The sequence below is a fragment of the Argopecten irradians genome, chromosome 3, assembly GCF_041381155.1.
Source record: "Argopecten irradians isolate NY chromosome 3, Ai_NY, whole genome shotgun sequence".
In the NCBI taxonomy this organism is placed as follows: Eukaryota; Metazoa; Mollusca; class Bivalvia; order Pectinida; family Pectinidae; genus Argopecten; species Argopecten irradians.
In genome coordinates this window covers 41313810-41385898 of record NC_091136.1, presented here as the reverse complement: position 1 = coordinate 41385898, position 72089 = coordinate 41313810, and the positions used below count along the sequence as shown (strand labels likewise).

Here is a 72089-nt window from a genome sequence, read left to right as displayed (position 1 = left end):
ATATGCACATTGTTTTCAACGATATGAATACGTAACATATCCAGCATTTGTATTAATTTTAAGCATGGTTAAATTAAGGAATTATTTTGCATCCTGCACGACATTGTTGAGTCCTTCAAATAGTTTAGAGTTTAGTATAGTTACGTACGCATGGGGTTTCGTCCTAAACAGTCAAATTGTATATCCTTAATTCTAGGTCATCAGGCAACAACGGCTTTAAAATATATCTAAAAGCACATACAAGTTTCTGAAATAATATGTAATTCATCGAATAATCATGGGCGGTAAAATTATGAGGCTTTTGATACCTTCATTCTCTTTGTTATTTCTTATATGTCTTTTTTATTTTAAGATACTACACCGCCGACGAAAATATTTTTTCCTTTATACCAAACACTTTTACTACGCTTGAAAAGTTGGGACTTCGGATTTATCTTTTAAGATGCTCCATCGCTGACAAATGGTATTTTTTCACTATCAAAAACAGGTGGAGACGATTTAGTATTTTTCTTCAGTTACAAAAGTTACTTACTTTACACCATTACCACCGTTAAAAAGTTTGAGCTTCTAATTTTGATTCAAGTTAAAAATATGAAAATAATTAATTGCATCCCGAAAAAATTCTGTGGCATTACATCCTATATGGAATGAAGTACTGATTGCGCATGCACCAAAGGCGGAATAAATTATTTTATATTATTTTTTGTTTGGCATATACATACACGATTAAACACCAATTATTGTTCAAATGAAGAATATCATTTATGCTCTGTCGGCGGTGGAGCATCTTTAAAAAATGAAATGAAATAAAAAAAAAAACATAATTAATTAATTAAGATTTTTTTCCCCTCAAAGTACGAGCAACCTATACTCTACTCTATCTTGATGCTATGTATATTCATTTAATCTACTTAAACAGATTCTAATTATTACCATTTATTTTTGATTTTTCGATAAAGAATATTACCAAGTATTCTGATGGAACTTTAAATGTCAGATGCAATTAACATCCATATCTACATTTTGCCCGTTAGGGACAACTTATATTGTGTGTGTGTGTGTGTGTGTGTGTGTGTGTGTGTGTGTGTGTGTGTGTGTGTGTGTGAGTGCGGGAAAGTTTAAAAAGACTGTTATTGTTTAATATTGGTTTCAGAATTTAAATACATTCTGTTCAATGCGAAAACGATTTTGATCTTTACATCAGTCTTGGAACAGCAGAAACTATATTTTTATTTTCATGTCGGTCTATAAACGATCTTTAACTACCATAGTCGTATTAGAGTGAGAGAGTGGTTGGACATTATCAAGTCTTAGTTTCAAATAAATAATCGTGTGATCTTGGTATCTTTAATGCGAGATTTAGTTGCATGCTGATGGCAAATTTTAAACATATACAAATCTTGCATTTTTATAACTTTCATATACAATTTACATTATGCGAAGGTTTGAAACAGGTTTCCCTGTACATAAAGAAGGTTTTGGTACATCCATTAAGTAAACACGTGTAGGCCTTCTATCTAAAGAAATGTTTTGGGTTTTTTTCTTTAATCGATCTATGTTTCTTTGATCTTGAAAAAGCTAATGAATAACGGAAAAATAATTGAACCTTCATACAAGATACAAATTGCAATCGCAGACCGTACAGAATTCTACATCATATACTGCCAACTAAGGTAAAAAAATTATATGTCTGTTTAGGGTTACCCGACCGACCCTAATTTTTTTTTACCCCCGATCCTATTTTTCCCCATTTTTTCTACGAAAGAAATTAAAAGTCGGGATTTCGATCTCAGCCTCCGGTTCCAGCCATTATTTTAAAGTGAAAGACACTATTTTTTGCCATTGTAACCCTAAACAGACATATATTTTTTAGCCTAATGTATTTTTATATAGAATTAAGGTTCAATATTCTGAATTTTGCGCTTTCTGTAGGGAAGAGAAACATATATAATTACAGGAAAGAAATATAGATTTATTTTGGTCAAGAATCAATTTATGTAAATGAATCAAGAGAAAACACTATTTTCCTTAGTATTGCTTATAACTAGTTATTACTACACGAAAACTTATATTTCTACGGGCACATTTTCTTTTAAATAAAGTTCTGTTGTCTTGATCTACTGATCGACTGTAATTTTGCAACTTAAACCTTGTAAGGTATATATGCATTTATATATGGTACAATACGAACAACATTACAATATACATTACATACAGTATTCACGCCATCAATGCCATCTACTAAAAGGCAGAGTAATTACTTTTTTCATTGTATAAATACTTTTCTACCTTATAATTACAACTGTTATGAGATTTTAGAACATCAAAGTTTATATACATTTCATGTGGTCTACATTTGTATACATATTGTTTAAAAAGAAGTAAAACCATGTTTAAAGCAATATTCTGTAAATATAATTGAAATAGGAGACACATGAACTTTTAGAGGAGTTGTTTTCTTAAATCCAGGATTTTAACTCATGGCGTTCATTGCTTACTCGAGAAGACTTATAAAATACATGTTATAAAGTTTCTATATACATTATCAAGATACCAATACGATTTGTCCATTGTATGCACTGTTCTCATTGTTATTGTACTGTTAATTGTATTATTATACTGAAAACTATTAAAAATAATCCATGAGAGAAAAAGATTTAATTTCAAACACTATTTTATTTTCGGGTGAATAAGAAATGCGTCCAAGTATATGGATACAGTAAATGGGGAAGGAAATAAGAATAACTAAAGGCCAATCTATTTCAAAACTTAATGTATAAAATATAAACAACGTGTGCAAAGTGATGAAAATGTATTTTTTTATAATGAAGAATGCTACGTATTCCAGAAAACTAAATGTCGTCAGTATAATCATCAACACCAGCAATACTATTCAAGGCTGAAACGCAATTTGATTCAATAGGAAAAATGAATGCAATGGTTTTTGCAACATAAATATTCAATAGTGACAAAAATAACCTTTTAATTGACCGAACAGTATGGGTGACGCGACACAGGAGAAGGTACAAACGTTTCGTAATTGATAATTTTACATATTGAATTTCATGATACCGGCATATACGGAGTGAAAATAATTCAAAATTTTGTCGATATCAATTTGTTACATCAAAGTAAAAAAATAGATGTATATTCATTCATTCATTCATTCATTCATTCATTCATTCATGTCTTTATTCCTCCAAAATTTGAAGAGTTACAATGAACGTATTATATTATGATGAACAGGAAAACAACAGAAACTTTAGGTAAATAAGGAGAACATTGGTACAGTGCAGAACAATCAAAATAATAAGTGATAACTATAAAATATGACAAAAAAAAACACCCACAAAAAGGGAAAAAATACAACACAGAGTGTAGGATGCATTGAGACATACTCTTACTAGTTAAACGTTAGCTGTGAAGCTTTTTCGGAATAAATGCAGCATTCTTTAGCAATTGACGCAAAGCATCGGTCATCATTAATAAAAATATCTTTCAATGTGGCTGGTGGACTGCCGAGGAGCATTGAGATCTGAACTTCCCTTGAGGAGTTGGTTAAAAAGGTGTAAACTTGTACTGGGTAGTCATTGACTATCTTCGTGAAAAAAACGTCACGGAGAGATAGCAATGCGCGACTACGACAGTCTAGCAAAGAATGTGCCACTGCATCGTATACATAATCATTGCACTGGGCACAAGAGAGTTCGCAATTTGGTGAAATGCACCATAGCTTAGCAACATTTTTAAACGTTCTATCAAGATATGGGTAACATTTAGATAAGAACCATATCGGCGAAGGACGCATATCACACTGGAGGTTTTTAAACCTCTCAAACTCTTCACAGACAGTGAGGCGTTCACTCCACTGTGAGGTGTACTCGCCAAGAAGGACAGCCTTAATGAGATGTTTCCAATAATGCTTCACTGGAAAAATCCCATCTTGCAAGAATTGGTACAAGAAGTCTTGCAATTCATATTTGTGAAAAATGTTCCAAATGTCGACAGCAAAACCATTTTCGCTACAGTAGGTACCAAAATATACATGAAAGAGACGTAGTATGAAGAGTCTCTTCGCAGTAAAGCGTATATCTGCTCTGCATAATGCAGAAAAGAACCGAAGTTTCGAAAGTTCAACATTTAACCGTATGGATGTTAACCCAAGCATACTTAGGACAATATCTGATCTGGTGCGCCTTGGAAAACCTTGAATAAGCTTAGCACACAAATGGTGAACTGTTTCAAGGCGGTTCCATTCAGTTTCAGATAGTGAGAACCAGAGTTCACATCCAAAAAGGCTACCTGGCATAACTACCGTCTTGTACAACTTAGCAGCGGTCAATGGATTAATTCCAATACCAAATAAATTACAGTTTAACAAAGCAAAACATTGACTACGAAGCTTGTTAACTGTCTCATTGACGTCTGGACAACCTGGTTTGAATTTATTTAGAAATATACCGACATGCTTGGTATTTATAGATTCTGAGACAGTATCATTGCCGAGTTTCCACAGACGTTTTGCTTTCGAAAATGAACTTTTGCTTTCGTTAAAAACAATCACAGAAGACTTAGATGCATTGTAACTAAATCTCCATTTACAACTGTAATTGTAACAGATATCCATAAGACAGTCCAAACCACGTTTACAAAAAGACAGAAGGGTAATATCATCAGCTTGCGTTGGACAAGTTACATTTATATCTTGTATGATAAGAGAGTACTGAGATGAACATAAATCATTAAGTAGGTCATTAATGAAAACTGTGTACAGCCACGGAGAAATAATACTTCCCTGGCGTGTACCTTGGTGTATCTTGAACCAATTTGATACCAAACCTTGGTGCAATACAGCACTATACATGTTCGAATATAGAGAAACAATAATATTGATATACTTTGATTTAAAACCTAAGTTTTGAAGTTTGTAAAAAAGACCATTGTGCCAAACACAATCAAACGCTTTAGCAGCATCGAGAAAACATGTAAAAAGTTTGCTGTTATTTTCTTTTGCAAATGTAATAGATTCATTAACCAGAAATGACGTCATTGTACTACTGACGTGCTTTTGAAAGCCATTCTGTAGAGGATTTGGAATAAACAAATTTGTTTCTTCAAGTCTACCAAGCAAAATTTTTTTCAAAAACTTTCAAAATTACTGGTAAAAGAGATATGGCACGATAACTGTTAGGGTCAGTTTTTGGCTTGTTGTGACCTTTATACAGTATACAAATCAGCCCCTTTGTAAGTACAGGAGGGACATATTCTACTCTAACGAAAGCATTAAAAAGAGCATGAAGGCAGTTGTACAAGTTATCGTTGGCAAAAATCAAATGTTCGTACACAATGTTATCATATCCAGCTGTTTTACCACGTGGTAAACATCTACATACCCTTTTAACAACCTGCAGTGGAATTTCATCAAAATCTTGAGACTTTACCGAATGACTGGCTAAAGTATTGGTAACTGATTTATTGATTTCGGCTTCGAAATTTGAATCAAAATGATCACATGTTGACAGAGAGTAAATGTTTTCAAAATACTGACCCCAGCAGGTGGTTAAAAGAGCAGGGTCTCTTACGACTGACCCGTTAAAGTTCATTTCTGCACCGACAGCACCCGATGATGATTTACAGCGACGTTTAACCAAAGACCAAAATGAACTTTGACTAACGTCCGCACATTTTTCTATTTCGTTATTCAGGTCTATAACATGATCTTCTGAAATATGGCGATGTCTTTTTCTAAATAAACACTTTGCATTTTTGTAGAGTCTAAATGTAGCAGAGGAAGGATCGCGGGGTCGTCCTGCAGCTATCCATTCCTTACGCAGACGCCACATATTCCGATGGAGGTCCTTAAGGTGCTCGTTCCAATACGGTTTTAGGAACTTGCAGAATTTCCGTTTCACCAGAGATCTTTCAGACGTACTCTGTATACAGGTAACGAGTTCGTCAGTAAACTTATCAATGTCATCCTCACACGTAAGTTCTCGCGTGTTTGCTAATGTTGATTGCTCGATGGCTTCTTCTAAGCTTTCCCGATAAGCGGATACGTTCTCAGAAGTTCCAGTAGTAATCCACTTGTAAGAAAATCGCATCATCTTACTACAATGATGATCCATACGTTCCGGAAGAGGAATGCGTAGCTCACATAACAAAGGTCTGTGGTTTGAGACATCGAGGAATCCGTGTTCTAGTACAGCGCAATCACAAACAAGATCAACCTTAGACGAGTTGATGATGATATGATCTATAAGGGACGACGATCCATCATCCGACTGGACATACGAGAATAATGGGCCTCTACATACATCAGAGGTTGACAAAGCGCAAAGCTGATGCCGGTCCATGAGTCTCTGGAGCAACTGGCCACGATGATTTACATAATTAGGTACGCGTGGGCCACTCAACCGAGCATTAAAATCTCCCATAAGGATTACGGATCCATTAAGAGAAAAGTTTGTACATATATCATCGAGTTTCGCAATGTAATCCGTGAAGATATCTGCACCGTACCGAGATGTAGGAAGGTAAACTTGGATAAAATACCAAATATCAGTCCCTGTAACAAGTTTAACAATGGCGATCCTGTCATCGTCTGAATCAACAACGGATATCATATCACTGAGTTTTCTGTGCCACATTATAGCAACACCACCTTTACGACAGCGTTGATCCGCAAGCGTATGGAGAGAAAAGTCTGAAATGACGACTGCCTCGTAATCTTTGTGAATGCTATAGAACAGATGCCTGTTCTCCTCATAGAGCCAGTGCTCAGATATTCCACAGATATCGATGTGCTCCCTGTTCAAAGCCTCGTGTAGATGAGATGCAGCCGACATAATACCGGTTACATTCCATGACATAAACCGGATGTTCATCGACATGGCTAAAATGAGGCACAACAGGTAAACTATGTAAATAACCTTATACATTATCATTATTGTCAGATCGCGAGTTGTCATTGTAACCATAGAACTGATTATTTGAAATCCACTTGCGACACCGAATGCCTTTTGGCCAGAACCCAGACTCCTTTATCTTTGACATGTCGGCCGATATTACGTTGACACGAGCAGACACGGTAAATTTTCGTTTGCTTTTGAGCAGCCGAACAAATGTAACGCTCACATTACGAGACTCGAGGTATGTTCTAATATCATCTACGGAACATCTTTCCGACGACATTCCGCTGAGAAAAAGGCGAGTCGTTTTCTTCCGAGTCACTGCCACAAACCCACTTGAATCGACACTGCTGACCTTGTCAAATGGTTGTTTTGCAGGAAGCGAGAATGACGATCCAGATTTAGCACCGTGATCTTTACAAACTATTCCACGTGATGCTTCAGCATCTACATTCTCGTGGATAGGCAGATGTGATTCGACAGGATGAATGTTTGCACAATTAGCACTAATGACCGAGCGCCGAGGAGCTAGCTTAGATGTATCATCGTGACGCGATGGGGTTCCATAATCGGGAATATCCTTCTGGGGTTCGATGTGATTAGCGATAGAAGGGATATCGCTACATGGGACAGAAGTATTGTCAGAGGTCACAGGTGGAACATTGACCATTGAAGAAGTTTGAGTATTAAGAATTACAAATTGTTCCATCTCAGATAACTGAGTGCTGAGTTCCTGCGCGAATGCTTTCACCGCTATATCTGTAGTTTCTTTGGTCTTGTTAGAGACAGCTTTAACATCAGACTCAACTTGTCGTATACGTGACTTCAGCGAAGAAACACTGTCAACTACCGAGGAAGTGTTGTGCTTAACATGACTAATGTCGTTTTCTAGCACTGCCATTTTCTCTTTAGAAGCCTTGATATCACCGTGGATGGCCAAAGAACTTCCAAAACTTTTATCATTCAAGCGTGACAACCCAAGACTATTGTCCTCCAATGACTTGGAAATATCGGAAATCTCCTTAGTAACCGAATTCCTCGATTTCTCTAGATTTGTGACTTTAGAGGCGATGACACCAAGCTTTCCAGGAAAATCTTCAGATGAGGATATACTAAAGTGATCTGTGCCAAAGACATTGGCAATAGCATCACATGCCTTGCGAAGATCAGATTTAATGCTGGATATATCATGAGTCAAGCCCTTCTGAGTTTCTAAAATAGAATCAATTCTGGTGTTTGAAGTTTCTCTACACTCATGCAGCGATGTACGAAGACTAGCTAATTCAGCCTTTAACGAGTCGATGTCACTACGATTCACTGGGAGACACTCCTCGGTGTTATTCATGGTAACATTCAAAACAGAGATGTCAGGTTGACTAACGGACTGACGATTCATTTTCTGAGATGAGGAGAATACATCAGATAATTCGGATGCTGAGTCTCCATCGAGAAATTGTTGAAGAACATAGCAGTCTTTCGCATACTTCTCCTGGGCTTGTCCCTTGTTAGTAGTTTTGCGGGTGACCAGTTTAGACGACGATGGACATCCGTCAATATCCTTAGCACGGTCATAAAGAATGGCCCGATACCAGGAGATCTTGCTTTCAGAATTAGCCGCAATCTCTATTAACTTCGAGATGTATTCACTTTTAGGGAGGTGGAGTAAAGCACTGTCAAAATACGTAGCGGATGGGACCAAGTCCCGATTGGGATCATTCAACGATGACATGATAGTGTAAATGTCAAAAATGAGGAACAAAGTTTGTCAAAGGTGCCAATTTCATCAATAATTTCATTGTCCAAAGAACAGTTCAATAATTAGATATAGATATTCTCCACCGTACGACAACACTATATACACCGCTGTCAGAGCGACGAATTAGTAGAGCGTGACGAAAATTTGGCGATTACCGTAGTCTATTTATAGTGACGCGGTACACATCAATATACAACGCAGGTATATATATATATTATATCAGTATATAGAAAGTCAGCAAACAGGTTGTCAAAAGTTCATATTGCAAACACCAAATCACTAGGCAGGAAGCCTGATCAATTCAATATTCTTACCGAATCAAAAGAGGTTCGAAAAATGAAAATCTCTTACTGCTCCTGACTCTCCCAAAGAAAATATTCTCGGAGGTGATCACTGGAATTCAAAAATCCGCCATTCCAAGGGCGACAACCACAACCCCCATGAAAAAGTTTTGACGCAAAAATCAATATATCGATAACCAATCTTTGAACGACAATACCATGTTACCACCATTTGAGTAAAAAGGACACTACACCTAATGGCCAATATGGTATAAAATGCTATTTTTAACTACAACACTATCATTGAATAAAATATACCATGTAGGCATCATCATCATCATTGTTTCTTCTAATTAATTTTCCTTACCATATTTTATAATGATTTACACTGATGATATTGGATTGGTATGTTACATTTACGTAACAACCAGGGTCATTTCAGGACAGTCTCCCGTGTATGTGGTGTCTTGCGTGTTTGAAGTGCAAGGTGCATGTTTTGGGAGGCTGCGGTACATTTTATACTGCTATATCACTGAAACATGTCGCCGAAGACACCAAGCGACACATCCCACCCGGCACATTATACTGACAAGGGACGAACCAGTTGCCTGAGTGCTGTGTGGTAAGCAGGAAACAGATTTGCTACCATTATAGACTAAGGTGTGACTCGGCCAGTTGAAAGAACCCAGAGCCTACCTCAAAGGAGCTAGCGCTCTCAACTTAAAGCCAAAATTGAGGCGTGGTCAAGGAGACGCTAGGAAAAATAAAGTCAAATAAGAAGATGAGAAAAGATAAGATCCTTTTAATTTAGTCGCCTTTTACGATCACGCAATAGAGACAACATGTATAATTCTTACGCCCTATCTGCAGGGCAGTTCTCAGTGCATAGTTTTAAATTCTCGAATGCACCAATATAGACATGCATGGGGTTCATATAGCTTGTTCGACCTCAAATATTAGGAAGGTCAACATCAAATGAAGTTGTATACGGAACCACGCATTTGTCCATGCTCTCATCTTTTACTCCCCTAAACTACAATTTAGACACCATGCCCTGATGTGATGGCATCATGGCTTTCAACCAGTGTGAATTTGAATGCTTGTAACATTTCTGGTGAACCATAAATCGCTACTTATCAGAGTAACAAAACATCGTTATATAACTAGGTTAAAAATGTAATTTTTGTCCTTACTAAGTTTTGATGAATGTCAATATTTTTTCTATAATCAGTAAGTACAGTGCATAGGAGGAGATGAAAGACATAAGACAGACACTTTGAATGAACATAGCTAGAGTGATATAAGTATGATATAGTGTCTTATCATTTGCGATTTCAAAGTAACCGATTTACGTCAATTTGTTTTACGTCAATTCGAAACTTATTAATTAGAACATTAAATTGAATTATTCTTATAATCATCGCTTAAGTTATTGAACCTAGTCACCAAGGCTTCATCAGTTGGACTCAAGCTTTGTAATCATCTGATCAATAAGACAATAAAATATGTTTAAAGTCAGTCACCCACTTGCCTTCTTGCGGTCAGTCGCCTTTGATGATAAAGGTAAATGGGCCATTAGTCTGCTCACATGTTCTTGTTAGAGACAGGTGATACAAGACGTTATCCACCTACAATATACTGTTGTCGCAAAATTCGGCACTCCTTATATTGATCTTTTACACATCCCTTTGCGATTGAACATAGCTAAATACCATAAGTAATTATTTCGTCATAATTTAATTCTTCGCTACAATACAGAATATGCACATAGTTTTCAACGATATGAATACGTAACATATCCAGCATTTGTATTAATTTTAAGCATGGTTAAATTAAGGAATTATTTTGCATCCTGCACGACATTGTTGAGTCCTTCAAATAGTTAATAGTTTAGTATAGTTACGTACGCATGGGGTTTCGTCCTAAACAGTCAAATTGTATATCCTTAATTCTAGGTCATCAGGCAACAACGGCTTTAAAATATATCTAAAAGCACATACAAGTTTCTGAAATAATATGTAATTCATCGAATAATCATGGGCGGTAAAATTATGAGGCTTTTGATACCTTCATTCTCTTTGTTATTTCTTATATGTCTTTTTTATTTTAAGATACTACACCGCCGACGAAAATATTTTTTCCTTTATACCAAACACTTTTACTACGCTTGAAAAGTTGGGACTTCGGATTTATCTTTTAAGATGCTCCATCGCTGACAAATGGTATTTTTTCACTATCAAAAACAGGTGGAGACGATTTAGTATTTTTCTTCAGTTACAAAAGTTACTTACTTTACACCATTACCACCGTTAAAAAGTTTGAGCTTCTAATTTTGATTCAAGTTAAAAATATGAAAATAATTAATTGCATCCCGAAAAAATTCTGTGGCATTACATCCTATATGGAATGAAGTACTGATTGCGCATGCACCAAAGGCGGAATAAATTATTTTATATTATTTTTTGTTTGGCATATACATACACGATTAAACACCAATTATTGTTCAAATGAAGAATATCATTTATGCTCTGTCGGCGGTGGAGCATCTTTAAAAAATGAAATGAATTAAAAAAACCTAATTAATTAATTAAGATTTTTTTCCCCTCAAAGTACGAGCAAACTATACTCTACTCTATCTTGATGCTATGTATATTCATTTAATCTACTTAAACAGATTCTAATTATTACCATTTATTTTTGATTTTTCGATAAAGAATATTACCAAGTATTCTGATGGAACTTTAAATGTCAGATGCAATTAACATCCATATCTACATTTTGCCCGTTAGGGACAACTTATATTGTGTGTGTGTGTGTGTGTGTGTGTGTGTGTGTGTGTGTGTGTGTGTGTGTGTGTGTGTGTGTGTGTGTGTGTGTGTGTGTGTGTGTGAGTGCGGGAAAGTTTAAAAAGACTGTTATTGTTTAATATTGGTTTCAGAATTTAAATACATTCTGTTCAATGCGAAAACGATTTTGATCTTTACATCAGTCTTGGAACAGCAGAAACTATATTTTTATTTTCATGTCGGTCTATAAACGATCTTTAACTACCATAGTCGTATTAGAGTGAGAGAGTGGTTGGACATTATCAAGTCTTAGTTTCAAATAAATAATCGTGTGATCTTGGTATCTTTAATGCGAGATTTAGTTGCATGCTGATGGCAAATTTTAAACATATACAAATCTTGCATTTTTATAACTTTCATATACAATTTACATTATGCGAAGGTTTGAAACAGGTTTCCCTGTACATAAAGAAGGTTTTGGTACATCCATTAAGTAAACACGTGTAGGCCTTCTATCTAAAGAAATGTTTTGGGTTTTTTTCTTTAATCGATCTATGTTTCTTTGATCTTGAAAAAGCTAATGAATAAAGGAAAAATAATTGAACCTTCATACAAGATACAAATTGCAATCGCAGACCGTACAGAATTCTACATCATATACTGCCAACTAAGGTAAAAAAATAAATATGTCTGTTTAGGGTTACCCGACCGACCCTAATTTTTTTTTACCCCCGACCCTATTTTTCCCCATTTTTTCTACGAAAGAAATTAAAAGTCGGGATTTCGATCTCAGCCTCCGGTTCCAGCCATTATTTTAAAGTGAAAGACACTATTTTTTGCCATTGTAACCCTAAACAGACATATATTTTTTAGCCTAATGTATTTTTATATAGAATTAAGGTTCAATATTCTGAATTTTGCGCTTTCTGTAGGGAAGAGAAACATATATAATTACAGGAAAGAAATATAGATTTATTTTGGTCAAGAATCAATTTATGTAAATGAATCAAGAGAAAACACTATTTTCCTTAGTATTGCTTATAACTAGTTATTACTACACGAAAACTTATATTTCTACGGGCACATTTTCTTTTAAATAAAGTTCTGTTGTCTTGATCTACTGATCGACTGTAATTTTGCAACTTAAACCTTGTAAGGTATCTATGCATTTATCTATGTGTTACAATACGAACAACATTACAGTATACATTACATACTGTATTCACGCCATCAATGCCATCTACTAAAAGGCAGAGTAATTACTTTTTTCATTGTATAAATACTTTTCTACCTTATAATTACAACTGTTATGAGATTTTAGAACATCAAAGTTTATATACATTTCATGTGGTCTACATTTGTATACTTATTGTTTAAAAAGAAGTAAAAACATGTTTAAAGCAATATTCTGTAAATATAATTGAAATAGGAGAAACATGAACTTTTAGAGGAGTTGTTTTCTTAAATCCAGGATTTTAACTCATGGCGTTCATTGCTTACTCGAGAAGACTTATAAAATACATGTTATAAAGTTTCTATATACATTATCAAGATACCAATACGATTTGTCCATTGTATGCACTGTTCTCATTGTTATTGTACTGTTAATTGTATTATTATACTGAAAACTATTAAAAATAATCCATGAGAGAAAAAAGGTTTAATTTCAAACACTATTTTATTTTCGGGTGAATAAGAAATGCGTCCAAGTATATGGATACAGTAAATGGGGAAGGAAATAAGAATAACTAAAGGCCAATCTATTTCAAAACTTAATGTATAAAATATAAACAACGTGTGCAAAGTGATGAAAATGTATTTTTTTATAATGAAGAATGCTACGTATTCCAGAAAACTAAATGTCGTCAGTATAATCATCAACACCAGCAATACTATTCAAGGCTGAAACGCAATTTGATTCAGTAGGAAAAATGAATGCAATGGTTTTTGCAACATAAATATTCAATAGTGACAAAAATAACCTCTTAATTGACCGAACAGTATGGGTGACGCGACACATGAGAAGGTACAAACGTTTCGTAATTGATAATTTTACATATTGAATTTCATGATACCAGCATATACGGAGTGAAAATAATTCAAAATTTTGTCGATATCAATTTGTTACATCAAAGTAAAAAAATAAATGTATACCAAGCCATGCATGCAACGACCATATATGTTATAATACGTGTGAGCCTTTGCGTGGAATGGTGTCAAATATGGAAACATGTTAAGCAACCGAAGATTGGTTGACATGTAATCTTCATATAAAGGCCCCTTCACATCGGATTAGGTCTTTACTCTCCACGACCTCCACGACCATTAAGATCGTACCGAGATCTTGAAACTTTTTGAAAATCATCTTCAGTGTGACTGTAAAAACGACACTGATACGCATTACCTCGCACAAAATAGCTTTGCGCCACATTCTTTACGTCAATGGTACGTTAACGTTCTTAGCACGATTATATCACGACAAACCATGCTGCCAGAACGATATTATACGACTAGGCCCGGATGTTTCTACCCTCTAGAAGATCGCATCACGCTAGTATTCCGCTGCTTACACGAGTGTCACGTTTACGCTACGTTATTTCCACGACTTTGTCAAGACCGACCGACGATTACTATATATACAATGTATGAACGCATAAACTTACATGACATTGGTATAGGTATATATATTTTCGTGGGGATGTGAATTCGTTGATTTTGGTAAAAAAACGAAATCCCGAAAATTAAACCCCACGAAAATTAATGATTTCACAGTATATAGATATACGATGTCTTTGAGCCTCCATTCACAGTTCTATTCTTTGCTGAGGAGGAAACACCTTAAAATGGAAAATCAAGCTTTGACACACTTTACGCTATTGCAAGGTATATTTCAAGTCAGGATGTGAGTTGGTCACTGGTTGCAGGAGGTACAACTTGGCTAGCCAGGAAACAGGGATCTGAGAATTAGTTACAGATTATATAATTAGGGACCCACCAGAGTGCCTTAAGACCGTTTTTAGACGTTTAAGAGGTCTAGATTAAAAAAAGATAAAAATCATACTCTACATGGTACTATATGTGAGAAGGGTGGAAAGCCTTAGACTCCAAATTTCTAACCCGGCCGCCTACATTTAGTGGCTATAAAAACACATTTCTAGTACATCGTCATAAAAACGGTTACTACCGTTGGAAAGAGCGATAATTTCCCTTTCAAAAGCATACTATACATGTATACAAAGTGTCGTCATTAAGACGATATAGGCCCCATCATGACAAACATCTTTAAGCCATCTAATTAAAAATGCATACTGGTTTAGTGGCTGATATAAGCGAGGCTTCGGCCGCAATCTCATTGGCCAGCTATAAAATATCTCTTCTCAGGACGTCGTACATCTATATATGGAGTTCGCCGTTACTATTCAAACATATACATCTGTAGACTTTTTATAGCCGGCCAATGAGATTGTAGCCGAAGCCTCGTTCATGCATATTATAGTTCACACGTTTCTATTTAGAAAGTGGTTAACATCATCCCTCTCATAAAGTTTTTGCAGAATCAATATTCTATGCGAAGTCCGTAATTATCTAAACATCATTTATTTCATTCAAAACTTTAACGCATATACAAACTTATATGAAGCTATAATTTAAACTATTACTTGCTATTGAGATACAAATATGTACCTTGATTGTTGTTTTATATTCATATCGGTACAGTACCATTTAATAGTTTTCCTCAATTATAGTCATATATTCATATTTCGGAATCTGGAAAGAGTATCATGTACGTCATTTCTTTGCATGAACCTGGTAGCATTTTCTTCGGCACGATATATACACAGTCGATTCATTCACTCATTCATTCATTCATTTTATTAGTTTCTATTTTCGTTCGCAGCACGACTATTCCGGTATGCGAGCCTTCAATTACATAGACTGTTAATTCATACTTCTATGCTACAATGCCAACGAACGAGACATATTTTACCATATAACATCATTCTGGCTAACGGAAATAAGAAAATTCAGAAGCAACCTATCTTCTATCATTCTTGTCGCTACTAAAACAGACATCCGGAATCCGAATTCCGCCGCAGCAATTAGCACGCAGGAAGGCAAAAATATGACAAGGGAGATAAATGCTGTCCCGTATATGGAGACCACCATCTGCGACTATGAGAGTGTGAAGGACGTTTTAGACAAAGAAGTAACGTCTGCTCTGAAATGTAGAAAGAAAAAGAATAACATTTTCAAAAGAATTAAAAAAAGGCTGTGGAAATGACAGCGAAACTGAAACAGCTGTTTTTGGACGATAACATGGTTACTGCTGTATATTTACATTTTCCCCTATATAGTCAATGGGAGGAGAGTTGCGTTCAAATTAGCGTAAACGCAACGACGTATGATTACAAACCCAGAGTAGGATTAGACTACTTCTAATTCACGCTTCGGTAAGATTTTGCGTCATATGATAATCTAAATAAACATTAATTACTTAATTTACATTTTACCTTTTCAGATGACAGATTTGCTTTGAATTAATAATAAACTAAAAAAATATTTCGGTCTTCTATTTGTCTCAATACTGATCCTTAGGCGGCACAGACAATATGAATATCATGCTCGTCATTAGCCTACTCGGTTGGCCTACTGTGTGAAGTGTAAACAAAGTTTCCTCGTTGTCGGATTCAAAATAATATTAAAGAGTTATTAGATCCAATTAAAATGTATTTGACATCAAAACAGAATATGTGTTCAAGCATTGTAACGTTAATAAATAACAAAAAGAATCGCTGGTCGAGGCTACAACCGGGGGCTTTCCTCAGGAATGTTCGAGGAGTTACGTCAGTTACACACCATGAAAACACTTGTCTATCATCCGTTATATTGTAAAAACCGAATGTACACGCTAGCGACAGCAGCCAACTTACCTAGTCCGCGTTGCGGGGTCGTGGGTCCGTTGGTATTGCTGTAGTACGTGGTATATGTCGTTAGACAAGGGCTCCAAATCCCGGCTGGTAGGGTGTTGTGTTTATCACTGTCCTCTCAGGTCGGGGTCTAGCTTTGGAACTGGAGCTCTAGCGGGAGCCCCGACGTCATTTCCGGTGGTGTTTGGCCAGGGGTCTCCGGGACGCTTGACTGGGCAATTTCACTACATTCCTCCCTCCACTGTTTTTTTGGGGTCTGATGTCCGTTCCCATGAACCGGTTCCGGCTCAGGGCAGAGGCAGAGGATTCGGAAAAGGAGGCCCTGGCGATGCAGGATCTACAGGACAAAGGGTACCGGCTCCGGCTCAGGACAGAGGCAGAGGATTCGGAAAAGGAGGCTCTGGTGATGCAGAATCTACAGGACAGAGGGTTTAGGCAGAGGTGTGTGGCGGGCTGGCTTCTCAACCGAGGTAAATGGCATAGCCCAGGGATCAGAGGAGTCTTGGGGATCTGATGTCCGTTACCATGAACCGGCTCCGGCTCACGGATCCTAGTCGTTTTGATGGTCCACCGTCTCCGGGGGGCCAACTGCATCCGGGGCACTCTAGTGGAACAGACGGAAGGCGTTCTCGTCTGTTACTTCCAGCACGGCCGTCATGTCCAGGTCTCCAAGGATCTCCGCTACGCGCTGAGCGGTATACCCCAATAGGTGGGGAGCCCCATGTGGAAATCCCGGCGCCGGGAAATAAGGGGCATCCGTCTCCAGGATGAGGCGATCCCTTAGGATGGCTCGGAGAGCCCGCTGCTGTGCTGGCTGAAAATGATAAGTAGGTGTTCGGGAAGGTCTCCAGCCAGGAATGGACGACGTCTTGACTCCCCCTGAAGCAGTGGAGCTGGATCCGTTGGTCCTCATGGCCTAGCAACTCCGCAGCTACCAGGCGTAACGCATAGTTGTATGTAAAGAGGGCCGTAGGGTCATCCCGCAGACTCCGTATGTGTAAAATCAGGACCTGGTGAGGCAGGATTTGATGGAGCAGTCTCCAAAGCTGGCGTTCCTGCTGCACCCAATGGTCAGGGGAAGGGACGGACAGATCGAGACCGACCTCGCCAAACCCCTTGATGTCGGGTCTCCGGACTCGGTTTAGGAACGCGATCTCCTCCTCGGATGTAAGTAGGGCCTTGGGGTGGGCTCCAACGGCCACGTGGTACCCGTCTCCGGTCACCTGGCGGATTTCCTCGTCCGATGGGTAGGTAGAAGGGTCGCAATAAACGGCGACACCGCCGGTCATCCTCACCCTCCTCTGCTCCTCAACAAGGGGTGACGCTACCTCCACGTCGTGCGCCGACGCGGTGTCTCCTAAACCCAGCCGTTTGCGGGTCCTGTCCAAATGGAAGTGTGTGTCAAAGGCTGGAGGGAAGCAGACAGCTTCTGGTTCATCGAGACCTTGAACCTCCTCTCCCTCCACCACGAGCACCTCGTAGGGGGCGGATGCGCCTCCGGATCTGGGGGCGGGAACCATGGGTTGAGGGATGGTCAGAGCAAACGTCTCCCGTAGCTCTGCCATAGTGGAGTCTGGAATGGCGGACGCGAGGATCGTCAGGCTCCTCCAATGCAACAATCCCGCCGGGCTGTTCATGGGATCTAGGGAGAAGGTATTGGGTATTGGCCAGCCCATGACCCTGCACATCTCCTCCATAAGGTCGCTCTGTCCCGGGGTGATCTGCCAGCCCTGGGCCATCAGCCGATACCGGTTGCTGTGCTGGACTAAATCTTGAAGGGTCGCCTTCGGTCCCAGGATACTTTTGGCCATCAACTCTAGGCAGTTTCGCCGCGTGTTGGCAAGGTCCCGATCATGGGAGTCTCCTTCCCGGAAGATGGCGGTACATGCACCTCCACCAGGTGTAACTTCGGAAAGGAGGTCACCATTCCGCAGTCCCTTATGGCGCACGTTTTAATCCTCCGGCCCCCAGAATACCCTAGCTTGGGGGTTTCTGGTTCCTCGGGGCTGAGAGACCTTTTTCGAGATCCCTTCGCGTCCGAAGGGAGCGGGTCGTCCCGAGGCTTCTTTTCCCTCGTTGCCGAGGGGGTCTCCTTAGACCGATGCCGGTCAGAACGTGGGGTCTGGTGCCGACGATCCGGTTAACCCTTTGGTCGCCTCCTGGGGGCGGGGCTGCGTTGTCGCTCGCCTCGGGATTGGGTCCGTCGGATCGTGATGGACTGGGGGATTACTACCTTCGACCAGTCTCAGAGTCTAGGTCCCGTCGGCTCTTCTTCACCGGGGATCTGTGGCGACTCGTTGGGCGGCGGGATGCCTTCCACGACCTCTTAGGTGACACCTGGGGGCTCCCCGACTTCGGGGCCCGGATAGGACTGGCCTTAAAGGAGCTCTTCTTCGGGGCAGCCTGTTTCGGGTCGGGGTACCGACGGAAGGGGGCTCAGACTCCTGGGAGGCAGGTCTCCTGGGAGTAGGGCTCCTAGGTGGGGAAACCATCTCCACATCAGCCGGTAGATAGGATCCCAAATCCACCTCGGCATCGAGGCGAATTAGAGGTTCACCGGCCACCTCAAAGCAGGATGGAGCCTCGAGGTCCAAACAATCTGGGTCCTCAGAGTCCTCACGGAGCAACATGAGGGGGTCCAGTAGAAGTTCTCCTGAAGGATCGGCCTGGGGGGGGTCCTGGAACCGTGCTCCGAGTGCTGCGGAGGGCTGGTTACCCGTCCCTCGGACGTCTTCCGTCACGAGGGTAGGCAGGGTGGGGTCCAGTGCCAACCGGTAGTCACGAACGGGGGCCAGGGGGTCCCGGGAACTCGCAGTCGACTGCCGAGACGGTCTCCGGGTAGCTGTGACTCGGTTGGGGCTGATGTTGGCCCGAATCCACTGATCAGAAAACAAGGTCCCGGCTGCTTGGGACGCGCGGCGTAGCCAGCCCCGTTTACCGGTGCGACGAGCTATGGCGACCTGTCCCTTCACAATCTCCCCCATCTCCTGGAGACTCAGGTGGTTGGTCAGGAATAGCTCCCGGAACAAAGAGAGCCGTCCCTCCCTTGTTGCCTGGCGAATTAGGTCCAAGGCCCGCTCTCGGGCAGCAATCCGGTCCGGCTGCAGCATGACGATTGGTCTGAAACATAGGACACATACAAACTTAAAGTACTCTGCGGCGACATCGCCCACATACATACAAACTTAAAGTACTCTGCGGCGACATCGCCCACATTTGTATTTGTCAAGGCCCAGAGCGTCTGAAGGAGCCATATTGACACAGGACCCATGGTACCATTCGTCACAGTAATCACATTGGATCATAAACCTACCCCCCCCCCCCCCCCCCCAGGGACGTCGGCAAGTACAATATTCCTCCACTCCCCCCTCATCCATAATGTTTGGGGCCGATCTATGATTACCAATCCATTCAGGAACTTGTCGATCCCGACAAGGTTTCAGTTTGTCATGGTTTAAGACCATAACTTTGTTCCGGAGTTTGACCCGAAACAGGTACGGTGTTATCTTTTCTGTGATGACCCCAGGACCTTTCCATGGCGATGAGAGCTTCTTGCATCGGCCCTTCGGAGAGCTATTGTCAAGTACGTAAACTATATCTCCTTCCTCATAGGATCTCTCTAATAGCCGCAAGTCATAGTTCTTTTTCATGGCTCTTTGGCACTCGCCTAATGATTGCCTGGCAATGTGATGAGTTTGTTGAATGGCTTTGGTGAGATCCGATACATAGTCTGGAGGGCTAAGGCCTTCCCCTGCTGCCGTGGCCGGCAGTGGGAATATGAGGTCCGACGGAGTGTAGACCTCACGCCCCAACATCATCTTATTCGGGGTATAACCCGTGCTACGGTTTACCGTAGCTCGAATAGCACCTGCTATCTGGGGAAGGAAGATGTCCCAGTCACGTTGCTGCTTTCCAACAAAGCAACGTATCGCGTCCAGAAGCGTACGGTTGTATCGTTCAACCTGTCCGTTCGCCGTGGGTCGATAGGGAGTTGTTCGCGATTTGTGAATGCGAAGGACGTCGCAAAGAGCTGTAAATAGTTTACTCTCAAAGTTCCGACCTTGGTCTGAAAATAGTTGTATTGGGACCCCGAACCTTGAAAAGAAGCTATTCACGGCAGCCTTGGCCGTGATCTCAGCGGTCTGGGAGGGCAAGGGTATCGCCTCCATCCATTCAGTGAATTGATCCACCATGACCAGGATGTGCTCGTTCCCACTCTCTGTCTTGGGTAAGGGTCCCAAGAAATCGATATGTACTCGCTCCATGGGGACTCCGGCGTGGTAACCTACTAGGGCGTGACGACTGATTCGATTGGGTTTCTTATTAACGTTACAGACGTTACATCCTTGGACATAGTTCCGGACTTCGGTACTCAGGCCGTACCAATGGAACTTCTCTTTCACCCGACTTCGGGTGCGACTAATTCCTTGATGTCCCGCACAAGGGAGGTCATGATGTAGTCTCAAAGCTTCCTCTCGGAAGGCTGGGGGCAGTATCAACACCAAGTCTGGTCTCTCTCGTTTCTTTTGGAGATGATAGACGACCCCGTATATCTCCCGGAGGCGCTCCTTGTTTATCCAGTAATATTTGGTCGCTTCACTGGACAGAAACAGGGCCTCTTTCGTCGGTTCCAAACTAGAGGCCAACCATCTTCGTATTAGCGTTAGGTCAGGGTCCTTTTTCTGCTCCTCCTTTAGGGTTTCTAAGGAGAAACCCCAACAGCTTGGGGATGAATCCGTACCCATCTGTTTCAAATTAATGTCCTCTCTGGCCTCGGAGAGGACAGAGACCCGCGCTGTGCTCGTAGCGATCTCAACGGTCAAGGGATACTCCTCGGTTTCTTTATCTGGACAAGGTACCTGTGATAAGGGCACTACATCATCCACTTCCTCCAAGAACGCGGCCCATTGGTCGTGCGCCCTTTGACAGTAATTACAGCCTCCACAGGGTAAATCGGATATACGCGATCCATTGATGTAATGGCTTGGGTTATGGGTAGACCGGCGTTGCCATGGAGCTTACCCTTCCGGTGACGAACTACCATATTATATTGACTCAGCTCCTCCATCCACCGAGCTAACTGGCCCTGGGGTTCACGAAACCGTAATAACCAGGTCAGACTGCTGTGATCCGTTCGGATCAGGAAGGGTCTACCCAGGAGATAGTGCCGAAACTGTCGAGTTAGTCGGACCACTGCCAGGAGCTCTTTGCGGGTAGTACAATAACGTTTCTGCTCCGGCGTCAGAGCATAACTAGCGTACGCAATTACCCTCTCCTGTCCCTCCTGTACCTGGAGTAACTCTCCTCCAATGGCCTCATCGGATGCATCCGTGTCCAAAACAAACTCATCCTCGGTGTTGGGGAGGGCTAGTACAGGTGGAGTAGTTAACTTAAGTCGTAAGGCGTCAAAAGCCTTCTGTTGAGCCTCCCCCCATACAAACGGCTGTTTGCCCGTGACTTTATATAAAGGGGTAGCCAACGCAGCAAAGTTGCTTATAAAGCTGCGGTGGTAATTGGCCAGTCCCAGGAATCTCTCAACATCCTTTGACGTCTGTGGAGTCGTCCACTGGCTTACTGCTTTAATGTCGTCCCCCGACATTTCCAAGGACTCAGGGCCTACAATCCGGCCCAGGAACTCCACTTTCTGCTTACAGAATGTACATTTCCTAGGCTTCAGTTTGAGCCCATACTGGCGGAAACGGAGCAAGGCTTCCCTAAGATTGTTCACGTGCTCCGTGAAATCCTTCCCCAACACCAAGATATCGTCGAGAAAGGCCAATACCGTTCGCCATGTCATACCTCTCAGCACCAAGTTGATCGCGCGCGAGAAGGTCGCGGGGGCATTGCAGAGCCCAAATGGCATCTTCACATACTCGAACAGCCCGTATTTGGTGATGAACGCTGTTTTCTCTTTATCCTCATCTCGGATCGGTATCTGCCAGTATGCGGAGTTAGCATCCAATTTGGAGAACCACTGGTTCCCAGCCAAGGTATCGACGCAATCCTCTACTAAGGGCAGGGGGTAGACATCCTTCACCGTCACGTTGTTAAGAGCCCGGTAATCTATACAAAAACGAACGGAACCGTCCCTTTTTCGTATCAATACCGGGGCCGAGGCCCAAGCGGAAATGGAGGGTTGGATGACTCCTGCCTCCAACATTTTGCTCACCTCCTTCTCCTCCTCACCTGCAAATTTAATGGGTGTTCGTCTCATGCCCTGCTTTATTGGTGTCGCCTCCTTGGTATTGATTTCATGTTGGAGTGCTGTAAATGTCCCCAAATCAAATGTACTCTTAGCGAAAACATCCTGAAATTCCACTATGAGTTCTGACAATGTTCTAAATTGTGATTGACTTAATTCTGATCGAGAGGACTCCAGCATGGATACCAGATGTTCAGGTATTATGGATTCCGAGGTATCCTGAGATTCGGAGGTGTTGTTGTTCTGAGCTTGCTCCATAATTATAGCCTCCCTAGCTTGTCCCACCACTTTGCCTTTCTTCAAGACCTGGAAGTTGTCTGTGGGGTTCAGCACACAAATACCTGGATCTGTACCCTTGTCGTGCAATGACCTGGGTATCCAAAAACGACGGTCCACATCGGCATCGATGTAGTAAGTCGGCATACATCCGTCTACATGACAGTTTACCCTCACTATTGAATTGAGGGGATTACCCGTCGTCGGGCAATTGTTACTTTACATACCTTGGGCTCTCGGTTGCCTATTTGAAGTGACACTTTATTTTGCCCCAACGACAATGTCTGACTTTCCATATCCAATACGGCACCGTATTTGTATAGGAAATCAAACCCTTATAGCATGTCATCCTCAATAGGAGCGACGTGCATAACCTCAGTATAGGTTTTGGACCCTATAGTTATGTTTACAGGCCCAACTTTATGCCCTTGCATCGCCATGCCCCTCCCTGCAGTGTGATAAGTCATGTCACAAATTATCCTAGGTTTTGGTTCTAGGGATTGAAACAAACGGTCTGACATGATAGAGGAATCAGCCGCAGTATCCACAATAGCCAGCACCGGCTTTGAACCAAGTTTGAGGGGAATGTGGTAAAGTGATGTGGATTTAACACCATTGATCTCCTGGCTCTTTCCTTCCAACTCAGAATTATGGGGAATAAGCCCCGAGCCATTACCTGGTTGATTACTCGACTGCGAGTAATCCTCCTGGTCCTGCCCCAGAAGGTCAGTAAGCGGACCCGCCTCACTGACCTCTACGCTTTTAAATCCTCAGAGGGCAGTATTTTTAGCTTCTGTCCGGGGGATCTGGAAGGAGTGGGACTGGACTTATTGGATTGAGGGCAATCCTTCTTGAAGTGCCCCGGTTGGCCACATCCGTAGCAGCAAGGTCGTTGTGAAGGTGACCGACTCCGGCCGTTTTTCGGGTCCCATGCTGGCCTTTCTACTATGGCCAGTATCTTGGACAGGCTGTTCTGTACATCGGCCAGTCCCGTCTCTAAAGCTGACAAACGCCTCTCTTGGTCTGACATCGGCTTCAGAGAGGCTTTGTTGTCCCGACGTCTCGGTTTCATCTCCTTCACGGAAACATAGGATTCCTCATCCTCGGAGGACGAGGACAATGAAGAAGACGATGGACGGCTCCCGAACTTGACCCTTCGGCTAGGAGACTGGTGCCTACCTGACGAGGTCCTGTAGACCTTACTGGAGGATTCCGGCCTCGACCTCCCCCTCCTCTCCTTCTTGTGCACACATTTGTACAACTCAATGGCCTCTATGGCGGACTCAATGGTATCATGCTTTTCCATGCATGCATGCAAGGCAGCATCCCGGTCTCTGCATCCTTGGCAGAAACGTCGGACCGTGTGCGTTCTGACCCATGACTCGGGCAAATCACGATAGGCGCGAGTTGCGAGGGAGAGTATACGGTCTCCCCAATCATGGAGATCTTCTCCCTCCTCTTGTTCCGCTGCGTCGAACTTAGCTTGTGCCGTCTCCGGCAAGTCGTCCGAACGGAAACGCTTATCGAACTGCCTGACCATGCGAAGGTAGGACATGTCGTCGTCCATTTCCATTAGGGTATTGTAATAATCCCCTGCCTTACCGCTGACAGCCCAGCATAGCGCGTCACGACACTCTCTCTCCCCCCCCCCCCCCCCCCCCCCCCAGATGCCTCCGCAAATCTGTTGAATTTTAATTTGAACAAAGACCAGCTGGATTTGCCATTGAACTCCAGGGTCTTTGGTAAGGTTGAGGGACGAAAATTGCTACTAAGAGTCGATCGCCGACTCCTACGATGATCATTGTCGCTGTCGTCCCGAGGGTATATGCTGCCCCTCGCATAATGTCCGGGCCGATCCAAATCATGACGTTCACGCTTTATATTTACTGGCCTGGGTGGTCTCCGTGGCGATTTTGAACGACGATACGAACGGCCACGTCTCCGTGGCGATTCATCACTTGAGCTTTCCGAATCGGATGCATCGTACCTCGACGCTCCCCTTCTATGACTCGTCGGACCGATATTTGACCTCCTGTCGATAACTTTACACATTCGCCGAGTAAAGGAATCTTTATCGGAATGCCCAGCCGATTGCCGTCTCTCAGATAAATTAAGGTTCGGCATTACGCTAAAATCAGGCGTTCCTATTGGTTGCATATCAGCTTCGTCATCGAAGCTGGAAAGCCTGGGGTTGGGGGCGAAGTCCAGAAGTTGTATTAACTCCGGTGTAATGCGCAATTTACTGATTTGTTCTAGTGATGAAATTGTAATATTGCCATTGACTTCCCTAAATTTGACAATCAATTTTACCACTTTCTTTCCTACCCTGGTAAGTCCTTCAAGTTCATTCTCATGGCAAAAGTTAATTTTCACTTTATTGGATGATGACGCCATGATGGATTAATGAACGAATGGTACCAAGGGAGAATGTTGTGTTACCAATATCAACACCAAGAAGACAGTGAAATCTCAATTGGTAACTTATACTTGTTTGTGTACAGTTATACAACAATCAGGTTTAATGTATAATCGTGACCGATTATCTCATTTATTACCCAAGGTATAATGTGAAAATTGTTGCAAACAATAATTTAAATTAGCAAGTATAATAATAAACAAACACAATAATTAATACACAATAATACTAGATGTTTGGAAATAATCAGAAATCAATTAGCACATGTACCTAATCAGGCACCGATAACAATGTTAATGTAGAAAATTGAAGTCCGAAAATTACTAAGTCGTTACCGACAGAAGTGCAAACAGTAGTGTATAATTATAAGTGTGATGGGTTATGCTGGAAGTTTTTTTTTTAACAAACAACGTTTATATCTCATCGACATCGATAAGGTATATAAAGTTAAAGCAAGTAGGTAGAACAACCCAATAGTTATGAAGAATTGTCAAACTTCCAGCAAAAATATAAGTTTGTAAACACACTGACACCACAATATTGTTTTGTCAGAGGTCACACACTTAAATATTCACAGAGTATGCACGTGTGTGTTATAGAATAACACCCACTTGTTAACCAAAACTCTGTGGATCATGTAAACAATAATAAACAGTGAGCAATATAGTATTGTGAGTTTTGCGTGTTACTGGCTGGTTAACAATCAAATTTAAATAAACGTAAACTCAATGTTTTGTCGACGTCGACAAAGACACCAAGTATAAATTGTATAAACCGAGCCGGTTGTATAATATAATTAAATTATTTAATTTGTAGACCAACCAGTAAAATATAAGTACACAAGCTCAATAATATTACGACTTCGTAATATTAAAGCAAGCACACCGAGTTATGTTCACATAGAAAAATTAATTTACTGCAACCGGAAACCGGACACAGGAACAGCGGGCGGAAGTGCGCAAAGCGACGTCGCAATGGACTCCCGCCAAATTTCCTGCTGCACGATTTTTTCCCCAATGGTCAAAAACACGAAACCGTGTATTTAGTATAAAAAGTATAAAAAAAAAAGTGGTTGCAATAATTAAATTAACTATGTAATAAGTTTACAATACAAAAATATTAACTCCAAAAGATCTCTTTTCCGTTGAAAATCAAAAAACACGTGTTCGTGTCCGCACGTGATTTTCCCCGGACCAGATTTCCTCGTCGCCAATATTGTAAAAACCGAATGTACACACTAGCGACAGCAGCCAACTTACCTAGTCCGCGTTGCGGGGTCGTGGGTCCGTTGGTATTGCTGTAGTACGTGGTATATGTCGTTAGACAAGGGCTCCAAATCCAGGCTGGTAGGGTGTTGTGTTTATCACGTCCTCTCAGGTCGGGGTCTAGCTTTGGAACTGGAGCTCTAACGGGAGCCCCGACGTCATTTCCGGTGGTGTTCGGCTAGGGGTCTCCGGGACGCTTGACATCCCTGGACAATTTCACTACAGTTACAATAAAATAAAAGTCGTGACTATGAAGAATTTAGTCTATATCGCGTACATAGACCGATACATACATTACAAATATTCAGCAGCTCAACAGTCATACCATTTGATCAACAGGCTATTTCACAGTTAGGCTACTTTCCTCGGTTGAAAATCAAATATGGCGGCTCGCTTCACTTCAGACCGCATCACTACCCTGCCAACGATACCGGTAGTCGGTCCGCCTCGCTTGTCTCAATTTTTATTCGAAATAAAACATTATTGATACATTATCAAATCGGGAAAATAACATAATCTAAAAATAATTAAAGGTGTCATTGTTATATTTCAAATCAAACTGCAGCTATAACATTCAACAATCGGAACTATATCTTCGGTCATCCTGACTACCGTAGTTACCCAACTTAGCAACCATCACCGTTTTAAACTTGACGTAAAAGTAGACTTATTTATGTAAATATAAAGATTGAACAGTGTTTTGATTGCGTTAAAGGTAGTATGAACGCAATGGGATACAGACATATTCTACATGTAGCGCTAACGCGCTACATTGAATATGTCTGTATCCCATTGCGTTCATACCACCTTTAACGCAATCAAAACACTGTTCAATCTCTATTAGAATTCAGACTTTTAACTTTGAACGTAAAGTCATAATTTGGATAGGTTCTGCGAACGTTCAATGAAGAAATATAGTGTAAGTAAACTATATACTTACGATTGCTACGAATGATTGAATATTACAAATGTCAATCATAAGATGGTATGATGTCCGACTCTGAAAACGTGATTTGGTTCACGTTTTTGTAACTTTTTAACATAAACGATGGTGATTTTTCCCATGTTATGCAGAAACTATTTATACACTGCTGCCCGTCAACAAATTTATTAAACTTTTAATAAAGTTGATTTTTAAATGCTTAGTATTTGTTTTATATGTTAACTTTTTCATATTTTCAAGCATTTCAAATTTCAAATAGTATGATTTGGAATTTGATCTACATGTTTAAAGATTCCTTTCCTAAAATGGTTAATATTTTCAAAGTATCTTCTTTGGGAGTATACCTTTTAGAAGTATTTTATCTGAAGGTATTTTTACAAATATAAATTGCTTTAATTGGGAGATCCCTTGTTTTGAAAAAAAATATCCCTCTTATCTGGACACCGAAGATATTTAACGGACAACTCGAAATCTTCTGGTGGTAAGGCCTCTGTCCTTTCTAATAATACTTTTTATCCTCTAAAAAGTTGCGATTTCAATCAGCGTTACTTTGTTTACAAACCTATTTCACTCTGACATGCGGTCGCCTTAAAATTAACAAGCGTTGGAAAAAAATACAGCTGAACATTGATTAAAGATTAAATCTAATGCAAATTATCAAATTACATATGTATTTGAAAAATAAAAAGCTCCTCGGCGACATTACAACTAAAGGTATTTCAGATAAGGAGTATTTCCATAATAAGAATATTTTAAATCGTTGACAGAATAGTGACTTTGAATGTACACGAAGACACTAATTATAAGACACTTATCAATAGTGAATGCCTCCCCAGGCGAAGCCTCATTGTAGCTCTATTTGTTCTTAACAAAGTTAATGTGACAGGGGAAGAAACCATGTAGTGGCCAAACAGGGACACGAACCCTGGACCTGTGAAATCTGGCCTGATTGAGATACCTGGTCAATGATGATCGGCCAAGTCCGTTACCGCTACACCCCCCTTCTTTTCTCAAAGTCTTCAACCTCGCACCTTCGGAAACCCAGTGACTAAACTCCACTACGCTAGAATGATTAACGTCGGTAACCGACGATGTCAACCTCGGTACCCTTATTCCACCACCTTGGATATTTTACTGCCAAATTTGCTACAGGGAAATGCACATTCCTGTCAAGATCACTAACAGAAATCGAAAGGGTCTCCGGGGTGATAAAACCGAAGCATGTTGGAGTCACACTGGTCAATTTCTTTTATTTTTTAACATAAATGTTGTATTATTTTGTGATTTTTTATCACAAAGAAAAGAAAATGGGAGTAGTTTGAAAAATCCAATAGAGTGCAATATAGTCTACATTGGTCCACTAAAATTATGAACCAAAGTGACTGAACATTCTGTAAGCATCCTCTAACAGGCGACTTGACCTCTGTGAAAGTCTAGGCTATAAAATATATAATTATTTTCGATTACACCTCCAACAACGAGGTTAAGATAACATTCAACTGATGATAGAAACACATTCAAACACATGGTGGTATAAGATATTAATGTTAAAGTTGTATTTCTTGTAATTTTCACCATCACAAACTGTCATAAAACATACAAAGTGTGAATATGGATGCTTATATATGATGGTGGTAAATGTCGCATGAAATATCACACGTTTTGAAAGAACCGCCACAGTCAGCGCCATGTTTCAAACTTTCGGGTAATAACGGAAAAACCGAGTTGCATCACATGACCGACATCGGCGATACAAGTATAGATTGGAACCTCCCGAGCCGTATCACATGGCCAACATCGGCAATACCCGTACAGATAGGATCAGCTATTTTATACATGGACACGTTAAAAATCAATATTTAAATTTAATTGTTTAACAATTTTGCGAATAATTAGAGCGGCAGAGAAAAATATGTAGAATACTTAAAATACTTTTTCTATGCCAAAAATACAGCAAGTCACAGACCATCCAAATTTAAAATAAAACAATCCTTATTATAATAAATAGCGGAATAAAATCAACTATACTAGCATCTCAAAACATAAAACTTATTAATTAAATTACGTTGTTTATCCACTTGCTTCTTATTTTCTGATACATTGCGCAACGGTTTTTCGAAAAAAAAAAAAATTTAGTTTATGTAAATTTGTGAAGTATATTGAGTTGTAAGGATTAATATAAAAAAATTATAGAGCTATAACACAAAACATGCAAGTTTTGTAGAATCGTATTCAACGCTTTCTTTAGGGTACATAACCCGACATAAGGCCTTGATTTTGTGTTATAGTATAAACTCTATACTAAATAACAAATACAAGTTCATTCTTCAATCTAAAAAAGGTTACATTTTACATTTATAGTTACATTTTACGATTGGTAGTAGATATCTAAATGAAACAAAACATTGAGTGCAAAAGAATGAATAAACATACACCAGGTTTTAGAAATTTAACAGTTTAATTGCTTTATATATTTTACTGACCAGAAGCAATATAAAATAATGTACATGTTGCAGTATAACAATTGTTAAAAGAATAGATAACATCGTTGTCAATAATAAAATGACTATAAAATATTCAATCCAACAATAACAATATAATGTTTCGGACCAAAATAGATTATTTAACATTTAAAAATTAGTAGAATCTGCTTCGTTTATCGTCGAAACATTCTTTTGAAAATGTTGTTTTTCTTCTTTCTACATTTCAAAGCACATGTTACTGCTTTTTCAAAAACGTCTTTAACACTATAATAATCTTGAATAGTGGTTTCCATGTACCCGACTGCGTTCGTCTCTCTTGCTAAATCCTCACCTTCTTGCGTACTAATCGAAAAGTCGGAATCCGGATTCCGGGTGTCTGTTTGAGTAGCGATTAGAATAATCGACGATTTGTTGCCTCTGAATTTTCTGATTTCCGGCAGCCAGAATGATGTTATGTGGTTAAATGTGTCTCTATCATTGGCATTGTAGCAGAGGAGTATGACCTCACAGTCCGTGTAGGTGCAGGCTCGCATACGGGAATAGTCGTGCTGTAAATAATAAAATAAAATTGATAAATACAGAAATATGAATAATATGTTGGCGAAAAAAAGATCGCGTACGAATAGATACTATTATAGATGTTCTGGTGTAAGGAACGACAATTGTTTTATAAATATTTCCACAAATTTCGTAAATTGAATAAAAACAATAAGCAGGAAAAAAAGACACCAAGTGGATATTAAGACAATCTCAAAATGCGGATATTGCATTAAACTTTTTCTAGATGTGTGACTATATCATGACGGATAACGAGGCGAGGAGGTGATAATTGACGATAATGTTTATTTGACCCATTTACACAAACGACCTAATTTCATATGTATTTTCCTAGCAATATTGACCCCATATGTACTTCTTGATGTTGTGTTTTTACAGCTGTACTTATATTTTGATCTACAAGTTTTAGCAAACTGTAGCAAACTGATATTACAGGTTTTGGAAATGATCCTTCATCCTGAAGACGATAATAGAAAAAGTATCAATTAAGTGATTTTTGTTCTTTCTTGCTAGCCTGATTTATCTACAGGAAATGATTATGATAGGTTAAAAAATGTAATTTATTGATGGAAGTGGGAAACATAAAAGAATGATTATATATAAAAAATATATGGCGTAAGGTCTTACATGATTATAGCGTACCTTTTATGTATTATTGGTCATAATCCAAGTGCGCGATTGGAGGTTCAGATGTTTGCTAAGATATATTTTACATTATTATCAATGTAACCATAAAAAGAGTTAGCTACCTGTCCAGCAGGATCGTAGATACTGACTATATAACTTTCTCCATCAATTGAAGTGCCACCTAAAATGAACATGCAAAGTGATTAAAAAAGGACTTTTATTAAACCCAAACATTCATATTATTATTATAAAATGTTAAACTAATATTAAAGTTTGTATTGTCTTTTAGAATTGCCTAATGAAGATGATGTAAATAAAGCAATCATCACAAAAGTTAAATTTCATGAACTGCAAATATTAAGCATCAGGTGAGCAATTGATATAATATTGCACAATGTACATTAGATAACGCTAGAGAATGTGCTGATTATACGTGCCAAGTTTAGCAGTAAGATATAATAGCTTCTTACTTTTCATTGATATATCTGTTATCATCAGATTTGCTCCTTATCGTTAATTGTTAAAACAGGAGCAACCAACATTCATCCAATTAATTAGAAAAGCAAATATTCATGTGTGTTGGCAAAAACACTCCATCAATGAACAATACAACCGTGGAGAATAATGATAACGGAGAAAAAATAACAAAAGGTGAAAAAAGCAATTTAAATGAGTAGTGTATGACAATACTTTTATGTGACGCAGAATGATACTTTACATTCATATAACCATATATCTAAGTATTACCTGCATAGTTCTCAAATACTGTTGCAACGTATTGGTCACCGATTCCTTTCCCAATGTAGGTATGAGCGATTGATGTCTTCCCAACCATTCCATCTCCGACCAGTGTACAATGAATAGGTTTCATGTTGACCAACATCATAACCAGCTATAGGTATACTGTCATGGAACTAGAGTAAATACTGATGGTGTTTTATACATCCGTTTATATGAAGATTACATGGCAACCAATCATAGGTCGCTTAACATGTTTGACACCATTCTACGCAGAAGTATGACGCATTTCATCACATGGATGTAAAGTATATGGATACATGTATCAAGTTTTTTTTATATCATCTTTCATATTGAGTAAGCTTAACTAAGCTGATTAAATTCTTAATCGTTATATAACCATAAACAAATAATATACATCCAATTATGAAAAAAAGAGATAAATTTAAGTTTAATCTAATTAAATATTGTTTTTATCATTCCTTTTGACATTCGTTTTGCATGTTATTCGATCAATCCTTCGGTCATGTTCGATTTCTATCAAAAATGAACCAGAAAATAGCAGTATAGTAAATGCAGTAGATAACTTAAATGTCTATTGTACGCTTCATTAGAAATTGCAAGCAAAGGTTCTACGTGTTGCAATAATCCGCAGCAAATATGGCCTATGCTCCGAGGGGTAAATCGAGAACGAACATGTCGTACTTGCATTGGTGTGCTGTCTACGTGCAAAAACGCAGACAAAATTTGAGGCTTCGTAACGTCTATTGGAACAGACAAATAGGACATAATATTTTAGTCTATGCAGAACTTTTGCTGCGTTCGGGCTGCATCTGGTCTGCGTTCAGGCCAATGATTTAACCACGTGCGGAAGACGCGTGGGCACCGAACGTCATCGTCACGTTCAACGTTCGCTCTGCGTGTGTACTTGACAGTTGCACCACGTTCGTAGCACACAAGTATACTCATGGCACCGTCTGACTTAAAAGACTCGTGGAGACAGTACGGTGCACACATCTTGAATACAACGAAAGTCTTATACATGCACTAAAATGGTTAAGCTCTATCAGATCCTATCTATGATCCCAAATATGGTAGGCGTTTGTATATGGTAGGTAATTGGTTTGACATATTGTTTCTTTCTATCTTATTTTGATATTTTTGAAATGAAGAATCCAATTCTGATATGCCCTGTATCGACGAGGAAAAGACTTAATATGGAATAATACATTTACCTCTTTGGCATGTGTTATATGGAAAACTTTCAGAGCTTTTACGTTTCACGACATTTTTCAGATTCCGTTATTTTACGGTTTAGTGTGATCATGGATTCTGAGTGCCACATATACAAAACTAGATTATGTAAAAGGAACATGAACGTGATGTGATAATCAAATCATATGTAACTCTATTAATATCAAATTCTATTGGGTCAAGGAAGTAATATCAATAGTTATTTTCCATATAACACTGGATCCTTATAGACAAATGTCTGTAGAATACGAATTACTTAAAGTAGTAAATATAGGGCATAGAAGTAATTCTAACAGTTTGGATACGTATAGATATTGTCCCTTTAGTTTATCTGTATGTTCTATATGTGTTCATTGTTTATGTTTTTGTGTACGTCCGTGACCGTCCTTAACATGTAATTTTATTGGTTCTTCTCGTGTCTTGACACAGGGGCAGATCGCTTCGAAAATTCGAAAATCTTTTGTCCACAATGTTAGAATACTTCTTTGCCCTATATCAAAGTCTTTACACATATTCTAAAGTATATTAAGTCCTTTTTCATCATCTTATCAAAATTAAGTTCCGATAAGTTTTGTTGTTGGTATTCGACTATTTGTAACATTCTAGCTTGATCAGACGTTATCAGGGAGTAGATGGTTTTGAATATTACTTATTAATATGTTAGATGATATCACATCCTTTGAGTTATCCGTTTCAAACAATTTGCAATAGCCACCAGCATTCAGCTTTATTTACTGCTAACTTTTACAATGTAAATATAACAGAATCAATACCCATATTACAAAAGTATTTTGTACAGTTATTCCCAGAACAAAACACCCTGAAATTAGTCAAACGAAATCTAAAAAATACCGAAAAATAAAGATTATAAATGAGGACAATACTTATTATTATTCATGCCACAATTTGGAGTTTTGGTTTGAAATAAAAGAATTTAAAAAGACTTATATATTGATTATATGATAATTTACGACAGTAGCACTCTGACATTAACTGTGAACTGGTGCTTACTGAGCCGCTGTTTGTAACACCTGTCTACCAAGAACGAATTGTATGTTTGGACTAGTGACCTATTAACCTACATCATCAGTAGTAGACTCGTGCTGATATGCAACAAGTGCATTTTTTTAGAATGTATATTATATAGAAGGCAACGTGAAATTTTATTTAACAACATTGTTCAATATTGTAATGTCACAATTAATGTTATTCTTTGTGGTTCTCCAAACCTGTAATACGAGCAAAACGGATATATTTTTAAATCCGTACAGACCATATAAAAATAGTAATCGGTTCTAAGGTCGCTTAAGAATATTTCACTTCAACAGACTTAACCCCTGCCCCTTTTCCTTTTTTTTTGTTATTCTGTTTTTCTTCCATGCTTTTCAACTCTCCTCTTCTAAACAAATATCTAACTCTAGAAATCTAATTGGTTATATTGTATATTATTGTAGATCTGTATATATACAATGTAATTCTGGAAGAAGGCGTTTCTAAGTTGAGAAAACTTGTGCCTTATCCCTGTTGTTATGTTGAATAATAACAATATGTTTAAATAAAAAATGCAACAAGTTCTACAACTTGGTCTGAAGGATCAAGATGAGGTTATGTCATGGTGGTTGGCGGCTATCGTATGGTGTCTATCTCTCGTCCGTCAATAATTCACAAAAATGACATTTTCCTGAAATTTGGTTGCTAGCATCCCTCATTGGCGTTATGAAGTTATAACGTTTCGTAAAATCTTAATATAATCTTACATAATTCGCTTGCGTTTAAATCTGAGTGAATTCGAACTATAAACCGCTTCGCTGTAGATGAGAGTACTCTCATCATATTTACTGAAATAATCAGGTGAGAAATATGGCTCTCTGGGCCTCTTGTATACATCAATTTGACCTACTGCTTCAATATGGCGTGTCGTTGTCATATGCTGTTCTTTTAGTATGAAAACTCGATTGTTAATACGTAGTAAATGAATCCTCGTTTTTGCAAATGGGAATTCACATTTTGGCTGAGTGCAATAACTTTCCAAAAATCTTTCTTAAAAAAGAAAGAGACCAGCCCATGTGTTTATAAGAAACCCTTATGAAAGTGGCATTTAGAATGACATAAATAGATTCACCTCTTCGGCTGCGAAAATATATGTAATTATAAAACTGACATGCTTCACGTATAAATAAAGATAAAATATCAAATGTAATGTAATCTGTGTTTTAAAGTGACATGCTACATGATTACTACAGATTTTCAAACGTCAGAAAAAAACGTAACGTAAATTCGTTAAAACTAATATTTCAGAAACCGTGCTAAAAGGGACAGATGTTCGATCACTATTTTATATCAGATACATGTAATTTAGTACATTATTTCTAGTTCAGATTGAGAACAGTGATACTTTAATGCACAAAACGCTTTTGGTATTTTGAATATCGATTTAAATGTCTTACAGATAAGACATCAAACTAATACTGTATATCGGAGCATAACAATTAGATGCAATTGTACATGACCTATCTCACTTTCCCATTCATTTCGTTTAACGGCTTTTATGTCTGCATGAGGGTACTTTTAGTGCTTGTTTTTAGAGAAATACAATGTAGCTACAGTGATGGGTGATTTGTGACGTATCAGGGACATACAGAAATCTACGACTATTCATTAATTGCTATCTAATAATTTGATTTTAAGATTCCATAAAAAACTAATCAATACCCTAGATATTCCAGGAGAATACAAACCATTTTACAGCTACATGTATCTTATTGTAAGCATGCGCACTGCCAACTGAGCATACGTGTTAACTTAGCAGTGTAAAACGATAAAAACACCAATCTCGAGTACACATTTCACACACCGATACCGATTTAACATTTTTATATGATGATCAATATTGTAATTGAATAATTATTTATAAGGCAAACTGAATGGAATGTTACACTATTTTATAAAACGTGTGTTTAGCATTAGCATATATATCATTCTTTCATTTAAATAGATGTACATATTTGTTTAGGATTTACCTCCCTTTCTATACAATTCATTATCAATACCTGCGAAAATTCCACCTTTAAATTCCACCACTTCTCATTATTCGAATTAAGTAATAACCTATTATTTGTCATGTGTAAGTAAGCACAATTGTACATATAGAGAAAAAACTAAGTTGTGAAATGTGAAGCATTGCAAAAATTTCATGTAGTTTAATTTTTGAGTGTGTTTTAAGACAATGTAAACTAATTCTAACTGTATGTCACTATGGAGGAGTTCACGTAAAGCGGAAACATGGAAAACTGATGGTTAGTAAATGTGGAAAGGTAAATTACATGAAGCTAAATTGAAATGTTAAGCTTGGCATCCGTTCTGACTTTCAATTTTGATTACCGTCCATACGTTTTCATAAAGTTATTTGGTTTTCCTCCACAACCCCCTTTTATAATTATATGGAATTATACTGTCACTACAAAGGTAAAGAAAAGCTCTTTGTCTTAAGGGTTTTTTTTTCAAAACAAAGAACTCTCATAAAAACATTTTGTTTATGTTTTACATAATTAAATCGACGTTGGGCTTCATTAACATTGTGCCAAATTGTAATGAATAACCCAGATAATAGGACGCTATTGTAAGTTATTGTGTTAATTGTAAACAATAACCCAGATAATGGGACGTTATTGTAAGTTATTGTGTTAATTGTAAACAATAACCCAGATAATAGGACGTTATTGTAAGTTATTGTGTTGATTGTAAACAATAACCCATATAATAGGACGTTATTGTAAGTTATTGTGTAGATTGTAAACAATAACCCAGATAATGGGACGTTATTGTAAGTTATTGTGTTGATTGTAAACAATAACCCAGATAATAGGACGTTATTGTTAGTTATTGTGTTGATTGTAAACAATAACCCATATAATAGGACGTTATTGTAAGTTATTATACCTCACTTTTATTTAGAATGTTCTGATTGGATTAAACTTGATCACATGACATTGAATAAGTTAGATGTTTCCCCGGAATTGGAAGGCGAGGGAAATAACCCCAGGGAAATAACCCCCGAGGGAAATAACCCCAGGGAAATAACCCCTTGGAAGCTCCGCACGTGACCGGAAGTTGACGTCATCTGCAACGTCAACCAACAATGGCAACGCTGTTGTTTATTTTTTGTAGCCCAACGAATTTAACAACGTTGTTGTTGGGAAATATCTTCATGGATTCTTTTAACAGAGATTTTTTTTCTTTTGATTTTGTTCGCTATAATAAAATAATTATGTCCCTATGTGTCGGGATACATCTAGAATTGTCTCCCTGGAAAGAGTTATTTTCTCTCGGGCTTCGCCCTCGAGAAAATAACTCTTTCCAGGGAGACAATTCTAGATGTATCCCTCCACAGAGGGCCATAATTGTATATTATTGTGTAGATTGTAAACAATAACCCAGATAATGGGACGTTATTGTAAGTTATTGTGTAGATTGTAAACAATAACCCAGATAATGGGACGTTATTGTAAGTTATTGTGTTGATTGTAAACAATAACCCAGATAATAGGACGTTATTGTTAGTTATTGTGTTGATTGTAAACAATAACCCATATAATAGGACGTTATTGTAAGTTATTGTGTTAATTGTAAACAATAACCCATACAATAGGACGTTATTGTAAGTTATTGTGTTGATTGTAAACAATAACCCAGATAATAGGACGCTATTGTAAGTTATTGTGTTAATTGTAAACAATAACCCATATAATAGGACGCTATTGTAAGTTATTGTGTTAATTGTAAACAATAACCCAGATAATAGGACGCTATTGTAAGTTATTGTGTTGATTGTAAACAATAACCCAGATAATAGGACGCTATTGTAAGTTATTGTGTTAATTGTAAACAATAATCCAGATAATAGGACGCTATTGTAAGTTATTGTGTTGATTGTAAACAATAACCAATATAATAGGACGCTATTGTAAGTTATTGTGTTAATTGTAAACAATAACCCAGATAATAGGACGCTATTGTAAGTTATTGTGTTGATTGTGAACAATAACCCATATAATAGGACGCTATTGTAAGTTATTGTGTTAATTGTAAACAATAACCCATATAATAGGACGCTATTGTAAGTTATTGTGTTAATTGTAAACAATAACCCATATAATAGGACGCTATTGTAAGTTATTGTGTTGATTGTAAACAATAACCCATATAATAGGACGTTATTGTAAGTTATTGTGTTAATTGTAAACAATAACCCAGATAATAGGACACTATTGTAAGTTATTGTGTTGATTGTAAACAATAACCCATATAATGGGACGTTATTGTAAGTTATTGTGTTTATTGAACATGTAATATAGGTATGTTCGTAAATGTGTTTTATTCATATACAGTTTATCATTCAATGTTTAGAAGAAAAAATATCCTTACACTGTCGTAAAAAATACAAAAGACGGCATTTGTTTCGAAACTTGTGGTCTCATAGTTCTTTTTGTAACATTTGTTCTGATACATCTTTAAATAATCATAAAGCTTGTTGATAACCAAACTTAGATTTGCCCGTTTGAGAGGAGATGCGTTTTTTATTTGAGAAAATGACTGCTGTCGTCTTAATGACGGAACTTTGCATAAATTATAATTGTGTAGGGTGATTTTGAAAGGAAAATTTTCACTCTTTCAATTGGTAGTAAAAATTTAGTGTTGACTTACTAGAAACATAATTTTTAGCCTCTAAAGCCAGTTGTCTCAGGGAGCTTTACGTCCTTTTAGCATATATATATATTACTATACATGTATGATTTTGATTTATCGATTTTTGATGTAGGTCTATTGGCACTCTGGTGTGTCCATTTACGCATTGATGTCACTATTTTTTAATTTTATTGGGGTATGAAAAAAATTGTTTGCAAACTGTGTGAATCCGCTATCCGCGTAGCGGATTCTTACAAAAGTTTGCAAACATTTTTTTTTCATAACCCGATAAAATTAAAAAAAATAGTGACATCAATACTTATAATTAATTTTATACTCTATTTGATAAAATGAAGTATGTTTTAATGTAAGATTATAGTGGTTTTTCAAGGGATTCTTTTTTCCGAATCAATACGCAACGTCAATGTCTCTATTGTAACGTCACGTTAACGTCGGGGTTTCGCGCCATTCTCGGATTTTTTTTTTCATAGTGGTATGCAAAAAAATATTGGCCAATCAGAAAGCCAGATTTGGTATGAAAACAAAGAAAAATTAATTATATTAAAATAAACTGTAACTAATTCTCAGATCCCTCTATACGGTTACTGACACGTGATCAGCAAACGGTACAAACCTGTATCGACATGCTACCACTAACCCTTCACCTCTGAGTTTCTATTTGAATCCCATGTGGGGCAGTTACAAGGTACTAGCCGGTTCTCCAACTTTCCTCCACCTCTTTAACCCGGCACGCAAAACCAAAACAAAAAACTAAAACATAGGAATTACAGCAACGTCATATTTATTCAATAAATAATAATGATAAAAATAAATCAAAATAAATAACATTATTAAATCACATATCTTCAATAAACACTCCATAATGTCATATTTACTTCTTCGTTTCATAAAATAGTTCTAAAAGCAACAATGGTCATCACTATGGGAACGTGTCAGTTAACTGCACAAAACTTAGTGCTTATTTTCGATATATACCAAACGTACGTACAATGAAATGCCTAACAAATCCAAACGATCATGTTTCAACTCTATACTTGAGCATCGTATGTCAAAATTACAATGTCGGTAGTAAGTGGAAGAGAATTAGATTTATGACAAATCTTTCGTCATATACATCAAACCATTGACAATCCTATACACGTATAAAAATATTAACCTAAAAATAAATTCAAAATTATAAAATTGATTGCATATTGGCGTATTATTTTAATTGATAATTAAGTTTGAAAATACTTGCGTTATGAGTGAAAGCAAAACTCGGTGAAATTCAAATTCAATATTTGGGTTTAGTGGTATGCCTACTTAGGAAAACAAATCCATTGAAGTAAGGATACCGCTAAGATATGATCGGTTATAGTACGTTAAATATATTAACTTGTCATCAAACTTTTCGTCGAATAAAAAGTAATGGAAGGTCACAAAACATGGATACACGCACCCAACAGATCTCAAATTATTACAGATAGATAGAATTTTAACCAGGTTCATCGCAGCATCTGACAGTTTTAATATTCGTGTTTGTTTCGTTTGCAACATCACAGCCAATGAGCTTTGCTCACATTGGAATGCTCTCTACTTTGTTCCAAAAATCCGCTGAACAATACTGTGTTTTTTCTTCTTTTGTTTCAGTGAACATTGCACAACATCCTCGAATATACAATGAACGCAATCCTGATCTGAGGATGAGCACTCGATAAAACTAAAAGCACCAATATCGTCGGCCAAATCATGTCCTTCTGTCTTACTGACTGGAATGTCCTGATCTAGATCGATGGAGTCACGTAAGTCTGTCTGCGTTGCAACCAACACTAATTTCACGCGTTTTCCCATAATGCTTGTTATTTCCGGTAGCCATTTTGATTTGATGTGATAGAATGAGTCTCTGTCCATTACACTATAACACAGAACGAATACGTCGCTATCTTTGTACGCAAATAACCGGATACTGGCATGGTCAGGCTGAAACAACAAAAAGGAATATAATGATAATTTGATCAAAACAAAGACCCAATTTTTTTCTTCAAGTCTTATAGAAGCAACTTTTATATATTGCATTGAGGTTTTTTAACATTAACAAATGAAATATTCGTCTGTAAAATGTGTGCACAAATCCTCTTAGTACCATTTCATTTAAAATAAAAACAATGTAATAATACATATATCTTGGTATAAAGAGAAACTAAAAGTTTAACATAACAAAATAAAAATAATAATAGTAATGACAAATAAACTATGATTATGAACTTACCTTGCTTGAACAGTCAAACACACTGACAGTGAATTCTTGATCGATATATTTTGAAGTACCTGTATAAAGAAAGACAGAATAAGTTAAATTTATTCATACATGAAATCTAATCACGGACAACAAACACAATTTTTTTCATATAAATTTCTCAAGCACGAATTTTTTATTCCAGATTAATCACAAAGTGAAAGACGGAATTCTTCATTACATTAAAACGATATAAAATGTTTGAACTGTCCACTGAGAAATGATGGTAAGATGTCAATAATACCTGCATAATTATCGAAGACTGTACCGGGCGGAGGCTTACAGTTTGTCCTGTCAGTATAAGCCTTTATAATAGACGTTTTCCCGATAGCCATATCGCCCACTAATGTACATTGTATACATCTGGTCTCACTTGGACTACTAGTGACCATAGTGTACTCCGTGTTCTTATCACAGGTGAAACAAATATTAATCCAACAAATGAAGAATTTAACAATGAGTTTCTTATAAGACGTTGATTTTTTTCCTGTTAGGTATGAAAATGAAACTCTTTTCCCTTTTCCTTGTACTTCCCAGTTTCATATACAAATGGATGTACTTCCTTCTTCAACGATGGACGGTAATGTGTATTGTAGACTCAAAGTTCGCCCTGTTTATATAACCGTCCGATCACTAGCGGTGTTTACTCTAAACTTTCCAAAAACACTATATCATGTACCCTATCGCGTTGTCATTGGTTAGAGTTGTATTTACACAAAGAAGTGTGCTAAATTATGTATACTGCCTTCACTATAGAACCAAACCCACATACCAGCTAATGATAACAAATAAATTAGATTCAGTGCAAAAACATCCCACACCATTCATATAGTTCAGCTTATGTCAGCTGGTACAGAGACGGCGGGCTCCGCATGGGAATGGTCTGTAACCGTCAGGGCATCAATATCATGATAGAAAACTTAAGCTCCAATACACGCCGTCAGTGCCAGAGACACGGAGAGTCCATTATAACAGAGCGGTTATTGTTTTTGCGTCGATGTAATCTGCGTAAGCGAGAAAACGCAATTCCAATTTTGTAAGAACAGAAGCCGTTTTGTGGTATGGAGGAGTAATTGCACACGCCTGGTTTTGTATAAAAACTGGCCATATCCATTAAGACAATTACCTATACTTAATAACATTGAGTATACCGTCTGTTAGTAACAGTTGCGTCTTCTGTAACAGATCGTGGCTGTATGACACTAACTTCAGATCCAAATGTTTCTAATCAGACAGATAGTTATAAAATAGTCTTACTTCCTCGTATTAATTACACAACACAAGGACGATATAGACCTTACGTAAAGAAGGAATATAAACATTCGGCACCAAAACCCTTTCATCTCATCGATTTCAAGGTGTTTTTGAGGTTGGACTTTTTTCAATAATTTATTTGTTTCTTCCTTGACCAAGGAGCAAGAATATAAAATTCTTTGGAATTGCTGAGACGATGCCTAAAATGAGCAAATCATAAATTATGATTTATCGATTGATTGACTATTTAATTGTTTGATTAATTGGTTTTCTTAGTTGGTATTGTATGACACAGAGAAAACTTTGATATTGATAAGATAAGCATTTGTAAATTCTTGCCAAAACAATTGATTACAATAAAACATACGACTACCAGGTTGTGCACGAAGAAATTGCTCAGGATATTTCTTATACTACGTGTAATTCATCCTATCTTCAAACCGAACCCTGTAGGAACAAGGGATAGGCCAAATCGTTTTAGATATATGTTATGTAATGTTGAAAGTTTCTGAAAACATGGAAAACGATAAGGAACAACGCAAATAGGGAAAAAAGAGCATATCCTTTCAACATTACTCACATCAAAACACAGCGTACGCAATTATATATTTTCCTTTACATTGTTACATTGTTTCAGATGATTTTAAGTCATTCTTATGGGTGTTTTCTAAAATAAGTATATATGTTAGTCTGATCAAATAAAACACGACGAAGAAAGAATGTGTTTATTTGTGCTTCATAGGATTTGATGACAAAGCCTAAAATGAATTACCTCAAACATTTGCCCAGGTTATGACGCAAACGTATCGATCATTTATTAATAACATTGTTGTTTTATTCAGGTAAATTAAAGACCAATGTTTTTAATAAATGACCGTAATTATTTAGATTTCACCCTGTAACCGATCAGTCAACACCCTCCCCTTTAACAGGTGAATATCCTCAAACTTTTCGAACTCATTGTGGCAATAACTTGCCCTACCATTTAAAACATGTAATTGAAAAATGAATTCTTGTAGTACATTCGATCGCTGACCCGAGAACTTTTGATAGTTCAGCGTAAAAAGCTTTCGTGACTGGCGGACGTCGAATCTCTCAACAGAACACTTACCCTTCCCGAAGGAAACCCCGGACACACGCAACATGTGGAAACTCTTTATAAACGTCAATATTTGTGTAACACAAGCAGTTAGCTATGCAGCGTATACACTGTATTTTCTATGGCTTCATGGATTTCTAAACAGATGATGAGAGCCCAATTACACAGACCTCGTCGCTGAATGTCCAGTTGTACTATTGATAATATGCTCCAACTCTTTATTATCTTTTTCTTTTTTTTTCATTAAGATTAATGTTTCTATCTTTCTTTTCGATATTACTGTGGCGAATTGATTTTTGAATTCTTTTTTTTATAAATCGGGCAAAATTACAGTTAATGTTCCTTCACGAAAGAAAACATCGATGCAATCAGCAAAACTGAGAACGAAAAAGAAAGAAAAGAAAAAAAAAAGAGAAAATCTTCACGAAATAAGGAGAAAATATGAATTTACATTAATTACGTATTTTCATCCTGAAAACATATGTTTGGGTGATTATAATAAAGGTGTTCTGTGGTTAATACGATGTTTATATAAGACCTATAGTAGCTATCGCCACAGCCAGGCGCTGTCTAAACACTGAGCTTCTTATTGGTACAGTAACCCCACGATATACAAACAGGCTGGGTAAAGGAATGGCTACTTAGGAGTACAGTCACCTCATCATAGCTGCAAAAATGGACAGCCAATATTCTGATATCTGTAACGCAATAATGAATAATGGGATTTGCAGATAAATGGTCAAATAACATTGTGGTAAATTCCTTTAGGATAATGGCCAGTGAAACAGCGTAATTTCAACATGCAACTATTTTTGAAAAAATGATAATGAACATTTTGAAATATTTTCGATTTCGTTTTGTCTTCAGCTACATAATTCTATCCTATTAATTTTGTTTTTATGTGTTGCTCTCTATCATTCTGGTTTTCTGATAAAGTAGATAGTGAAGTGTTTTCCGTGCAGCTAATTCAGCAGAAAGTGCAGAGCATGGGATGGGAAATTCATAAGGAAAGGGAGCAATAAAAAGTTGGTGTTGTGACGCATGTACAGTAAACTATTCGGTCACAAATCCCTAAAATAAACATGTCTATGAAGTGAACCAATTCTTAATCAATGTTTTGTTTAATTCAAGTTTTATTTCATTTTTTACTATATTTATCTATTTATATATTTTTTGTTATTTTTTTTTCAATATTTCCTTTTGTGTTAAGTACACAAATGCTAATTCAATTGAAGGCATTTACTGTTCATTTAAGTTCAATAGCGGTTATGATACCGTTTGTGATGTGTCGTCTGGGACATTGGATACGAATGTTCGTTTCTATTGTTTCACGAACAGATAAACACGCATTGCTTGATCTGGCCAACACAATCAAAATAAGGCTTTGTGTGGCTATATGGACGGTCGGTAAGGACTCGCTCTAAAACAATAGTTCGCCTGGTCAAGGCCATTTGATTAACGATAAAATATCGTCATATAATTTTGATATGTTCCAAACAAACATGACGTTGTGACGTCACAGATGTCAGCTGTGAGGAGCCTGTTGGCACCTAAATAGAGTGTACACTTTAAGTGACACGGGTCAAATTAGGATAAATAGGGTCGATAGCATCGTATTTATATCGAATATTACCAAAACAGATCAATCACAGGAGCAATCACAATTCATGAATCTGTTGTGATAGGTACAGCACAACTATGGAAAATACAATTAGTGGTTTATTTTGATACAAAACACGTGCTGGATATGCATTAGCTCAGTTTGATACTGCCTCCCATGTGAAAAGCTAATGTTCAGCAGATTCTATGTGCTTTGAAACAGACGATGAATATTAGACATTTATTGCCAATAAACAAAACACGCACAAACAAAACAATAAATAATCTACATAATACAGTGTATCTCAACCATAAACATAAATCGATAAAACGGAAGAAGGAAAATGGACAAACCAGACACATAAAATAGATATATACATAGATAGAACTAGACAAATTTATGAAGAGTGAACAATCTCTGACAAATCTAGTGACAGCAACAGGCAATACTTAAATAATTATTTGGAAGTTCAAAAAGACACTTGCGCTAATGACTTCATGTAAACGACTTTTTCCGTTTCCCGGTTCATACATCAATACAAAATAAATTCACTCTTATTTGTAAACGAAAATATAATTCAACCACGAAAATATTTTTTGGACAATGACATCAAAATAATGATAGAACATGCGGAGTTGTTTTGCGATATTTACTCTTGGTTAATCGTTCTCTCATTTTCAATCAATTTTTTAACGTCGATACAGACTACCTACTAATGTTTGATCTAACTTCAGTAATGACTTTCTCTGTTGCTTATTCCACGTTTCCATTCATTTGATGTAATGCTAATCTTAAGACCGATATAATAGCAAAATCCAAACTTTAAAAGTTAAAAGTCAGTTAACCATAGGTAAGCACGAGGAAGCCAAATATAGAATAATGTTAAATGAAAGGAAAACATAAATAATACTATTGTATAGGCCTAGTCCTTTATTATTTACCATTGCAATACCAGGATCATTTACAATATCAAAAAGTACAATGATGAGGCTTAATGTTTCCGTAAACTACATGAGTCAGTACCATAATACTTTACGTCAAACTCGAATTTAACTTCATCATGTCATTTGATGGAATTTACTGCTTAATGAGACAATAAATGTCAATTTTAAAACGTTTTATTTCACTCCAGTCATGGGCAGTGAGGCGTGGCAGCACGTGACTAACACTAGATAACCTCTGTATGTTTATCTGTATTATGATCTAATATCAAACTTATCAGTGTATCAATGTAATTAACGTTACTGACAGACTAGTAATTAAACTAGATGGTATCTATATATAATTTCTAATTAGCGAGGTGACAGATAATTGACTATTGTCTCCAACTATATATGTTAATTCACAAATAACAATTTACATATCGCAAAGATATTGTCAAGTTATCGAGACAGACGCTTGCACATACAACCCTTTATTACACTCATTGTGCATTTTTGTCAAAGAGATTCGACAACACACATTATTGAGACAGTTGGAGAATCCTCTTTGTTTCATACATATACCTTTCTGTTTGTGTGGTTCTTAAGGCTTAACACATATATGTAAATATCAGAAGAAGACTATGTCTTCAACATTGATGTCTGTAAGCTCAAAGTTCCAAGTTTCGGGGTTTCTAATTCTATGGATGATTTTGGGTTGATCTGATACTTTGCAATAACGCTCATTTTTCATCGAACTGTTCGTACTTAGAAAGACGTGTTCACTTTAAATCGTATTAGCATTAACAATATCGTGCTCATTGAAAGTAAGTCTTAGGACAACACATCAGTTTTATGTAAGTATTTAAATAGTTTTAAATTATTATTTTTGTCTTATAAAGAATTCATAAACTTGTAGGAAAATATCAGGGGAAATAATCCATACCTATGTTCTTCTCTACATAATCGGTCACTTTTCTATTAGAATTAAACATTGACAAATGAAACGTGGTAGCCGAAAAGCACTAATTGCCCTTGATGGATTAGGTTATATTATGGTCCAAATTGAATTACCATTATATCATGCCAACAATGTCAGAAAATTGTATTAATCATATATGTTTTTTGAACGATATTTTAAGGAATTCTGATAACAAATATTACGATATTTACGTCACATCCGCTATATTAAGGTTATCTTTTATGACAATGTGTAAGTGAAAATTCAGGGCGTAATCAATTATGAAATAACCAAATATAAGTAGTGAAAAGTCATTGGCTGGATAAAAGTCAAAGTGTGTTTGTCTCATCAATAAACTGTCATCGTGACATGCAACATTCCGGATCACCCCGACCGGAAAGTAATCTATGTTTAGAAATTCACTCTAAAGTTATCAACAACTCCTTTATAATATCCACAATAGCTGAATGTAAACATCGAACACCAACACCATGTCTGCTTGAAACACAAATCCAATTTAGGAATAAGACATTTTTCACTTTCACGTGATCACTTAGATACAATAAAATAATTATATTTTTTCCACGAACAATTGAAACTTGTAGTATGTAAATGTTTTTAAAAAAAGCTTATTTGTTATCCCTTTGGATTCACTTATGTACTGGATATTTGAAAATCTAACCATACTTTTAAGAATGACGATCATGTCCGAAGTATAGACGTACGGAAGTACATAACCATTGAATGTTGTGGGTTTTAATGTCTTTAAATATTGATTCCCTTTAAAGGTCAATACATCACTGTATAATCCACAGATTGTGTCAAACAAAAACAGACGTCACACATCCAATAGTAAGTGAGTGAAAGTACTATTAAAAAGGGCGTTAAATTCCTGCCGGAAAATAAACAGTTGAGATATAGTGGGTAAAAATAGTGAGATTCCCGTCCGCTTGTTTACCCCAAACATTCGATAAGAATACCATAAATGTCGTTAAAGAATGTATTGACACCGATAAATAAATGTAAGTTTAATGTGTATTCCATTGGGCCGGCAGCGGCTTCTTTGAAGAGTAACGTAAACATCCTGTTTCATACCGTCTCGTTCAGAATCCATGTATAACATTCAATACCACGTGGTATTTTGGTATTTTCAAACAAAGCAAAACGAATACATCATTTTATTTTCTGTTTATTCTCGGTGGAAAACAATAATAAAACTGCTGTTCCTATGGACGATTAATCAACAATGTCCTGTCCAATTTTATAGTTGCAAAATTTTATATATTTCAGATAAAACATGTTTATTTTGTTTTAGACAATCTTGAAAAATAATGTCACCTACACTCGTAAGTTGTGTTGAATTATCGTGTCATTTCGTCGCTTTCATAGTTACTTTACACTTTTCCAGAGTTTTGTATTGATGTTGTCAATTCATTCCAATTATGTCAATTGGTTACGTAAGTTACATTAAGATATTATTTTCATTTAATAGGTAGATTATATCAAAGTAATGTGAGATTTATGCATTTAATATGATAGCACGTATTTTGTGAGAGAGCTTTGTTACAGCCTATGCATCTTAAACATATCAAAAATTAATTTCATGTTCCATAACCTCTCTTTGAATTAAAGCTGCTGGTGATTCAGATTGATCATGCGGCCATGTAAGACATCTTTCGAAGACACTCTACAACACTTATAGAAAGGTTTATAAGCACAATAATTAATTCAACAGTTGCAAAATAGTAATGGGCTAATTTTATTCTGCAAGATACAGTTCAACATATGTTTTTAATTAATATCGGCCATTCGTCACCTCGCTAAAAGTCATTTTGCACTGTCATTCTATGTGTCATGTGAATCTTCTGTTGAGGACTAAAACAATAACCAATTGTTTTTTTTGCTCCTTCCATTCACACTTTAACCTCCTCTATTAATGATCGATGATTGTCAGAGTTATGACCAAAAGTTCAAGTGCAAACATATTCTTGCTTTCCTGCAAATTGATTAAACATTGCCTTTACTTTTCCTGTACAATATACCTATTGTAAGGTAATAATATATATTTCAATGAAACAAAACAACCCTTTTTTAGTTAATTTATCGTACTCATTGAATTGATTAGTATTATGGCCTTGCTCATGCGTATCAATTATGTAACAAAATGGCCTTACCCTTCCCTATCAACGATATGACAAAATATATAATATATTCGAAAGATAGATATACGAGATTTTGATAACAGGTGACGTAAAGAATTTTTAACAAAAACCATGGCAATTATTAAATTTGATTTATCTGACGTAAGCTATCACCTGGATAAAATAATTTCGTTCTGATGTTTGCATTGTTAAGCGATAATTAATATACGGTATATGAATTCAGATTTGATATCAAAAGTTGTGAGGGGAATGATAAAGCAAGTAATTTGATAATACACTAACAATTTATTCAATAGCTTCTGAGTTCTAATTGATATTTTACTGTGGTGTTTTGAAGTTGTCCGAGTGAAAATTAGGGTTTGAAAAGCTGGAGTAACTGGAACAAGAATTAATAGATGGTTGGTGTAATTTGAATCCCTGTCATACGTTAAGTTATAAGTAGGTTTCTTAATCATAATCATCTGTCCGCCCGTCCGTCCAAACAATCAGCGGTAGCTAAAAGGAAAGACTTTTGCATTTTTTAATCAAGTCGAAACCTTTCCACTTACCTTGTCACTTTCAAACCGTGTTAAAACCCTATCAATATTTTTTTTCTATTTTACATTTCCTTTGAATATTCCAATGTTATCCATTTGATATAAGTTTTAATTGAATGTATCGTACATTGTTTGCTTGTGAATATCGTTCCAATGACTGGTTAGTTCATAACTCGATATGCACGAACTTCCTTTTCAACGCACTTTGTGTTTTACGCTGAAACAGTCATATTTTCAACATAATCATTTCCTGCTTTTTAATTTTCAGTAAAATTTTCATTAAAAATATGACGAGTGTCGTCTGATAGGTATGGATTAATTTCCTTTGTTTTACGGATTATCTGTCAGACGGTGTACGTACTGATTGTTACGTTATACAATAGTATGACGTCAATCACTTAATCATCAAGTCTGGGTTACCTGGATTTACATAAAAGACAGATGCATATATGGATGCATAACGTTAATTAATAATACCTTTATAGAAAGCTGGTATTACCAGGTAAAAAAATAGACAAAGATCAGATGTCATTTACAAAGTCATCCTTAACTTTTTTCTAGTATCATAAACTGAATAGCTGACAGTCTAATGTACCACCCTGTCATTTGAAATTGATGGTCTAATAAAATTGATTACATATCATAGCTAAATTTAGAACCAGAATGAGTTATTATTAGATATATAATAGAAAAAAAACCATAATCATTCAAAGTCAATTGTCGGGAACTGTAATGGATCGAAAAACCACACAACTTGTGAAGGCTTTGTATTAAAGTTAATTTATAAATTTTACACATTTTTTTGAAGGAATGCCTGGTAGACACATTTCTGAACATATGTAGGTTTAAAGGCAGATGGATGACCTAACACGGAATGACAAAGCAAGAATAAAAAAATAACTGTATACATTATAGACAAAGGCTAAAGTATGATAAACACATGACTTGGTAAGCAGTAACACTTCACTTACATATTTATTTTAATTATGTTATTTCAAAATTGATAAAAATTGAAAAAGAAATTTAACTGATAATAAAAAAATCGTGGAAACGAACATGTTTTGCACAATTAAATTTAAGCGCAAAATTTGAATTTGAAAAAGTTGATTTCACGCATCACAGTTACTGCTGTATCAAAGACTTGTAAAACATGTAACTAGCGCGTATTTTAGCGCAAAGTTTCCAACGCGAAATGCATTAAGTATGATTATCTCTAAAGTATGTAAGTAATTTATTGATGATAGTTTGATTCACAAATACGAATTTGATTACAGATTATTTGATTAACGTGTTTTCTCCCTCAACAACCCAAATGACCCTAGCATAAATCACCGTCAGCAAAGTATCAATCAGGTAAAAAATCGTCTCTGCTTGTCAATTACGTTGCATAACACGTTTTGATGGTTTGTAGTATCTAAGTTTAGATTTTATTTCCGGATTATTGACAGCTGTCACGTCTATTTGGTGTATAAATAATTCAATATGTCCATACCTACGATATATTTAAAGGCTTTGTCTAATTGTTTATGCTATGTACATGTAAGACAATTAGATGAGACAATGTCTATCTATATAGGTGTTCACATGTTTATTCCGGTAACTACCAACGCTTAAGGTCATGACCCTACGGCAGTGAGGAAATTACCATTCTTATGTTATATTCTTAGGGTTTTTTCTGCGTTATATATATAAAGTAGCTCTTACATCATAGTCATTTTTGAAGTAGGCCTACTGGTAGTGTTTGTAAATATGTTCAAATAAAGCCATATAGGTTATCTAATGGTGATTAACCTTCACCCTTATGAAACCGTGATTATTCATTACATTTTTAGCATTAAAACTTTATCATACTTATGTTGATTTTTACTGAGTGTGTTGGTTATGTGACAATTGTGTCTGATATCTATTCATTTCTTCAACTTAGGCTTGCATGTTCAGTGTCCATATTGAGCAGTTAAATTTTAAATATAAGCCGCAGGTCGATAGTTTTTCTTCTGTTTCCTACAACATCAAATCATGGCCCCTTGTCCTTTAAGACCATACGTATTTCTAGAATGTCAAACAAATAATGATCAGTTTTGTAAGTGTTGGTTTTTACAAACGGCTCAAAAGAGTTGAAATGAGAGTAATAATATAATGCACAACAATTTACTGTATGGAATGAGGTTTTCCACTGTCATGCTGACACAATTGACAAGTAAACCTGATATGTTTACCTATTATAAGCTGTCTTAGATATAGAATCTCGGGTAAATGGCGGGCGCCATACAAGCCCGAGGACTGCGGTCAGTGAGTGTGGGATTATTAGCTACAATATTCAATTTTTTCGGTAACATTCGTTTTGAAAGGTTTAATTGTGTTGGACAGTGTAATATAATATATTTTTAAATGAGGTCGTGCGAGATTGTTTGAAAGTTGGAAAAAAACGAGTTTTCGGGAATAAATCATTGACCGATGGTCAGGACCTGTTAACTACCTCACACGGACCTCGACCTCATGATCATAGCCCAGATGTTTGACCACCCAGACACCAATGTGCTTGGTAACCATTAAGTACAACAACAAATAGTTAATATACAAAGAAGAATCAAGTAGCGGCGGTATTTTATGTAACAAACTTTTTTGAAACATGAACAATTTATACAAGCTCCAGTTTTGTTTGTAAACATTGCATAATGGCACTAATATAAATCGACCTAAGACAATAGGATGACATCGCACTTATTTATAGAACGCGAAGGAATACCACTTGTAATAAAAATAGATGATCGTTGTTCATAATCGGACTAAAATAAGGAATGGGTATAATATTCCGTTTAACATCTATGACATAAGTTGTATAAAAGAATACAAAAATAAATTTAACAGCGCAATAGTTCAGCCCTTTTATTATCTTATTAGTAATGATTGGTATGAATATAAGGCATTTTCATGTTTTTATTAAGAGATATTGCTTAAGAACTAAAAATAATGCAAAAATACTTTTAATTAAGATCCTTCTGTATTTGATTTATTTTCTTGAAAGCTTCTACCAGCAATTCACCAAATAGCATCATTATAAATACGATTTATCATTGATAATGATAATGATAGATACTGTTGTTATTGTAAATTTGATTTCGATTAGAAAACTGAAAGATGTGGCCTTTATCTCAATTTTTATTATCAAAAGCAAATAACGAAAAAAATTATAACAACGCTAAAACAACATCTTTTTATAAAAAGTATTGATAAAAGATTTTAAAATATACCATAGTCACAAAGCAAACAGAAATAAAAGGTCATACTCCAATATTTTATAACAATTAGGTTTTTCCTGTTTTGCAACGTAAAACTAAAATATTATTTGTCTCCTTGATAACAAACTGTGTTATTGTCGCTCAGCAACAAAGAGGGACAAAGAGAGAACTGCTTGTCATTGTCCTAACGTCTACAGATAGTAACGTGATGTCGGCGGACGGATAAGAAGATTCAACACTTTCTGTGCCAAAAGTATTATCCCTTTATACTACAATAAACAATATAGATATAGTATATGTTTACATTGTCAATAGACTCACGACAGCCATCCAGTGTATATGAACAAGCAATATATGAAATGACTTTACATCTTTGGGCTATTACAACCCACACATACCAGAAATTTGTTGTTTATTTTTTTGTTTTGTTTCTTCATTGCCATCCAGCTTTCATATTTCTTTGTTGTTTACAGTATCGTTAAAATGTTATTGCGTTTTAACTGGATCGGTTACCATGGAGTTGAAAAGATCATACCGAACATAAAGACTTGAAGACAAAGGTCGACCACTCGTGACCTGAACAAGGTCAGCCAGTGTAGCTATAATACCGTGGGGTGAGTGAGAGTCAACACCCGAGTAACCTACACAGTCTAGTTATCACAGTAAATTGTACTGACGACACACAAACACCATGATAAACATATAAGATGAAAACTGGTGTCATCCAACGTGACAATTATACAGCTGCACTGGTGGGGAAGTATATATACATCCTAAAGAAAGTTTCTCAATATTACGATCAGCATTTGATGGGGGGATGCATCGTTTGATATTACGTTCGCCACTATCATACACATTTTTCCTTTTTATAATTTTTTGTACTATATTGTAAATGCTAATAAAATTTATATCCCTGCATTTCATGAACTACTGCCCAATTGCAACATATTTTTTTAGTGGTTTTCCTTATCACCTAAACATTTTCCACTTAAAAATTATCTATTTTCCACAAAGGTAAATATAGACTTAATGCGAGCATCGTTGATGAAGCTAACTTGACTTACTCCATGTTTAAATATTTTATTCGTCTGAAATTTACTCGTATTCGTTGATTTAGATTTAAATTGAAGGTTCAACTAACATTACGATATTTTGTTCTGAACTCTACTAATTAATATATTTTTTAGCATTTAAAGAGTTTGTGCAACAAGAAATATTTGTTACATAACAGTGTACATGATGCACAGTTTTATCTGCTGTAAACTATGTAAAATATCATTATACAACAAAATGAGAAAAATAATTACATAAATAAAAAACTATTCGGGCAAAAAATGAAACCTATGTCCCATAAGGATAATAATATCTTTCTACAAAGAAAATTTTTAAAAATGATGAAATAAAAATAACAGTGAAAAAATCATCCAGTGTGTCTGTTGTAAGTTAAAGCATTCGTAACATCGTCATCTACTTCTGAAATATCTTGTAGATATCATTGCGCTTGTTTTCATATATGATAATGAAATAAAGATAATAATAAACTACAATGGAATTGTTTTCAGAAATATTATTTTACTGTTGCTAGATATTTGAAATAAACACACTTTACTGCTGTTGCTGTTCTAGCTAACACAATCATCATCCTTAATGACTTGTTTTCTTGTTTACACTCGAAGAGGGATAGCATTATGATTTTACTGTTTCAAAATTTATACAATCTCAGCTCTTTATATGGGTAAATAAACCTTTAGGAAGATTATATGCTCTCAAAATAGTATCGTAGTATAAAGCTTATGGATTGGATTTTCTGACAGAGTGTGAGCCATCTTTGTTCCCTGTCCATCATTAAAGCGTCATTACTGTTTTTACCTGTGTTGAGAACAGCTACCTTTAATCCGACACACTATGTTTGTGTATCGGGTGTAAACCATGTGTCCCTGAACTTCAGGTCAGGTAGAATCTACCCGTAAACATCTCGATTATCGCAGACACCTGCTGTGATGTTGCCATATATAGGATACCTACTATTATTTTTTATCTGTTTTTTATCTATTCTTGTTTTTCACTTTCACAAAATTGCCATGTCACATTCTAATAAACCGTTTGATAAAGGAAAGTTAATAGCCCTTGTGTTGACTGATAGTAGCGCCGTAAACAGAGTACCATCCGATTTAGTGCTAGCCTCACAAGACTAACACCGTCCCAAAAAACATATATGATTTATCGATGTGAAAACTAAGTACATGGTTTTATAAATTCAAATTTTTAAGAGGCTCTCAAGAATTGCAAAGTCAGCCATGATAACGCCTGCACGTCTATTTATCAACGCTTGCAAGGTCATAGACAATTTTTATTCATTTATTTTTTGTTTTTATATTACACCAGCCGAGTTAAAAGGACCTTAGTTGCAGCAATCCAGTTCAAAATCTTACGTCGTCTCGTGCATAATAAATCAAGCACAGAAAGTCTGCGGTAAATTACAGACTATTATATGACATAATTTATCCACTACCTTGATATTTGGTTAGTAATAAATGCATATTTAAGAGGCGTTACACCTAGTGACATGCATTTAAATGTCTACTTTATTACTTTGAAATCTATCAATGTTTCCACTTGTCAAGAATTGTGATATAAAACAGTACGATCAGTTAGTATAGCGAAAGGGGTGGTATTTCTGAGAAATAAGGAGTCAATTTTTCAAAAGATAATTATCAATTTGGATGCGGGTGCATACTCGCATTAGATGCATGTGTACTTGTATCTTATCTGGGCCTGACAAAACATACATTGGTCCTATTTAGTTATCAAATTAGGGCGATACTACTTCTGATTTCAGAGAAACCTCGGGTTTCGTGGAAAGAGCTACCCTTGTTGTACAGCTTTCTTCCGCAATGCATCGTATTGGATAGAGACTGATTATGATTCACAACATTGGTCACAATCATGAAAAGTACTTTTACGTTCCCTAGCTTCAGATAAGCTAACAATCAGATAGTTTCATCATTCAATTTGAAGATGAAAAGGGAATTTCAATGTTACAAAGACAAATTACAGGGACTGATCAAACTCATGTCTCAGTGCAATGCAATGGTCGGAACTCCTATCACAGTGCAATTCAATGCTCAAAACTCATGTCACTGTACAATTCAATGGTCGAAACTCACGTCACAGTGCAATTCAATGGTCAAAACTCATGTCACTGTGCAACTCAATGGTCAAAACTCCCGTCACAGTGCAATTCAATGGTCGAAACTCCCGTCACAGTACAATTCAATGGTCGAAACTCACGTCACAGTGCAATTCAATGGTCAAAACTCCCGTCACAGTGCAATTCAATGGTCAAAACTCCCGTCACAGTGCAATTCAATGGTCAAAACTCCCGTCACAGTGCAATTCAATGGTCAAAACTCCCGTCACAGTGCAATTCAATGGTCAAAACTCCCGTCACAGTGCAATTCAATGGTCAAAACTCCCGTCACAGTGCAATTCAATGGTCGGAACTCCCGTCACAGTACAATTCAATGGTCGAAACTCACGTCACAGTGCAATTCAATGGTCAAAACTCCCGTCACAGTGCTATTCAATGGTCAAAACTCCCGTCACAGTGCTATTCAATGGTCAAAACTCCCGTCACAGTGCTATTCAATGGTCAAAACTCCCGTCACAGTGCTATTCAATGGTCAAAACTCCCGTCACAGTGCTATTCAATGGTCAAAACTCCCGTCACAGTGCAATTCAATGGTCAAAACTCCCGTCACAGTGCAATTCAATGGTCAAAACTCCCGTCACAGTGCTATTCAATGGTCAAAACTCCCGTCACAGTGCTATTCAATGGTCGGAACTCACGTCACAGTGCTATTCAATGGTCAAAACTCCCGTCACAGTGCTATTCAATGGTCAAAACTCCCGTCACAGTGCTATTCAATGGTCGGAACTCACGTCACAGTGCTATTCAATGGTCGGAACTCACGTCACAGTGCTATTCAATGGTCGGAGTTTTGAATTGCAATGACATGTTGAGGGTTTATATCTCTTGTTAACTTTCCTTGATAGAATGGTGTATATTAAAAACGGTCTTAATTATCAATGCAATACATTTTAAAATATTTTCATAATTCAAGTAATTCAAGTGTTATTGTTCGTAGGTTTTAAAGATATTACTTTAAGTGTCCACTGTCAGATGAGCAGACGATTCCAAACCGCTCGGAAAATCCAGCCCTCTCGTACTATTAGATATTATCTTTGTAAAAACTCCATTTGTTTTTATTGTGACGAGCATGTCAATGCTGAATCCCAAATAGTGTATTTACCTTCTGTTGTCGATATTGTTAGTAATAGTCTTTAAACAGGTTGTTAAGATATGTTTCATGTTATTTACTTTATTTCCCTATCGATACATCTAGTACGGCGGATTGGCCGACATAACAGCATGAATGCAATCTAGCTATACCAATGGCTGAGTTATAAGACCAGTTTACCTGACTTTGTTTCAAACAACAATATGCAATAAAACGATAATAATTCATATTGTTTGTTCGTTCATAAAGGTGTTGAGAATCTATTCCAAGGCCTAGATTGGTGATGATTGAAATCAAGGCCTCGGTCTCCTCTACTAGATAATTCTTAAAGTGAACAGACGTTATTTCTGTTATGATCACTGGGTCAATTGTTTTGTTGTGTAATCTCAGTTAACTTTGTTGTTGCGATACTCAAAATTCCATTATCAATATTTCAACTTTAACTCAGGTTTGAAGAAGTTCTGCTTTTTTTTCTAAAACTTTAACCTCAAATTCGACGTAAAGCAGAAAATGAATCACTGGAAAGAATAGAAAAACACCACAAGAATAGATGATGTCCCGGTATGCTATGAATGTTTTGAGTAGCATAATGATATCATATATATTCTTGAACGTTCCTTCAATTAATGGAATCCTTATCTCAATAAACACTAAGTAGTCTACATACAACTATGCAATCCATTGTTTAACTTATCTCTCTTTGCTAATGTACAGCACGTGTTTTGTAAGCCTCGCGTTGTGTAAAAACTGGCATGCTGCCATTATGTACTAAAGATTGGAATGCAATTTGAATTCATTATTCTCCAAATCAATGATTTGCGTTTTAATTGCTTTGGCTACTTAGGCAGTCATATGTTTTGTTCGCATAAAATATTTTATCAGTTAATCAATTAAATGTAACAGTGCAGATATGTATTCTTTTTATTTGAAACAATTAATATCCAATATAAATCTTTTGATTTTTTTAAAATGAAATATCTTGTTCCTTTGAAATAACTATCTGATGGCTTTTTATTCATATCAGATATAAAATCAATTAACAAATTTCTGCGAAATGAAGCAACGATGTACCAGACATTATCAAAACATATGTTTTGAAAATACATATCTCTGTTAAACTATTCCAAATATTTGATTAACTGTGAACATAAACATTAATCAAACTGGTAATAAGTGAACTTGCATATGGAAATAAAACAATGAAACATGATTGACATTACCGTTCTTTATTGATTGATGATTGAATTTCAAATAATTGTATGTTTTATTTTGCTTCACGACAAGGGCACTTATTTCTTTCTTGGTCTGATACAGAAGCCGGCTGGGATCAAGGCTACTATCGTTACGTGGGATCCTCCCTCCCACTCTTTAATGGTGTCCTACAGACTGTTTTATATGCAAGTGCTCCTCCTTTGATATGTCTTTATACATTATGAACAGTGTCATGGCTCATGATAATGCACAATAGCTGAGATTTCATCTCCACATATAATTACACAGTTCATGTCACTTTCGGGAGTCACACCCATCATACACTACAGTGCATTGTACAAGTAAAAACCCATCATTATACAGCGAAAATATAATGTAATGGAACCAGTTCTTAGTGAAATGCACAAAAGCACGTGTATGACGTCCACTCGGCGCCACACCCTCCTTTGTTGGCCAGTGACCTCGACTCAGCTGGACAAGTCCACTGTGTATTGAGTGAGGTCAATCTGACCGGTACGGTATGAGAACCCGCTCGAAAGGTCTGATTCAATATGATCACAGGGGATCATTGTTAGTCAAGTTCACTTACTGGAACAGTCTGTTCACCTGTTGAACACGCGTTTCATAATGTTACACTTCTTCTTGTTGAAGCGGAGGCTTGACTGAACGACAGTTTTGAACACAGCAGAAACCCCTTCTTTGGCGAAGGCTGAGCTCTCTAGGAACCCGTCAGCTTTGATGAATTTGGCCAGGGCTTCTCCTTCCTTCTTACTGACATGCTGAGACTTTGCTGGCTTGCGGAGATCGGTCTGGGTGGCCACGAGAATGACCGGTCGTTTTTTGGCAATGTTGCGGATTTCTGGGGCCCAGAAGTCGCGGACACTGTCCAGTGAGTCCCTGTCCACAACACTGTAGCAGATGATGAAAACATCAGTCTCTTTGTACGTACTGGTAGCCAGGTCATCATGCTGTAAATAGAAAAAAAGAACAATTGTTATGCATGTCGTAGTCTTTTGATTGTTTCTAGAATAATTGGAAACTTGGAAGTATTAAACAAGGCAGAAAAAACAGCATTCAGTAACTCATACAGTATGTAACAATAATATTCTTTAAAGATTGGGCAGTTAGTTAAAGACTCCTCATTAATTAGAATCTATTTTAATTCCAGAATAGTCAAAATTCCAATTGAATAATCATAGCAATAATTCTAGGAAAGAATAACAACAATATACATATTGCATTGATAACTTACCTCTCCGGCCATATCGGTCAGTGTAATCCCATACTTGTTTCCGTCCACATACGTGGTACCACTGTATTTGTCCATCACGGTAGCCACATAATTGACCGGAAATGTCCGGTCAGCAAATGAGCGTGCAAGGCACGTTTTCCCGACCATCCCGTCCCCAACTAGGGTACATTGGACTCCGGATTCATAAACAGACATCACCATCTTGACGTAAGAGGTTGTGTGACTAGGAATTAGTAATCGTTATGAAGATCCTTTGTGTGTGTGACAAAGCTGTATGTCCTGTTCTGGATCTATACATAACTTCGTCAGGTTTTATACCCTCGTATGAGGACAGCGACAGCCAATCAGAATACAGCTCTGACGACTGTGTGAATTTGACTATGTCATGGCCGTTACGCTTTGTTTCCGTATACCTGTCGTCTGCTCATATATACAAGCTCACCTGTAAGGCCTATGGTCGGGATAATCCCACCAGACGTGTGTTTGTATACACATTTAATAAACAGTGTGAGCTCTCTGATACCTGATAACAATTAAGTGTTCATAATATAAGTCAAGTAGGATTCAACGTTCATTTTCATACTAACAACAAAAAAATCAATCTTTGGACAGTTTGAAGGCAAAACAAACTGTTTGATATCTAAATGTTTGATACAGCACCGAGTTGTCTATAAAATTTAAATAATATTAATAACAAACAAAAGATGTTAATATGAAGGCATTGTTTTACTGATAAAAGAGTAAACTTTTATTTCTTGTTGTTTCTTACTATCATAAGTTGTCTCAATACATAAACAGTGACACTCTTTGTCAGCAGACACTTTGTTTTATATTCAGAACTCAATATTAAATCAAATGAAAATTTTCCGCAAACTGTTGAAATCCATCTGAAACTGAAACAATAAATCTGACAAAAAATTGAGTTATGAATGAGTTTAGTTGGACAACACATAGTTTTAACCATTAAAGTATATTTAATAGAAAAAAAGAAGAGGTAAGGTCTTTTAAAATTAAGAATCAAAATTATTAACTTTATGTAGTAAAGTAAATGTTGTTTAAACAGTTCTATACAATTTACAGAAATGTCTATAATACCTTATTATGATAGCAAGTTTCGGTTTCAGTTGCCTCCAATTACCAATACTTTTGACACTCAACACAACAGAGGAGTTCTAACAAGGTGAAGCGGCTATCCTATGTCTGTGTATTTTGTGCAATATTAATTATGGAAACATTTTCCATATTGTATATTCAAACTCAACTCAAGATCATTTAAACAATAAAAAATACGTTGAATCTCATGAATAAATATGGAAATGAGCAACATGTTGCGCCATCAATATTACCCGGCAAACAAATCTAGGATAACGTATGAAAACAAAGGCTTTGTGGTAACAAGGAGAATGATGAATAAACAGACAAAGTACAAAATGACCTTTTGATTTGACCAAGAGTATCGAAACATTTCGGATGGTTTAGACCTTGTCAGTATTTAACATAATTCATATTCATTTAACACTGTTATTTAGTCATTATCGCTATTCAGTTTGTTGATATATTATCTAAGAATAATAATAGTTTTAGTCTTAACTTCCTCCATTACTGTACAATAATGTTTAAATAAAGACATAATATGCAAGCTCATAATTATCAGAGTACTATGTTGCAAAACTTATACAACTGTTATGGGTAGTTGTATCTCAACAGTTGATTGTGAACTTACTAGTATTTACATGTACTTGAGGTAGCAAACATGCTTGTATGACAATGTCATTTATTACTTCGTTTCAATGATAGAGAAATAAAGAGTTGAAAGATATTGAATAAACAAAGACCCAAGAGAAATGTAGTTTCTTTTAACGCTCAGTCATCACACACCATAAATACCGCAATAAACAGTGAGGTCCTGATTTAAACTGAACTCAAGGTCATCAGTCCTCTATCGCTGTGGCCATTTAAAGATTATGTCTGTGACAAAGATGATTAAATAACATGGAATTTGTGCCCGCAGGTCACCAACACGATAGATGGCCACACACAAAGGCCAAATCTACGTGTTTGGTTGATTTACTCAGTGCTTTGATTAAAATAAACAATCACCTGTTGATTTGGGATCCCGACCTTAACATACGTACTGACTAAAGGAAAGACGGAAAAATCCTGCATCGTCACTGTTATTTCACTGTAACATCTCTTTACATTTACGCATCACTTGGAATAGAATAGAATTTCGTGAATGACATGTCTATTGAAAAGTCTGGCTTTTTGAATTGCCGACTGATTTCCGAGTGGTTTAGGAATCCTGGATCCACTTGAGAGTTTCTTACTCATTATAGTTATATGACATTATATAATACGTTAAGAAAATGCATTGCTTCATAAGATAATCTTTATCTTTGAGATGCTTTACGCAAATGGACCAGATATACTCATCTCTTTATTGATTGCTACTAATTCAAAACCTGGGGTAAATCCATGGTACAGATTTCTTTGTTCTTGTGTACTGCGGTTTATTCTACCTTCAAATTCCTTAAATGCTTTGATTAGTGATAGGACAAATACAAATTCAAAGAAGACTGAAACTTTTCTGTATGTTGTCAAATTGATCTTATCGCATTTTGACATCAGTAATCTAGTTACCTTCAATTGTTTACCAGCTCTGTCAAAATGTGTTTGTATTTCATTAGGAAAACAACACTTGATGAATTAATGCAATAGTTAATTTTCATAATTGCTATTTAACGTTAAATTATGCGTCGTGTCTCACATGAATAATAGTGTAGACCAATGTGCAACTTTAAACACAGGATATGCGTCACGATGAAGTATATGCATGAATATATTGCATGCACATCACCTTTGCATGTCAAAATGATATTAAAAATTGGCAAAAAAGAAAGCTCAAACATAAGTGTTTATGATGTTTTTCGGACATCCAGTTGCAATTTAACATCTAAAAAAATCTAATTTTCTTGAAATTTGATTTAATTATGCCATAGTTCTCACTCTCTATTATTTTGTCATATTATGACAGCACGTATTGCATTGAAATATTACTATCATCGTTCTAATAGTATGTATGGCAACACCCAATGACGAATATCTGCAAAACAAGTGCTCACTATATTTAAATAATGATTCGAACATAACACGACGCATACATTGTAATTCTAATAATAACTTGTAAAATTAATAAAAAAAACTATTAACTTCTTAATACGATGATATTGCAATCATGTGAAAGTTACTACAACTGATGAAATGTGCTTTAATGATACATCAAAAAGAGAAGGCGGAGTACTTTGATACGGAACACTACCGAATACATGATCACAAATGTGTTTATGTATAATTTTAGATACTTGTTTGTATGTATATCAGACATAAATGTCTGTTTACTTAAGCACATAATGTTGTGAAGATTGCAATCGTTTGACTTCCCTAGCCACTTAAGGTTTTCGTGAAAGCGATTTAACTTCAGTTGAAAAGAAATCACGGATGCGTTATAAAGATAGATGTCTTTATCATACATATCAAGGTTACGGGGCGTTGTAAATGGGATTTAGAATTAACTCGCTATGTGTGAAAAAGGCTGCTACTAGCTTTACCTGATGTAACTTTCCTATATAGTAAGGTTCATGCCTGTCATTGTGAAGCTTTACCCTGCTTCTTTATTTTCTTTTCCTTTATCATGTTGATGTATACTTTCTGGGAGTTTGTCAGTGCAACTTTTGCTTACAAGCTTCATCGTCATCTAAAGCCTTCGTCGTTGCTTCTGCTATCTTCTCTATTGCCTTCATTGTTGTTATCGTCGTCCTCCTCCTTTGCTTCTCCCTTATCCTTGTCGTCCACTGATATCTTTCGTACCATTTTGTTGACGATGCTGATGTTAATGACAAGTGATAAAAGTACATTATTTTATTTGAATGCGTAAATTTTCTTATCCTTTTAGTTTATAGTTAATGAACATGCCACCTTAATTTACGTTAACTTTAATAAACAAGCCGAAGGAAATAAGAATTTCACATTGTTTTTTATTTTTTATTTTAAAGCTATGAATCTAGAACATGAAGAAATCTAAGAGTGAGTTGAAGTATTTGAGTGTTTGGATTTACCTGGCAAGGTCTATATATATAACATGGTTGTCCATGAACTTTAATGAGATTACTACTTAAATGTGCTTACTTGTTCAGAATAAAGTTGGCAGTATCACAAAAGTGAGACCTTCAATGTGAACTCGTCGGCAGTATATAACGAAGTGCTTTGTCCGCTAAAATGTACTTAAGTTATAAGGGTGATTACACTATATCACAGAAAAAAAAATAAAATACAAAATAAAGGCATGTAATACATCTACCTGCCCAAGCATGCTAACATATTGGATATATATATATATATATTTGATTTAATCAACTGATCTGGGTAATATATTGATGATGACGAAGGTTTCGATATACCAAAACGATGTGGGTAGATTTACCGTCTGTTAGTCTCAACTTACGGTAATTGTGACGTCATATTTTGACGTAAATTTTGTGATGTCACGGTAAATGGTACTTTACCAACATCGTTTTGGTATCTTGACACCCCCACAGTCTACCAAAGTGTAAAATTATCCTTCTTTTAAATCCTTTAAAGTGTTGTGGGTTTTTTTAACATTAACCTGTTTGTTTTACATTTATGAGTACCAATTAAGTAACACAGGTCTCTAGATTTTAAACAAATAGTGTAAAAAAACACATTCATTATGTAATTTTCTGATATTTTTTTCTAAATGAAAGCGTCGCTCCAACAAAAAGATTTTGTGCGTATCACGTATTGTCAATTATAAATGTTTCTGATGAACAAACGTGATATTTATGGAGATATGTAGATCATCTCTAGACATAGAAGGCTAGTAGGTTAATTGTTTATGAATAAAATTAGTATTCCACGTATAAATCTATGTAATTTACCTCAGACCAAGTCCCCTAGAAATGTTAAAAACGTAAGTACACCATTGCTGAGTGACACAGCAAGAACAAAGACTTGTGAAATAAATCACCGAGTTCTGTCAGTATAATAAATTTTGCAAAATAATATTTCCATGTATATGTTTATGTATACATGTACATGTTCTAGGGTCAGAGATTAAAAAAAAATAATAACATAGAAAATAGTCATATTTGGAGATAATCTTCACACATGTATTTGTTATAACAAAATATACAGAAAAACACTAAAAACAAAAATCCAATCCAAATAAAATTTTAATATCTTCTATGTTCACTAAGTTTTGATGATTGTTATTGCAATGTTGATTATATATGAATATGTTTTATCAAGAAACGTCACCGCAAAATGTGACAACAACGAGGCTAATAATCATTTGCCGAATACATGGGAGATCAGATGAATCAAGAAAGTTCTTTGCAAGAAGCTGCACAATTTCCACATGTCCTTGGACATGTTGTTTTCAACAGTCCAAAGGACGGACGACTGTTACACCTTTGTGTGGGGTTGAGATGTAGATATGATAGCTGATACTCTGTGTGTGGTTTGTTTATCATCACTCAGACATATAAACAAACAGTATTGTCTTATCTATACATCTATACAAACACTAATAGAATTCCAGAAAACACAGCAATGTTTCTAGATAATCGTACCTTTTGTTTTTATCTCAAAATGCTTTTATAAAACCTACGCTTATTTCGTAGGATAAGAAACCGAAACAACATTGCCTCTGTAAAGATAATGACATTACGTACATGTATTCACATTTTGATGTTTATTCGACTTCAGCTCTATCCAAAACCTCCAACGAGTTGGAATAAGAAAGAATTCACGTCTTTAAATAGGATTTTGAATTAAAATTGTAATTGTATGAAGGTGATTAACTAAAGTTCACTTTGATTTCTGAAACAACAATATATAGTATCATTTTAGTTTTAATTAAGAAGTCTTTATTAAATACCTGAACAATACAAGTAGTGTACATATCTTTATTCCAGAAATTCTAGTTACAATTACATGGGACAATATTATGCCAAAATCGTAACAAACCATCGACCGATTAAAAATTGTGATGTCATATACGTGACAGGCACCATTTGTTTCATGTTTCATTTTTTTCCTAAATAAAATTTGATTGTTTTTAACATCTGATCATTCCTTCTTGAAGTTTCAAACATATGGAGATCATCATACCACATACGGAAGGTGCACCATAGGTGTGGTTTGATAGTGCAGAGCCACAAACGACTCGACTGCTCGTCATAACAGTGTTTTATATCTATTTATCATTCAAAATGAACGAGATGCTATTATGCATGAACCACGTTGTGTCAAATGTGAATTGTTGAACGATTAAGACGTCACTTATAATAAGGCTTTGTCTCCGAGACATCGGGGTTAGTATGTTAATGGGGTTTTGAATAGATTTATGATTTTGTCATAAACCTTTCAGCGATGTCTGACCTGGTAACAGTAAAATGAAGGTTAGCAAGTAAATAAAACTATGATATATATACGCCTAGACATTATATATACTTATAAAAGTTCAAAATTACCAATATGCAATATCATGACAATTCGCTAAACCATCTCCATTTAAGTTTTAAAACAATGTCTTATGTGCACTTTAACATTCGCATCATATGTAGTATATGTGTACATGTGTATGTATTTGAGAGAAAACAGTAAATCAGAGACAGACATTAAAGAAATGAACGAAATGCATGAATTATATATTGCTTTGGTTGCGCATAGGAAAAACACATTATTTCCTTACGTTTCATTATTTGTCATACACAAGTATCTCAAACATCAAATAAGAACACTTACAATAATTTGCGAAAGTGCACAAATCATCACTTATTTGATTAGTTCCTGATATAAGTAAACAAGCATTTCAGAACAATATTTAGAAAGCAAAAGCGTAAAACAAACTAGATATAAATTCGGGAACTTTTGTCTATCAATGATAAAACAAGGATGATGCTTGGCGGGGATTTCTAAGAAATTGACGGTACAAACAGCTGTTTAACTTGTGGTTCTAAAATGAAACGAAAACTGTTTTTCTTTATGAAAAATTATATCAACTTAAGGTTGGACTGTGGACTGATGTTGTCACAAGCCATGGGGCAAAGTCAGAACCTTAGATGCCCTCCGCGTGGGGTTGAGATGTAGATATGATAGCTGATTATCTTATTAGACACTTCGTGTGTGGTTTGTTTATTATCACTCAGACATATAAACAAATAGTATTGTCATATCCATACATCTATACAAACAGTGTTAAGATTCCAGAAAACAATCAGGCCATGTTAAGTAAAAAGGAAATAAAAATTCACCCCTCAAAATGTTTAACTTTGTAAAATGTTAAATGTTTCGGAGCACGTAAAGAACAGGTAGTTGCAGGTTTATTTCTTAGAAGATGTGTGAATTACAATTTGTGTGTAATAGTATTTTAAACTGGTTAACGCCTTATATTGTTAAACATTGTTAAACAATTACTAATACGTAAAGAGGCTACTATAACCCTTATAGCCGAGAAACCTGATATTCTGCATCTACTATAACCCTTATAGCCGAGAAACCTGATATTCTGCATCTTCTGTCTTAAAACTTGGTTGCAGTGGTCTAATGTTTGCCAATGGCGGTACTTTTTAGAAGTGTTTTTATTTAAAAATTATCATCGTTTTCAAGATATAAAATTTTATAATTAATTAATCTGCATCTAAGTTTTCTCTTAACGCTTATTTGTAAGGGGACACTATGTTGCGAGGGTTGGAAGATAGACCATTCAATTTACTGAACCTCTTGTGAAGTCTTGTCGACGCAAGTGCAAGCAAAACATGTAATATTTTTCCTGTGATTTTGTTCGAAATGTTGTGAATGGAAATATAAGTAATAAACTGTTACCAGATGGGATATACAGTTGATATGAAGCCAATTATGTTGATAAATATCCATGTAACAGGCGCCATTATATTTAATTACAACTACTGTATACCCCATCTGGTAACAATTTATTGCTTAAGTCAGTTCGAGTCCAACTGTCTTATCATGGACGTCCTCCAATAAGCATCTCTGTCAGTAAAATGCAAATTACAAACATGAAAAATGAGGTTTCTCCACCAAAGTCAGCTCAAATACAACAAATAGATAGCCTTTAGCAGTTCTACCAAATATAGACCATTTGAATAGGCTGTACTGGGGTAAAACTTATATAAGTTCACCTTCTGTCAAGTGGACTGAGAGCGGAACTGTGGGAGGATCAGCTATGCCCCTGACCCTAAAACGATTGTTAGTTTGTACTTTAGTAATCCGGATTAAATATACCTGATTATGAAACAGACTGACCCGCGAGTGAACTGAATTTCTCGGGTGTATAAAGGACACCTCTGAGATATCAGGTAAAAATTAAGTTGCAGCACTTTTGGATAGTCGAGTGTTTTGGCAAAGATGATAGATATACAGTAATTTGTATCAAGTGATACTTGTACAATGCTGATGAATTAAAAGGTTCAATGCACAACCGTATCTTACCGGGTATTAAGCTTATGAAGAGACATAAAGGACAATTCATGTTCAGTAAACACCATACATAAAAGTTTATGCCGGTCGTACAATATCTAAATACGTTCACATTTATTTGTGTCGTTGTATTCGATAAAAATGAATTTTGCATAATTTTGATAACTATCAATCACTGCAAAAAGATATCAAACATACGTTTAGTAGAATCAAGTGAGCTTAAACTGTGTAATTATATCGTTGTGGAAATTCATTAAATACATATGAGGTTTTTAGCCTTTTGGTGAAATGAAATGTTTACATAACAGATTTTGTTTACGGTATCATAATTGGTTTACGGTATTATGATTGGTTTACGGTATCATGATTGGTTCACGGTATCATGATTGGTTTACGACATGATGTTGTTTTCGTATACATCATGATTGGTTTACGGTATCATGATTGGTTTACGGTATCATGATTGGTTTACGGTATCATGATTGGTTTACGGTATCATGATTGGTTTACGGTATCATGATTGGTTTACGGTATCATGATTGGTTTACGGTATCATGATTGGTTTACGGTATCATGATTGGTTTACGGTATCATGATTGGTTTACGGTATCATGATTGGTTTACGGTATCATGATTGGTTTACGGTATCATGATTGGTTTACGGTATCATGATTGGTTTACGGTATATATTACGGTCATGATTGGTTTAGTTCGGTATCATGATTGTATGATTTTACGGTATCATGATTGTTAGACATGATTGGTTTACGGTATCATGATTGGTTTACGGTATCATGATTGGTTTACGGTATCATGATTGGTTTACGGTATCATGATTGGTTTACGGTATCATGATTGGTTTACGGTATCATGATTGGTTTACGGTATCATGATTGGTTTACGGTATCATGATTGGTTTACGGTATCATGATTGTTTACGGTATCATGATTGGTTACGGTATCATGATCTCATGATTTTATCAGATTAGTATAGTGCGACATTTATACCTATAAATTTATGTCTTACACACGTTTGAGGTCAGTATGTAAATCAACTTAACATTTCAATATAATAAATACGACCTGTGAGTTTCATAATGTACATGATTTACATATCACATATTATATACACATTACATATCATTGTAAAATACAACGGATAGAAATTCATTGTAATGTAAACATTCGTTATTTACTGTGTGGAACTTATTTACGGGGGTTTATTTTCGCGACTCACCTTAGTGGACTTTGAAAGCGTCATTCATACGACTGGCTTTGATATGTAAAACAATTAATTTTGATAAATTTCGCGAGGTATCAAATTTCCCGATTTTGGATAAATCCGCGAATTTATGTTTTTCCTGATTCTTTGACCTACAGGAAGAATGCCCTTCAATTTTCATTTTAACCTGTCGAACGTTTTTCGCTGTTTTGAAGATTTGTTTACTCCGTCTTGTATTTTTGACCCTGAATATTGACAGTATATTAAACTCTGAACATAAATTATCTGTTAAATCATACGTAATGTATCTTCTGACCTTCCATTTACCTCTTCCCATTAACGTTCAGTCCCGTATTCACAAACAGGTACAATTGAAAGTTAATAGAAAATATCAAATACACTGTACCTACTCAAATGCATCTCCTCCTTTTTAGCGGCGTAACTAAAATGAATTTGAATATTCATATTTAATAGGTTTTTTCCTTCTTCTGACCTTTCCTCTAACTGAAAAACGAAAATATCATGACAAATAAATATACATTTATAATTTTATACAGTAGCATACAATGTAAGAAAACAAACACTTTTCTACTCTGGCTCGTATTTTCAATGCATTTTTGTCTTTGTATTATTTCCTGATAACTTCACATGCATTATCATCATTGCACAACCATGCATATTGTTCACTCATATTAGGAATTTAACTTTATTGTGAAATGGTATTCTAAATATGATTCAAGCCAAATGGCGATGTGTTATCTTAATATATATACAAAGGGAAGGAAATGCTCAAAAGGTATTTAATCATTTACTTTTTAATATTATTTCAAAAACATAAAAATGTATTAAAACCAATTTAAGATAAAAGATAATGCGATATGCAATATTTTCATGACAGAACGATCCGTTTAATTTAATTTTGACGCACATATGTTTCATGTCATAATACTGATGCATAGAAAATGCATTTAAGCATGCTAAGAAATATTGATAATTTCCTCTCAAAAATACGTACTTGAGGTGTAAATTGTTTACACATAATTTTCGTCATTTTTACCGCATTGTTGTTGAAGGACAATGATGTATTGCCTATCGCAGATTATCATTATGTTTGTTCAAATAACAAATTAATTCATGAAAAAAAATCAATGAATATCTTCGTTTACACCCAATGTATTGAAATTATTTTGCTCAATTAAAGATTTTGCTCCGAACAATCGCATGAATATATGTAAATTGAACCTAATTACTCGATTTCATTCCAACTTCTTTGTCCAAACTCATATGTCCATAAATTATCCTTAGGAATGGACATGCTTCAATGAAACCAATCTCATACGTAATTATAGGAATGAAAAGTTTGCACACCCTAACTTCTAACTGAGCACAAATATGTTCATACCTGATGTGGACCTTCAATTTAGATCATTATTTCAGAGACTTGTCAGGTGTTTGTATGCAAATTCAGAAAAATGAGGGTCAACTATCCCGAATAATTAAGACCACATGAAATTAACAGTATTGAACTTAGTCGCTAAGTGCTGTTTACCTGGATAGACGATTAACATTAAGTTCAGTAGTACTTAATGAGAATGTCAATTAATCCTGTGACTTACATACCTATCAGATTAAAATGCTGACTCACGCCATGCTCCTGATATAATGGAGAAGTAGTGGCATTAAAAATATCACGTTAGATAGATCTTTTCCTTTAATAAAGAGCAAAATTATAATTCATTGTCAGAACAATGCTTTGCAGAGAAAATGTTAAGAAATCGAGTGAAGGTCCCGTGTACAATTTGATATCTGAACTCTTACAGGTGTCCATTATACAGTCAACTGTACATTCTTGCTAACCTTTGTTTTAATTTGCATTAATTAACTAAGGAATGGACTGCCCAATGTTTATCATGATACATGATGATTATGTTTCGACCTTTCCCCTTCCTGACATGACCGGCTGCCTCGGATAAATTCCACTGTTTCGGGGACATGGGTAGTTGTCACAAATGTCGACCATATCAGGAAGTCCGCTATAACTAGGCATAGTTTGACGCTTGGATTCCATTTAATGTGTCCCTCAACTATGGAGTCTCCTTTGTCATTCCAATGTCATAATAATGACTATTTTTAATAGATCAGATTTCCGTCTATTATGTTTCCACATTAATCACTTTGTCTTGAAGTTCATAAAAGTAAAAGGGAAATAAAGAATTTATTTACCAACACAAAAGATCCCCTACCTAGCTGATTTCTGTTACAAATGACTTATTTTCGACAGAAGGGGATATAAAGTAAAACGATATAACGGTGTGTTTATAACTCACTTTTGGAAGTTCATGTATCATACAAATACATTTTATTTATCACTTATCACCCTAACGTATTCAAATTAAAACCTGACAACTG

At 36.3% G+C, this 72089-nt stretch overlaps 4 protein-coding genes across 4 annotated transcripts in view; all 4 read right to left on the bottom strand.

Annotated features, from left to right (window-relative positions):
- The window catches only part of LOC138319673 (uncharacterized), a 7217-nt gene extending 327 nt beyond the window's left edge, over positions 1-6890 (bottom strand). The window contains exon 1 of the mRNA XM_069262820.1: positions 5394-6890. Within this exon, the coding sequence (XP_069118921.1) occupies positions 5394-6890 (1497 nt within the window). The remainder of the gene's footprint in view (positions 1-5393) is intronic.
- A 23360-nt stretch (positions 6891-30250) lies between these two features.
- LOC138320046 (ras-like GTP-binding protein RhoL) lies at positions 30251-32334 on the bottom strand. Its single transcript, XM_069263137.1, has 3 exons — positions 32177-32334; positions 31552-31610; positions 30251-30792 (listed from the first exon to the last, which is right to left on the bottom strand). Exons 1-3 carry the CDS (start codon positions 32313-32315, stop codon positions 30418-30420), a joined length of 573 nt encoding a protein of 190 aa, XP_069119238.1. The 5' UTR covers positions 32316-32334; the 3' UTR covers positions 30251-30417.
- A 7557-nt stretch (positions 32335-39891) lies between these two features.
- LOC138318622 (uncharacterized) lies at positions 39892-42344 on the bottom strand. Its single transcript, XM_069261152.1, has 3 exons — positions 41647-42344; positions 41376-41434; positions 39892-41086 (listed from the first exon to the last, which is right to left on the bottom strand). The coding sequence occupies exons 1-3, from the start codon at positions 41792-41794 to the stop codon at positions 40700-40702; spliced, it is 594 nt and encodes a 197-aa protein (XP_069117253.1). The 5' UTR covers positions 41795-42344; the 3' UTR covers positions 39892-40699.
- A 16340-nt stretch (positions 42345-58684) lies between these two features.
- Positions 58685-60237, bottom strand: LOC138318621 (cell division control protein 42 homolog). The gene is made up of 2 exons (XM_069261151.1): positions 59939-60237; positions 58685-59654 (listed from the first exon to the last, which is right to left on the bottom strand). The coding sequence occupies exons 1-2, from the start codon at positions 60137-60139 to the stop codon at positions 59289-59291; spliced, it is 567 nt and encodes a 188-aa protein (XP_069117252.1). The 5' UTR covers positions 60140-60237; the 3' UTR covers positions 58685-59288.
- Between the last annotated feature and the right edge of the window lie 11852 nt (positions 60238-72089).

Excerpts from the sequence above, each read along its gene's own strand:
- LOC138318622 (XM_069261152.1), bottom strand. The coding sequence starts at position 41,794 with ATGGTCACTAGTAGTCCAAGTGAGACCAGATGTATACAATGTACATTA. Across the intron at positions 41,435-41,646 it reads AGTCTTCGATAATTATGCAG|GTACTTCAAAATATATCGAT; the intron begins GTATTATTGACA and ends TTCTTTATACAG. Across the intron at positions 41,087-41,375 it reads TGTTTGACTGTTCAAGCAAG|CCTGACCATGCCAGTATCCG; the intron begins GTAAGTTCATAA and ends TTGTTGTTTCAG.
- LOC138320046 (XM_069263137.1), bottom strand. The coding sequence starts at position 32,315 with ATGATGTTGGTCAACATGAAACCTATTCATTGTACACTGGTCGGAGAT. Across the intron at positions 31,611-32,176 it reads AGTATTTGAGAACTATGCAG|GTGGCACTTCAATTGATGGA; the intron begins GTAATACTTAGA and ends TGTTCATTTTAG. Across the intron at positions 30,793-31,551 it reads TCTACGATCCTGCTGGACAG|CACGACTATTCCCGTATGCG; the intron begins GTAGCTAACTCT and ends TATTATTTACAG.
- LOC138318621 (XM_069261151.1), bottom strand. The coding sequence starts at position 60,139 with ATGGTGATGTCTGTTTATGAATCCGGAGTCCAATGTACCCTAGTTGGG. Across the intron at positions 59,655-59,938 it reads TGACCGATATGGCCGGAGAG|CATGATGACCTGGCTACCAG; the intron begins GTAAGTTATCAA and ends TTCTATTTACAG.